This window comes from Capsicum annuum, chromosome 2, assembly GCF_002878395.1.
Source record: "Capsicum annuum cultivar UCD-10X-F1 chromosome 2, UCD10Xv1.1, whole genome shotgun sequence".
Taxonomy (NCBI): Eukaryota; Viridiplantae; Streptophyta; class Magnoliopsida; order Solanales; family Solanaceae; genus Capsicum; species Capsicum annuum.
The window spans coordinates 66565320-66637408 of NC_061112.1; the positions used below are offsets into that span (position 1 = coordinate 66565320).

The 72089-nt window shown below is 34.7% G+C and overlaps 3 protein-coding genes and 1 long non-coding RNA gene across 17 annotated transcripts; 2 read left to right on the forward strand and 2 right to left on the reverse strand.

The window, feature by feature from the left end:
* The first annotated feature begins 4672 nt into the window (after window positions 1-4672).
* LOC107857535 lies at window positions 4673-10648 on the forward strand. Of its 14 annotated transcripts, none has more exons than XR_007051936.1 (8): window positions 4679-5187; window positions 5301-5887; window positions 6018-6064; window positions 6278-6384; window positions 7807-7866; window positions 8251-8315; window positions 8447-8486; window positions 8558-8985. XR_007051936.1 is itself a non-coding variant. In XM_047406313.1 (7 exons), the coding sequence occupies exons 3-7, from the start codon at window positions 5846-5848 to the stop codon at window positions 8665-8667; spliced, it is 354 nt and encodes a 117-aa protein (XP_047262269.1). In that variant the 5' UTR covers window positions 4706-5187; window positions 5301-5509; window positions 5753-5845; the 3' UTR covers window positions 8668-8985. The 14 variants fall into 14 exon arrangements, 3 of the variants coding, with proteins under 3 accessions (XP_016557811.1, XP_016557808.1, XP_047262269.1); XR_007051934.1 differs by adding exons at window positions 9290-9439; window positions 10392-10648 and having other exon boundaries at window positions 4700-5187; window positions 6018-6384; window positions 8251-8486; window positions 8558-8772; XR_001670862.2 differs by lacking the exons at window positions 6018-6064; window positions 8251-8315 and adding exons at window positions 9290-9439; window positions 10392-10648 and having other exon boundaries at window positions 4702-5187; window positions 6283-6384; window positions 8558-8772.
* A 2998-nt stretch (window positions 10649-13646) lies between these two features.
* On the forward strand, window positions 13647-16684 carry LOC107857536 (1-aminocyclopropane-1-carboxylate oxidase). The gene is made up of 4 exons (XM_016702327.2): window positions 13647-13916; window positions 14132-14358; window positions 15327-15660; window positions 16139-16684. The coding sequence occupies exons 1-4, from the start codon at window positions 13812-13814 to the stop codon at window positions 16430-16432; spliced, it is 960 nt and encodes a 319-aa protein (XP_016557813.2). The 5' UTR covers window positions 13647-13811; the 3' UTR covers window positions 16433-16684.
* A 7171-nt stretch (window positions 16685-23855) lies between these two features.
* Window positions 23856-24953, reverse strand: LOC124895879. Its single transcript, XR_007051939.1, has 2 exons — window positions 24599-24953; window positions 23856-24468 (listed from the first exon to the last, which is right to left on the reverse strand). It is a non-coding gene; the product is annotated as an uncharacterized LOC124895879 (long non-coding RNA).
* Window positions 24954-28244: 3291 nt separating this feature from the next.
* On the reverse strand, window positions 28245-31175 carry LOC107857537 (protein CLMP1). Its single transcript, XM_016702328.2, has one exon. The coding sequence runs from the start codon at window positions 30681-30683 to the stop codon at window positions 28389-28391; it is 2295 nt and encodes a 764-aa protein (XP_016557814.2). The 5' UTR covers window positions 30684-31175; the 3' UTR covers window positions 28245-28388.
* Window positions 31176-72089: the final 40914 nt, after the last annotated feature.

Genomic DNA, 72089 nt, shown 5'->3' on the forward strand with positions numbered 1-72089 from the left:
AACTATTTTAGACCATGCCAAGCATTTAAAGAATTTATATCATTTAAACCATCCAAAACCATTTAGAGTTCCATTACCAAACGAATCCATGCAAGAGTCCCAATGAAAGTTCAATAATAGAGTAAAAATATTCTTTAGCCATTTTATCAAACATGTTGAGGGCATACCTTTACCAAGACCAAAACCAATGCATAAACCATCATAATTAGGGTTACTCAAGACTCATTTGTTGAACCATAACCAACTAGTAACCATTTATGCAAACCATTACCAAAAACATATAAAAACATAGTTTAAACCAATACCAAACCATATGTATCAAGACCCTCAACATATATTTCAAAAACCACCATTCATGATTCATAAATAAATTTTTAAAACACAATACATATGCCTTTAGTTGGAACTAACAATAAGGAAAGGAGTACATGCCTTATGCATGAAGATTCACGAAAGAAATCTTGACCTTTGAGCCCTTTGAAGAACACATGAAGAAACCCTAGCCACCAATCTTCAAGAGTAAGTTTGAGAGGGTATTTGAGGTGTTTTAATTCTTTAACAAGTGTTATGGAAGGCTACCAAAGGTTATATTACATGAGAACATAAGGATTTAGGATTAGGAAATGTCCAAACTATCCTTGACTTAAAAATTAAAACAAGCCATGTCCAGGGGTACGACTCCCCCTTACCATCCGTATCCTAGGGTACGAGTGGTACCCAAACTCATATCCAAGACCATACCATGACCCTACCTACTGGTTTCTATACGACTCATACCTCCCTAGTTGTACCTTAAGGGTATGAGTGACACCCCTAATCGTACCCACCAATCATATCTACGGTAGACTCCATAAAACAATACCTTAGGCAACATACGACTAGGCCTTACACCATTCGTATCCCTCTATACGACTCATACCAAGAGGAGTCATATCTTGAGCAGTAGCCAAGTTTAACACACTGCCTAGGGTACGAGTGAACCCTCAAGGAAGCCCCTAACTCGTATCCAAAGGGTATGAGTGGTAGCCTTGAGTCGTACCAAGCCAAGTGAATCCAAAACCTTAAAATTTTACAAAGGTTCAAGACTTGGGTGTTTTAAAACTGTGATACATATGAGTGATACATTTATTGTCAGTATACTGGTGATACATATGACAAATAATTCAAATAGTGACTCATATTTTTGATTCATTTATAAACGTTTAATACATCTAACATATGTTTGACATATGTAAACTATTTATTTTTGTGTGAGATTGAATTTTGAATGGGTATTGAGTAATTTTATCAGATGTATCATTATGATATATCTGAAATCAGATGTATATATGTCATGATTTGTATGCGATTTACTCCCCGTAATATTGAAAACCAGTTACTTCCTTATTTAATTAACCACTTAATTACAAATGTATCACAATGCATATATATCAAGGCTAAAGATATGTATTACAAAAATCAAAATTTGAAATATCTTGTAGTTTAACAAAATTATAATAAAAAGTATTATAATTTATTTAAAAAATCAGGATTTATGTAAATGACTCAAATTTTGGAAAACTACAGGATTAGCCCCAAAATAAGGTGACTTCAAGTTTTGACCCCAAATAAAAAGCTTCATAAAAATAGCCTTCAGTTATTAAGTGATATATTTTCAAACAACATTGCCCCTGACCAATCGAGTAAATTACATAAATGATCTTCATAATAGATAACAGCTCCATACTTATTCATCTTTCAACTTTTATTTTTTTCTTTTTTCTTTTTATTTTTTCTTTTCTCTTTTTAGTTTTGGTTTTCGTCAACCCTTACATTTTTTTCTTTTTTCCTCTCAACTTCTTTTTTTTCTTTTTTTTTTTTACTTTGACTTTTTATTTTTTCTTTCCTTTTTTTTGTTCTTTTTAGTTTTCTTAACCCTTACTTTTTTTTCTTTTACTCCTCTCAATGTCTACTTTTATAAGAAAAAACTTTTTTTTCCTTTCTAAATTTTTCTTGGCCTATATTTTATTTTATATTTTTTTTATTTTTATCAACCTTTATTTTTTTCCGTTCTCTCTCAACTTTTATATTTTCTTTGATTTTTATTTTTTCAATATTTTTCTTCATTTTCTTCTTTTTCTGTAATTTTTATTATTTTTGTTCTTTTCTTCGATTTCTTCCAATCAAGTTACATCTCATGAACAAGAGTTGACACTATGACATTATAAAGGCAAGACTTATGACTCTCAAACAACAAACTATATTTTATGGGCAAAAGTTGACACTACCACATTGTAGAGGCAAGACTTATGACTTTCAACAAGAAGTTATGCTTCATGGGCAAGAATTGACACTACCACATTGAGTTTTGATTTATGAAATGTACTATAACACTTACCTTAGAGGCAAAATTTAGTTCAAGAACTTTTAAACAACAAATTATTCCCCACGGGCAAGAGTTGATTCTACTATGTCATATTTTCATTTATGAGATGTTCTACAACTATTGCCTTAGAGGCAAGACTTAGCTCAAGGACTTTCAAACTACAAATTATGCTCCACGAGAAAGAGCTGACACGACCACGTTATGTCTTCATTTATGAGATGTTCTACAACTCTTTCCTTAGAGGCAAGACTTAGCTCAAGGATTTTCAAACTATGAATTATGCCCTACGAGCAAGAGTTGACACTTCCACATTATGTCTTTATTTATGAAATATTCTACAACTCTTGACTTAAGAGGTAAGACTTAGCTCAAGGACTTTCAAACAAAAAATTATGCTCCATGGACAAGAGTTGACACTAGCATGTCATATCTTTATTTATGAGATGTTCTACAATTCTCGCCTTAGAGGCACGACTTATCCCAAGAATTTTTAAATAAATTACATATATTGGGCAAGAGTCAACACTAACACATTGTGTTTTTACTTATAAAATACTCTATAACTCTTGTCTTAGATGTAAGACTCAGACTAATGACCATCAAACAACAAGTTATACCACATGAGCAAGAGTTAACACTACCACATTGTGTATTTATTTATGAGATATTTTATAACTCTTCCTTTAGAGGCAAGACTTAGACCAAAGACTTTCAAGTAACAAGTTGTGCCCCACGGGAAAGAGTTGACATTACCATATTGTGTTTTGATTTATGAGATATTCTATAAATTTTGCCTTAGAGGCAAGACTTAACCCAAGGATTTTTAAATAACAAGTTATGCCCCATGGGTAAGAGTTGACACTATCACATTATGTTTTGATTTATGAGATGTTCTATAACTCTTGCTTTAGAGGCAAGACTTAGTCCAATGACTTTTAAACAATAAGTTACGCTCCACAGACAAGATTTAACACCACCATATTGTGTCTTGATTTATGAGAGGTTTTATAAATCGAGGACTTTTAAACAACAAGTTATGCCCCATGAGTAAAAGTTGACACTACCACATTATGTCTTGTTTTGTAAGATGTTCTATAACTCTTGCCTTAGAGGATCAAATCATTCCAAGGACTTTCAAACAGCACATTACGCCCCATGGGCAAGAGCTAACACTACCATACCGTGTCTTGATTTATGAGCTATTCTATAACTCTTGCCTTAGAGACAAGACTTAGCCGACAAGTTACGCCCCATGGACAAGAGTAAACACTATCATATTGTTTCTTGATTTATGTGATGTTTTATTAGTCTTGCCTCTAAGACAAAACTTAGCCCAAAAACTTTCCAAAAGAACAAGTTACGCCCAATGGACAAGTGTTGACACTACCACATTGTATTTTGATTTATGAGATGTTCTATAACTCTTACCTTAAAAGCAAGACTTAACTCATGGATTTTCAAACAACAAGTTATGATCCACAAGGAAGACTTGACACTACCACATTATGCCTTGATTAATGAGTTATTCTATAATTTTTGTTCTAGAGGTAAAACTTATCCCAAAGAATTTCCTAACAACAATTAATGCCCTTAAATTTGCTTTGATGTAAAAAAAAAAATCCCTTTACTGATAATCCAAAAAAAATATTTATTAGCAAAATATAATAGAAGTTGAGAAAAAAGAGAAAAGAGGTCAAACAAAATAGAGAAATAAAAAAAAAAGACAAGAAAAAAATAATGATTAAGAAAAAAGTGAAGAATAAAAAAAAATTGAGAAAAACAAAATGTGAGGAAAAAAATAAAAATAAAGTTTGAGAAAAATGAAGAAAAAAAGAGAAATGATAAAAAAAAGAGAAAAATAAAGGTTGAGACAAACGAATAAAGAAAAGAGATGAATATATCGATAATGTTTGAGAAAAAAAAAAGAAAAAAAAAAAGGTTGAGACAAATGAATTAAAACATGAAAAATAAAATTAAAGTAAAAATAAAAATGTGAAAATAATAAAAATAAAACTAGAATTTGAGAGATAAATGAGTATGAAAAGTTTAAAAATATTTGAAGTGCAGAGAGGTAAAATTATATTTGTACTGTACTTAAAAGGGAAGGAAGGCTAGTTTCTAAGAACTTTTCTTCTTAAATCAAAAATTCAAAGTGACTACTATTGAGTCTATACCACGTAATTTCCTGCCAAATGTTAAGTCGGTAGGCTTTCTGATATTAGGCACTCTTAATGTCACTTTTAATGATCTTAGGTAGATTTTCAGTACCGATATTAGAAGGCTTTTGCATCTAATGCCTTTCTTGGGATTTCATAATCACATAAAGCCAAATCCAAGCACCTTGTAGTGTAAGCTACACCATTAATCTTAAATATTACTCTTTTATATAAGCAAACAAGCGGAGGACCATCACAGTAAAATTGAGTTGTACTATATGCTTATTGGAGGAATCAAGGATAATTTTGTTATAGTGCCATTTTATGGCATTCTTACAATGAAACACGTGTTTTAAAAGCTTCCTGCAGAACAAAAAAAGAGTAAAACTCAATTTTTTATTACCATTTGCACACCAAACACTGAGCTAAATACTCTGTTTAGTAGGTAGATAACCAATCATATGTAAATTTTCCAAGTGATAAATTCACCTCAAGAACACTGACGACTGTTCTGCAATTAGGTTACTGCTGCACACCGACGATTGGGTTCAATCTTACTTCACTTATTTTCTTTTTGGAACAACAATTTTATCGTAGCTGGGTCAATATTTTGATGCTTTATCAGTACTTTCGCTAAGTTCACTTCAAATTAATGATTATGCATCTGTTAGTATTCTTATTTTGACAATTAAATTTACCTATCTCAATGATTTTTTTCCTTTTCTCCTTAATTCATTTTCTCCTCATGTGTTTCTTTGCTTCTGATTATTTATATGCAGCTATTTTGAATTTTTTTGGATGCCTAATCGGAATATTGAACATGCATGTTCTTTTTTCAATAATGGTGTCAATTTCGTAACGACCGATGCTTTAGTTATACAAATTCTTCAAAGGAATTCGATGACAGTGCTGCTTGTGAAACTCCAATTCATGTTAATACCAAGGCAAGAAAATCCCGGGTGACAATCTCGAAGAGGACACTCAAAAGATGAGTATGCTTAAGTTTTGTTGATTGGTCTTAATGTTAAATTAAATTTTACTCTATTGGTGCAAAGTCTATTATCTATAATAAAATGTTCTTCAGTTGTTTCACTAATTTCCTCAATAATACAAATAGTTGATTTGATTTCTTCTTGGTATTTTTACACTATGTCGGGCTCGACTCTTCAATTCTAAAAGATAAATTTTTATGCCTTCTTTAATGTTTGTCATTGATTTGCTTTCTTTCCAGGCTAATGTTATTCAAAGAGAACCAAATTGCTTTCCTTCAGAGAATAGATTGAATGTTGATGGTGTCAATGATTGCTCTCACCTTATTGCGGAGATGATTGGACTGGGAAGTGATTCAAAGTTTTTTCAAGCCGGTGTAAGTTCTATGTTTGTTCTTCACAACATATCCTTATTTGTTACTTGCTTGAATCTTTGTAGGTTTCTTTAAAATCAATTATTTTGGTCTACAACTGATGTATTGGCTTCATTCCTGCAACTAAATGCAGAAAGAATTTCACTCTTAGATATATTATCTTTCTCTTCTGACTAACAGGTGCGCACCATACTAGATATTAATTGTTGATTTGGTAGCTTTGGTGCCCGCTTACTCTCACTAAAATTGATGTCTTTTTGTGTGGCAACATATGAGCCATCTTGAGAGAGGACTTTCAGCTATCATTGGCAGTTTTATTTTGAAACAGCCTCCACTTCCATCATTGTCTTATGACATGGTTCACTGTGCTAAATGTGGAATCATTTTGGATAGAAAAGGTATTGCTACAGTTGTGCTTTGAGGAAGTATGGTTGCACTCTATGTTCTCTATACGTGGCTTGGGTCATATGGTGAAATTAACACACTTCAAGGGTGAATTGGTAAGTTTCTGCAAATTAATTTTTATAGTATAGTATTTCCAGAGCTTATTGTAATTTATTTAAGATTGATCTCCTAAAATGCAGCGGTAGTTTAGAATTTGATTTCCATGTGAAAATTGAGAAGGGACTTCATTGACACATTCTATAATACGAATTGTAAGGATAAGAAGTTGATAGTTTAGTTCTAATTTGAAAAAAAAAGAAGCAATTTTGCTGACGCTTTGTGTAATATAAATATTGAGAATAAGGAGTTGATAGTAGTTGCGATACCCATGCTTCGCTAATATGGGCAGAAGAGTGTTTGAAGAAAGAGAAAGATAGAGTGTCATTATCTCCATGTAAGTAGCAAGCCACCCCATCAACATTGTCTAGCAGCAAAGGCTATAGGATACCTATGAGGTCTATTATAAAAAGGCCCCCAAGTGGCATATGAAATAATAAAAAAGGAGTGAACTACTTTGCCTGTGGTTGTCGTACGAAAAACATCTGGCATTCTCCGTCTGTATGCGATATTGAGGATGAGAATCCGGATAGACTGTCTGGTATAGCATACAGATTGTATGTGGATTCCCATGTCTAGCGACCTGCACGAATGGTGTAACGACTGCCCCAAGACGGAATTCCGGTTTGTTTTTGAAGGTGATCAAAAAATCCCTAGTAGTGTTTCAGCTTTCCTTTGCTCCCGAGTACAGTTTCCCTGTATGGGTCATATGTGACCTTCACAAACTATGCATGGCTCTATTTTGGTCGTGAGTTTGTCTTCTGCTCAACCTCTCCTTGGTTTCGAGTATTCTTTTAGGTGGAGCCTTGTTCTTCTATTTCAGCACGTTGTTGGCCTTTATCCCTTCTTTCCAAGCTAAGTTGCTCTGACTCTTCAAAAATATTGCCACATCCGTGTCGGATCCTTAGAAAATACACTATATTTGATGGATCCGACATGCACCCATTGATATTTTGTAAGAGTTCGAGCAATATAGCTTCCAAGCACCTTCCAAGAATCCAAGGTGGTGATTGAAGTAAAGTCGTTAAACTCCTTAGCTCGGTTCAGTGTGCAAGTTCTTGAGGCATCTTGGGACGTATCATGGCTCCACTCTTTTTTTTCTAAAGCAGTAGGATTTATCTCGAATGTATAGGCTATTCTGCAGAATTCGTATGGATTGGAACCATACGAATGATTACATGTTTCAACAATAATATACCCAATGTATTCCCACATAGTGGGTTCTGGGGAGGGTAAAGTGTACGCAATCCGTACCACTACCTCCGAAGAAGTAGAGGGGTTATTTTCGATAGCCCCCGACTCAGGAATGAATGATTGTATGTTTAAACAAGTATTTTTGCTTTCTATGACAACAGAAGGATTAGTGAGTATTTAGTTTTGCTTCTTTGGCTTAACATATGCCCACTATACATATTCTGCAGCATGTCACTACTGAAGACAAGGACTTGGAGCAACAGGATGAAGATTCAACTACCAATAAGGTGACTTATCCATGTTATCGTTACATATTTTTATTAGTTTTACACTTGAGAATGATGTTTTATTTGAATTATGCAAGCATATGTTAATCGTAAGCGAGTTCAAGTCCTTCTAAATTATTAATAATCAAAAAACAGCAGGAGGGAGGTACAGTGTACAAATACCATTTTTTGCTTTGGTTTGAAAGCATTTGTAAAACTAAGTGTACAATTATATGAGTCTTTATGGTTTCAAGAAATTTTTGTTCCTGCTAATAACTTTATAGTGTTGATATGTGTTGAATGCATTTCATGATGATAGCCGGATATTTTCATAGAGTTGGTTTTCATGTTATGTTATGTTGTGCGTTCTCTTCTCTGTAATGATAATCTACACTGGATTGGCAGATAATTGCTTCATGAAATTTGCGGCTTCAGTTGGATAAAACATTTGCTATTTGTTTCGCTTCTCGGTAATAGTGTTGGAAAGTGAATTATAGATGATGACTTAAATATTTGATCTCTCCAATGAATTCTTCTAAGTTTCATAGAGGTTTACTTTTGTCATGGATCATGTCAATCACTCATCTATTGCTACATTTAGGTTGAGATTCCTTCGGAAACAATCTCTCTACCTCCACAAGGTAATGCTCCTCTTTTGAGATTAATGCAGGATCTTCATTATTTTAATATTCATTTTGCTTTTTGGTCGCAGTCCTCCTACATTTGAACTATCTTTTGGGGTGTGAGTTAGGCCTAAAGTGTAATTTAACATGGCATCAGTTTCGGACTTCCATGCGGATATGTGAAATACTCCCGGTCTAACTGTGCATGCTCTGCAAAATAGTGAATCCTTGGAACCATGGATAAAGCACATCTTGATCTAGGCGTGAGGGGGTGATGAATAGAATGATCCCACATCGTACCAGGGTGAGATCCTTGGACGAGTAAATACATTATCTCCCTACGTTACTATTTAATTTGTCATTTGTTACTAAAAATGTAATAATTGTGTAACGAGCAGTTTAGTTTTCGGATTGTGGTTGTTTTGTTTGGATGTTTAGATGAGGCTATAAATCTGTTTGACGAGGTGATTACTTATTTAAGGATTGTCAACAAGATGTAGTCTTTCTTATTTTTCAATTTTGGAAATGGGTCAATTTAATGTGCTTTGATATCGGTCAGGTCGAAATGACAGGTTATAACTACTGGTATTTGTTTAGAGGGTCTATCGGAAACCACCTCTCTATCTCTACGAGGTAGGGGTAAGTCCGTGTATAGTGTACACACCCAAGACCCCTACACTGGGTATGTTGTTGTCTGTTTAGAGGAAACAAGTTTTATTCTTTCATAACAGAGCATAATAACGAATTATTTTTAATATACTTTAAGAAGCATTTATTTTGATTGTGCTTTTATCGAGATTTTTGTTGATATATTTGTATAGAATGGAGGCCATAAAGAAGCATCTTCCTGTCTCTAGGCAAGAAAGAGAAGAAGAGCTTAAAAAAATTATTGTGAGATTCGAGGAAGAGATTTATACTGCTGCTACAAGTCATATATGTAGTCATGTCTCTGGCGTTTTCATTGCTACAAGGTACTTATCGGTAACACGATGGAATCATATTAAACATGAAGTTATGAAGTTTTTAGTAAAGCAGTTAAAATTATTGACCTAAAAAAGTAGGAGTATTATTGTCCACTAAATATGTTGGCTAGCAACTAATTAAATAGAGAAAAGACTGCAGATATGTACTTTTGGATCACCCTTGGTCCCCTCTTTGATGGTGCTTCATATACTTATGGATCAAGCCTTGGTCCTCAAACCATTCGAACAAATAGAAACAAGACTTGTTCTGGACTTCTTCTGCACCGTCCTCTATCACTTCTTCCTCAATTATTTGATCAATCCATATTAGCTAAGCTAAAATTACGCATGCTAATACGCATAAATCGCTTTACACTTCATTTACGTAAATATAAGTGAGGCAAGTTTCTTTGTTTGATTTTCTTATGTTTTTGGTATGCCTTTCCCCCCAAAATGTAGAATAACAATAATTTTATTCTATTAAAGTTACAAGAATATAACTGCATATAATTTAATGCCTTACATTATTTGGGGATTTGTTAATAAATTAACCAAAATTATTAACTTAATCATGCATCAATGAATGTTTACACACAGTGCTAGATAATTAGCTTCAAGTCTAGACTTAAAAAAATAGCAGTTATAATTTTCTTTGTTGGTACAATTTCTGAAAGGAGCTATGGTGTATCAATTAGGAGTGAAGAGCAGGCTAAACTCTTGAAAACATGATAACAGAGAGGTCAAAGGTTTACTCTTTTATGATTTTGTATAGTTTAAACCATCCCACAATATCGTTGTTGAAAAATGAGTTAGTAGTAATATACAAGATGGTAATATAACCATGTGAGAAGATCTACCATAAAATTCACATGAATATGCTACTGATTAAGTAAATTTTATATTTTGGTCTGTGCATTTTGGTGACAATTATAAATTGTCTTTGACTTTTTTTTTTTGACAGATTTTAGAATCATTCATTGCACAAGAATGAGTTGGATTTTGCTCATGGTGTTAAGACAGATGAAGTGTTAGGGTGGGTTATGAACTTTTTTTCCGAACTATGGATAAGAAAAGTTGTAATTAATAAACTACAATACTTTAAACTGTGAATATAAGAGAATGGTATGACTACTGCACGTTTGAGCTTTATTGTTATGGATAAGTTGTAATGGACTGTGATACTGTTGACTCAGTTATAATTCTTTTACACACTTTCTAGCTAATGAGATTATCCATTTTATTAGGTTAGAATTGTCATTACAACGATGGGTTATGTGAACAAGTATATGATTGTTAACTTTAACTTGGGTGGGAGGTCTACGACGCGTATACTTTGCTTCTAACGATTCTAAATAATATGTACTTTGCTTCATTCATCCGATGCTAAGTCATCGGAAGATTTGTATCTTTGTAAGTTTTTACTATAGATATTGCTATCATTATTTCTGATTATTAACTATTATTATCTGCAAGAGCCTATTATTGAGCCCGTGCTGTGCACGAGTCATACCCATCAAGTACATTTATATACAAAAAATAGAATCATGACATCAACCAATAAGCAAATTGAAACCATTACTTCAAAAAAAATTTATTACTGCTAAATGATTTAAAGGTCTATCTGGTGTTAGAAGTTACAAAAATCATAACCAATTAAATTTTTGTGAATTTCTTCTCCCTAAGTGTGTATTTTTTGTGTTTACCTTCCAAATAAAAATTATATGACGTATATTTTCTCTATATCATATTAGTTGATTTTTTGATTTTTTAACTAAAAATATTTATTTTAATTTAGTTATCCCATTTATGAAATCAAAAAAAAAAAAAGAAAATTTATGTTCTTTCAAGATTATTCCTATTATTAAATGACTACATAAAGTGTATAACTCACATTTATATTTTCAAATCATAATTAATAAGATTAATTTGATAAAATAAATACCTAATTAATATTTTCTTAATTAATATGACAAGTCAATGAGGATCAATTAATACAAAACGGAGAGAGTAGATAACATTGTGATTGCGCCACTACCACTTTTATTGTGCTTTGTACTTCTTTTTTTTTTTTCGAGGAAAAAACCAAATTTGCTTTTAGACTATTCAAGATTCAGACTATTTTGTCATTTCTTAAAATTTTGCTCTAATAGTACTCCTCTCTTGAGGGAAGAGTTTTAATTTTGCGCTCGACCCTTAGCAGAATTAAAATCTAAGAACAAGTTTATTGTAAAAAGTTGAGATCTTAAATTTTTGAACAATGCATGAGCAAAATTTGAACCTTATCTTAGAGTTTTTGTTGTCATTTTCTTACTAAATTCAAGTGTTATTTTTCTTGTAAGGATAATAAAAGTAATAAGATAATTACTATTACTTTTGCTTTTCCTCAAAGAAAAAAAATACTAATTCTTTTTCATATTTGTTTTGATTTATAAATTATAAGTTTCCGAATGACGCCTTCTTAATTTTGAGCTCAATACCTTTCCCCTTTCTTTTCTACAATTCAGATGTCCGACGAATTTATGCACACCTAATATCGTTGAAGTGCATCTTACTTTGTTTCAATAGCAGACAACTAAGATTCAAACTCAAATATCTTAAGACTTCTTATATATTTTAGGAAAAATGATTAAATTTACTCCTTTATTTCAAAAAAAAAAAAAAGTCTAAATATATTAATATACCCGTTATTATATTTTGAAATTAAATTTATCCTATCTGTCATACTTTGGGGCTAAATTTACCTCTCTACTTTAAAAAACTGGCTAAATATATACTTCTTCATACTTTGAGGTCAAATTTACCCTCATTGTGAAGAAAATTTTAACATGCACCCCTTTCTTTAATAGAAAAATCCAAATCAGCGTTAAATGTTCCATTTTTTAAAAATAAAATACGCTCTAATCTAACTCGTTCGACCCGACCTGAGCAAGAAAAAAACACATACAAATATACCCCCTCAGTTCTATTGATCAAATTTTTTCAACGAAATTAATCCACTTGATATTTATTAATGCATAGCTCATGAAAAATGGATTTGCATCAGTGCAAATGCAAACAAATATATCCCTCCCTTAGTTTATGAATCTGTATCAATGCAAATCTCATGAAAAATAGCGGCAGTCAAATACAACAGATTAGACCCACTGAATGTTTTTCTGGATGATTGAGTTAAGAAGTCTCGTTGTATGTCAATTGTGACATCTCTTCATTCTTCTGTCTTTATATATACAATTTGAATCTCCACAAAATTTTCATTATGTCATTTACTAAGAAAACTTATCCACTGATTCTAAAATCTAGATAATTTAAAAATTCGAATATAACTAGAATCAGAACAAAATTTGTAATAGACATTTTCTCTACTCCAATGGTTCTATGTTATTCCATTCCATTTTAGTTTTTGTTCATCTATAAATAATATACTAGTGTTGCACGTTAAAAGAAAATTACATTTGTTTATTGAAAAATTTTGACCAACAGAACTGAGAGAGAGTTATATTTATTTGTGTATTTTTTGTGGGTTGGATCGGACGGATTAAATTAGGATGTGTTTTATTTTAAAAAAATGAGTCATTTAACGTTGATTTGGATTTTTCTATTAAAAAAAAGGTACATGTGAAAAATTTCTTTAAAACGAGGATAAATTTGACCTAAAATATGATATCAAAGATAAATTTAGCTCCAAAATATGATGACAAGAGTAAATTTAAACCTATAATATATTTAATCTTTTTTTAAAATTGAAAAGTTAATTTGACCCATTTTCCTATATTTTATTAACCACTAATTCACATTCTTCAGTGCAGTGCTCTAAACTTACTAAAGTACTCGAAGAAATTAAGCAAAAGAGCAATCATGTGATCCTTCTTTCAGAAATAAATGCACTCATTTTTTGTCTTTTAAAAAACACTAGCCATGTAAATTAATACTTTTCTTATAAAGTTTACCCTCACAAAAAAAACACAAGACCAAACATCGGTCAAAATTCAAGAAAAGAGAGGTAATAGTAGACTAGTAGTATTGCACTAATTAGGGACCAACCCCACGAGAAGAGAGGACAGACAAATGAGAAGAAGACATTATCAAGATTCAGCCAAAATTGGTAGGTCCTAGCACGATGTACACACATGCATCCCCCACGAGTCCTGTTCCCACTTCCTTCACTTCCTAGATTTCATTGTTTATTACTTGTATTCCTTTTTAAAAAAATCGTTAAATTACTTATTTATTTATTTATTCTGTTTTATTATTTCCCTTCTCAAAAGTCTTATAAATACCCCTTCAAATACCTATTTAACTCCATCCTGCACAGGAATTAAGAGCTACCCCAAAAAAAAAAAAAAACATTTGAAGTGTGAGTGAGAAATAAGATAGTTGCAAGATGGAGACTTTCCCAGTTGTTAACATGGAGATGCTTAACACTGAAAAAAGGGCTGCAACATTGGAGAAAATAAAAGATGCTTGTGAGAACTGGGGCTTCTTTGAGGTAACATTAAAGTTTAAAATATGTTATCTTTAAAAAGATATGTTTTATGCACTGGTACCATGACATTTTACATAGCTGCTAGTTACAATTTTTGTCAGATATTAATTATTCTCATATTACAATTGTGTAAATATTTTATATACCATTAGTGCACAAAACTTAAACTCGTTCCCAGTTTACATACTTATTATTCCTATATTTGTGTATATATGAAGGTGATAAATCATGGGATCTCTCATGAGCTTCTGGACACAGTGGAGAGGTTCACAAAGGAGCATTATAAGAAGTGTATGGAACAAGGATTCAAGGAAATGGTGGCAAGTAAAGGCCTTGAAGCTGTTCAGACTGAGATTAATGATTTGGACTGGGAAAGTACTTTCTTCTTGAAACATCTTCCTGTTTCAAACATCTCAGAAGTTCCTGATCTTGAAGATGATTACAGGTCTAAGGGATCTCCATCTTTTGTTCTTTATATTAATTGCTTAATATTTAGTTTTTGTCATAAAAAGAAACTGTGCTCCTCTACCAAAAAAAGAAGAAGAAAGAAACTGTGCTCCAACTATCTGGGATTTTTCAGGTCAACTTTGTCTATCTAATTTAACCTGTATATCTCGGACCACAAGTATATCTTATGCTTAATAACCACATTCCTTAGCCATATATAAGGGTAACTTTTCTCCTTTGGATCTGCTTCTACCACCAGGGCAGAGCTAGAGAATAAAATACGGGCCCAATAGTTTTGATAAAAACCTTGTTTATGTGTTAAGCTTTTTACTTAATCATGTATAAATAATTTCTTCGAAAATAGTGATCCATCCTTTCTCCGCACGATGCGCATAGCAGGAGCTTTAGTGTACCAAACCGTCCTTAAGTTATTCGAAATTCAGTAAGCTGCCTTTTTTAAAATTCAGAACCCATTAACTCAAAATTCAGGCTCTGCATTTTGTCCACCACAGGCAGATCAAGGACGGAGTTTGCAAATTGCACTGAACATATTACTATCGGCTCAAATTACATGTACATATAAAATAAACAGGGTAGCCCGGTGCACTAAGCTCTCGCTATGCGCATGTACCTATAAAAATAGTACTCTCTCTGTTTAAAAAGGAATGACCTACTTTGACTTGGCACAAAATTTAAGAAAATAAAGAAACTTTTGAACTTTATGGCCTTAAATTAAAGTTGTGTCAAATGTACCAAAATCTCCTTTAATCCTGTGGTCCTAAATATGCTATGTGGAAAGTTGAAATTAAAGTATTGTAAAAAAAAAAAGGTCAATCTTTTTTAAACGGACTAAAAAGGAAATTAGGTCATTCTTTTTTAAATGTAGGGAGTAACTTCATACTAATGGAACTGTGGATTTGAGTTTGGTTTGTGCTTGCTTTGCTGACTTAAGATGAAATATAACAGGAAAATCATGAAGGAGTTTGCAGCTAAGCTGGAGAAACTAGCAGAGCAACTGTTGGACTTGCTCTGTGAAAATCTAGGACTTGGGCAAGGTTACTTGAAGAAAGTCTTTTATGGCTCAAAGGGTCCTACTTTTGGCACCAAAGTTAGCAACTACCCACCATGTCCCAAGCCTGATCTGATTAAAGGCCTCAGGGCTCACACAGATGCTGGTGGCATCATCCTTCTATTCCAAGATGACAAAGTCAGTGGTCTCCAGCTACTCAAAGATGGTAAATGGATTGATGTTCCTCCGATGCACCACTCCATTGTCATCAACCTTGGTGACCAACTTGAGGTATCCGAGGATTTAACCTTATATGCACAGATGATTTTAAAGATTATATACTATATATCAGTGTGATTTAACATATAGCATCATGTTTTCTTGTATTTCAAGGTCACTAGTTCAGGTTTAGCTCCTATACTCGGACATTCCTGACAAACTTTACTCTATTAGATCATCGGAAAGATAAGTATACATAACCCTCTTAAGGAGTTAGATCAGAAACCTGAAAATAAGGTAGGTTACCTGGTATGACATAATGAGATATATTGACAGTGTAAAAAGAATTTACTCATTACATGTAAGTTAAATCATTCTTGCTTCACTAAATATGGCCAATTACCTATCCCTTAGATGATCTGATGATGTAAAATTTGTTTATGATGTCAGTCTAAGAGCTAAATTCATTAATACAACACCAAGGCAAAGTCACTAAAATAAGAAGATAAATTTACTAATAATGTTGATTTGTGTTTTATATGGCTTTTAGGTGATTACCAATGGAAAGTACAAGAGTGTGGAGCACAGGGTGATTGCTCAGACTGATGGAAACAGAATGTCCTTAGCTTCGTTCTATAATCCAGGGAGTGATGCTGTCATTTATCCAGCACCAGAATTGTTGGAGAAGGAAGAAAAAAAGAACACAGTTATATATCCCAAATTTGTTTTCGAGGACTATATGAAATTATATGCAGGTCTCAAATTCCAGGCTAAGGAGCCAAGGTTTGAAGCAATGAAGACTCTGGAAACTGCTGTCAACTTGGGTCCAATAGCAACAGCTTGAGACAGTGTTAAGTCAACTTTGATGGAGTATTAATACCTCACTAATTAATGGGAATGGGAAGAAAGATGGTTTAGTACTAAGATAATCATGTGGTAATAATTTGTTAATGTTAAGGTTAATTAGTGGGTGCTTTTTCTTGCTTTGTGCAACTTGGGTTTTCTTTATGTACTGTTGTCTGGTAGTGTGATGTCTTAAGAGGAGTTTATTGTAAAGTTTTCCGATTTCTAATGAAATCTTTTAATTCTCAGCAAATGAGTGATTTATAGTGTCAAATTATTCGAACAACCAGATCATTTACAAGGTAAAAAGTAACCTGATAAAAATAGTACTCCCTCCGTTCCATTTTACTCGTCCCAATTTGATATTGCATATTGATTAAGAAAAATAATTAATAACATGACTATTTTACCATAGTACCCCTATTAAATATTGTTTACATTTTAATTTGGAGATAAAACAATTAATACTAAGGGTAAAAAAAGAAAAAAAGTTGTCTTGTCTTGATTAATGAAAAATAACAAGTAAAATGAGAAATCAAATTAAAAAATTTGGGACGAATAAAATAGGACGGAGGGCGTTCTAACATGTCCAAAATTTATAGTGCAAAAAATAAATAAATTTATAACTCAATCCTAATATGGTTTTATACTTGATGCTAAACCTGTCAAGTGGGTCGGGCTGACCCGTTTCGGCTTGCTAAGCCCGGTCTGTGTAGGTGGCCCAGCCCGGGTTGCTGGACTGTCGATCCTGGGATGGATCGTCTACATTGACAGGCCCGATGGACCGACCCAGTATCAAAATTGCACCAGGCCCACCGATTACCAGCCCGACCCGACAACTTGAATTTTTTTTATTTTTTTAAATAAATGAAATCTGGTTGTTGGGTTGGTGGCCAATTGGACCGTTAGACCCAACGGCATTATAGCCGTTTGGAGTCTACAACGGCCAATTGCCACATTTTGGCAATTTTATTTTTTTAAAAAAATTAATTCAAAAAATTTTCTATAAATACCCCCAATTCAAAATTCATTTTTCACACAACTCACAATCTCATTCTCTCAATCTCTCTCAAATATTTTAATTATCTTCTAAAATGCTCAATTTTATTTTTAATTTTGCAATTACAAATATCAAATGAAATTTTTCTAAAATTGCAACCTTTGGGTACTTTCAAAATTTGATATTGTCGTTGTATCTTACTTTTAATTTTTAATTAGTGTATTAATTGTTGAATATTTATTTTTATTATTTTTGTGTATTTTGAATATTTTTTAGTTTAATTTATAATATGGATACAATAAGAAACTTCGGTAAAAGTGTCAAAAAAATTTATCCCGAAAGTGGTAGTGGTAGTAAAAAATGAATTGGTGGCAGTTCCGGTAGAGGTAGTTCAAGCACTAGATATACCCGTGTGCCTCCGGTACAAGTTAGTCAACCTTTTGAGAAAGAAATGAGTGTAAGTGTTGAATTATACAGAAGAAGAGAATGAGGTAGACGCGGTTAATTTAGATGAAGATGATGAAAATATTGGTGAGACACACGAAGTCAGAACTGCTAATGTTAGATCCGAATCGGTTAATCTTCCTCCCTGTCCTTTCCGTCGTGCCCCTGCAAGATCTCGTTGAAAAACTAGTATTGCATGGAGATATTTTGAAAGTAGAAGGAGAAACTAAGGTGCAATTATATATGAGCATAAAAACGAAGACAATAAAGGGGGTACGGGTTCGTTGATGAGACATTTAAAAGATAAACAAGCAAGGGAGTTAACTATTGCACAAGGTGATGAGACTGTTGGTGGGCCAGCACAAACTAGATTGAACCCAACAACCGTTCAATTAGTTAAGAATTATAATAAAATGAAGGACCGGGGAGAAATAGCGAAAATGATAGCTGTGGGTTGTTTGTCTTTCACTTTTGCTTCTTCGGATGCTTTTATTCATTATATTCAAATAATTTATAATCCTATGTTTATCGGTATTCCTAGAAGTACTTGTCAGACCAATTTTTTTAGACTCTATGCACAATATATTAATTATTTATCTGCGTTATTAAAAAATATTCAATGTAGAATTGCTCTAACTTCTGATCTTAGTCGTGCTGTTAACAAAAATGATTATTTAACAATTACTTGCCATTGGATAGATAATAATTTTGTTATGCAAAAACATATTCTGACATTTTTGTATGATGAAGATCGTAGACACACTGGAAGATTTATTTCTGAATCTATTTCTAAAGTTGAAAAATATTATGGTATTGAAAGAAAAGTTTTATGTATAATTTTTGATAATGCATCTAACAACAACGCTGTTGTTGAGTTGTTGAAAGTTGAACTTTCTCCACCGTTATCCAAAATATTTCATGTTAAGTGTGCTTGTCATATATATAATTTAATCGTCAGAGATAGTCTTAAATTTTTTGAGCTTTATATTGAAAAAGGACCGGCTTGCTGTTGGCTTTATTCAAGGAAATAATCGAAAAGCTAGTGTGAGAGAATTTAAAATCAAATGTGAACAAAATAGACTTAGATCGATATTTATGCCTGAAGAATGTGATACTAGATGAAATGCTACTTATACTTATTTAAAAACTTATCTTGCTTATAAAGTTCCTATTACAATGACTTTTAATCAATATTCTGGTTCTTTTATTGAGTGTATGCTACATGATTCTGATTGGGCTGCAATTGATGATCTTGTTAAACTTTTGAAAAAAATTTATATAGCTACGGTTGAATTCTCTGTTGCTTATTATCCTACCGTTTGTAATATTTTAGCTTATTTAGCCGACATTTCATGTTTGCTCAATGAATATAAGAATAAAGAAGGTTACAAAGAAGCTATTAATGCTATGATTGCTAAAGTTAAAAAATATTTTTATCCACTTCCCCTAATTTATTTGATTGGTGCTATAATAAATTCAAGTATGAAATATAATGTTATGGCCGAATTTAGTTCTATTATTTATAATGCTTTGGAGATACAACTTGAAGAAGAACTTTCTTTATTTAGGGCTATGAGTGATGCGAACAGTTATATGGAAGCATTATATAATCATTATGCCGATTTACTTGATGAAGTCATACCGACTAATATCACTCCAACTGTTGCTCTTGAAGAGCCATCATCTTCTAAAAGGCAGACACATAGTAGTTATCCTGATTACTTTTTTGATTTAAATGTTTGAGATAGGGTGCACCCTTCAACACACAAAACAACTTTTCAGAAAAAACTTAAGTATTTTCTTCGACAGCCCATAGAGGATTTTAGAGCAAAGATCTGCGCATTGGATCGATGGAAGAATAATGAAAGACAATATCCAGTTATTTCAAAATTAGCTAGAGATATATTGAATGTTCCAATATCAACCGATGCATTGAAGAATGCTTTTAGTCAGGGACGACAACAACTTGGAGACAACCAACACTCATTGGGAAGCAATGCTATGAAAGTTCTAGTTCGCCTTAGAGATTGGATTAGAGCGGAACGAAGAAATCAAGGAATAGAGGAGAAGCTGAAAGACTCAACACAATCAAGTCCCAATGCATGGTTTAGCCTTTGCCCCTATTGATTTTGACTTTCCTATGACAGTTCTCATTAATATTAACATGCACGAGTTGAAAAAAATGATGCAAACTTTGTAAATTTTTCATTCATGTAAATTATGAGTTTTGGATTATTTTGCAATCAATAAAATACAACATTCATTCACTCCTTACTTATTTTTTTTCATTTAAATTAAAACTTTTAATATATTACTAAAGTACTATAACATGTAATGTATATATCTTTCAACTTTCAAGTGTAAGTAGTATATATTTTACATATATGTATATATATTTTCTATAGACTTTAAAGTAGTATATATTTAACGTATACATGTGTATATGTTTTCTAAAGTAGTATATATATGGTGTGTATATGTTATATGTATATTATTTCAAGTGGTATTTTAAATAGTATATAATATACATATATGTGTATATATTTTCTATAGACTAAAATAGTATATATTTAATGTATACATATGTATACGTTTCTAAAGTAGTATAATATGTAATGTATGTATGTTATATGTGTATATATTTTCTATATACTCTAAGGTAGTATATATTTAATGTATACATGTGTATATATTTTCTAAAGTTTATATATAGTGTATATATGTTGTATGTATATTGCTTCAAGTAGTATTTTAAATAGTATATATATTATATTGTACGTATATATGTGTATATATTTTCTATAAAATCTAAACTAGTATATATTTAATGTATATGTGTATATGTTTTCTAAAGTAGTACACATTTAGTGTATATATGTTGTATTATATTGCTTCAAGTAGTATTTTAAGTAGTATATATATTATATTGTACGTATATATGTGTATATATTTCTATAGAATCTAAACTAGTATATATTTAATGTATATATGTGTATATGTTTTCTAAAATAGTACACATTTAGTGTATATATGTTGTATGTATATTATTTCAAGTAGTATTTTAAGTAGTATATATATATTATATTGTACGTATATATGTGTACATATTTTCTATAGACTCTAAACTAGTATATATTTAATGTATACATGTTTATATGTTTTCTAAAGTAGTATGTATTTAGTGTATATATGTTGTATGTATATAATTTCAAGTAGTATTTTAAGTAGTATATATATTATATTGTACGTATATGTGTGTACATATTTTCTATAGACTCTAAACTAGTATATATTTATGTATACATGTTTATATGTTTTCTAAAGTAGTATGTATTTAGTGTATATATGTTGTATGTATATAATTTCAAGTAGTATTTTAAGTAGTATATATATTATATTGTACGTATATGTGTGTACATATTTTCTATAGACTCTAAACTAGTATATATTTATGTATACATGTTTATATGTTTTCTAAAGTAGTATGTATTTAGTGTATATATGTTGTATGTATATTATTTCAAGTAGTATATATATCATATTGTACGTATATATGTGTATATATTTTTTATAGATTCTAAACTAGTATATATTTAATATATACATGTGTATATGTTTTTTAAAGTAGTACATATTTAGTGTATATATATTGTATGTATATTGTTTAATGTATTTAAAATGTATATAGATGTGTATATATAGTATATGTTGAAAAAAAATGTAAATTCGAATTTTTTCCTTTTTTTAACATTTTGACCGGTCAAAACCGAATTCACGCTAATTGGGCCGGTCCCGATCTATTTCAGCATATTTTACTATCTGGGCCTGGACCGGACCGGCGCGTTAAGAATAACCCGGTACCGCAGCAGCCCAGGAACTGGTAAAAAGAAGTGGGCCGGTGCCGGTTTGAATCGGACCGACCCGGTTGACCGGCATACCTGATGCCTCTTTTGTTAAAAAAGAGAATTTGAATGCAATGACATGCACTCTTTTTCTCCCACTACATCACTAGTGTCATTTTCAGGGGATTCCAATGGTGATTCTTTATGGAAACCATAAAGCTGACATTTCCCAAGAAAAATTCATAGTGTTACTAAACTAGGATGTTTCAACTTCTCTAAATTTTTTTTCCTCCACTCCCTCTGTTTACAACTGTATCACCATTGCTTTCTTAAAATCCTGTAAAGAGAAATGACAATAGAGAGGAATATGTTAGCCGGTCCAACTTTTTGTGAGTGGAGTAATAATTTAATCCCATCAATCTGGACACCAGCCAGTCATCTATACGAAAAATATGGCAAAGGTTTTCGGAACTTACGAAATCTTTTCAACGTTATAAATATCCAGAATTATACAGATATCCATTTACATCTTGACCAGCTCAACTTCAGCACAAACGCCATTTGCCACCCCTAGTTAAACCTCAAGGTATTCTTTACTTAACTAAGGTTATATGGTATCATCATCTCCATTCATGCTCCTTGAAGTCCCATTTGATATGGCTAAATATGAAGGGATTTACGTTATATACAGTAACTGTGACGTGCCACACCCATCTTTATTGATTTCCCAACGTTCTAGATATGTAGCAGATTCAAATCAAGTTTCCACAAGTTAAAATATTGGAGCCAACTTGCTGTCAGCTTTGGGCGGGAACTTGGACAAGCATGCTAATAATTAAATGCATTTTGGAGGCTTCTCACAGCAGCTGGACGCCCAAGGAGCCGACCTGCTGCCACTTGAAAACGACTGCACACTGAGGCAAAAGATTTCTTGCCAATTTGGGCAATGGTTGACCAACCTTGCTCACAGCCTTTCCTCTTTTGTTTAGACACCCTCTAGAGCATTTTTTCCCTAGCGTATTCAGCCTCTTAGCTTGTAAGGTCTCTCTATATTGTTGTACAAGCCCTTAGGGCAGATTCATTCCCATATTCTTGTATTGGAGATATAATAGAAAAGGGCTCTTGCCTCCCATATCTTTTCTTCTCTTTATTTCCTTCTTGTTGGTTGCCAAGCTTTCGCACCCTTTGTGATGTCGTGTGAGTTGGCAGTGAAGCATTGAGTAGCATCGAGGCTATCCCACACTGCCTAGAGAAATTAGGCCCGTGACAAGTGGTATTAGAGCAAGGTGACAAGTATGGCATACCACAACGAAGAGGAAGCTTATGAAGAAGACAACCAAGGGAACGAGTCCCGTAGGAAGACCATTAGACCATGACCAAGAAACGTGACAAAAGCAAGGTGAAGGACACCACTCAGATTCCAATAAGTGATAATCTGACTTTCAAAGAAGGTGAAGGTTCTGCCTCAGGCCATTTAGAAAAGAGAATCATCGCGTAGAGGCTGGTGTGGTGACCTTGAATCGGCACATTGAGATTATCGAAGGGAACTACAGTCCCCTTGAGAAAGTTGCCCTTGAAGGGCTGGGTGAAGGGTTGTGCTGACTGAAGTGCACTAGGAGGGAATGACCAAACTAGAGCTCAAGCTCACGGAGGCGTTGTCTGCATTGCATAGGGAAGTTGAGGCCCTAAAGAAACAGGTAGAAGCAACCAAAATTATTGATGGCTGAGGTCCAGTCACAATTCATGAGATACTTATTGAGGCCCCTAAACTCAAGGAACTCAAGGGTGAAAGGAGTGCTCTAGAGGTCGAGAATTTCATATGGCAAATGGATGTTATTTTGAGTATGTCAACATAATTGGCGAAGCTGCCAAGATCCGGACGGTGGCCATGTATTTGGAAGACACTACTAGGTTGTGGTAGCGTAGGAAGAAGGCAGACATGGAGCACAGAACATGTTCCATCACTGATTGGGGTGGGGGCAGTTCAAAGAGGAATTGAAGAGACAGTTGTATCCTCGAAATGTTGTTCATGAGGCCACTCATAAGTTGAGGGACCTCAAACAAACATCCTCCATCCGGGACTACGTGAGAGAGTTCACGAACCTCACTCTTCAGATTCTAAATCTAAATAATGAGGACTTGCTGTTTAATTTCTTGGATGACCTCCAAAATTGGGTCAAACAAGAGTTACAAAGACTTGAGGTTCATCACTACGTGAGAGAGTTCACAAACCTCACTCTTTAGATTCTAAATCTAAATAATGAGGACTTGCTGTTTAATTTCTTGGATGGCCTCCAAAATTGGGTCAAACAAGAGTTACAAAGACATCAAGTCAAGGACGTGGATGAGGCTATTGTAGTGGCCGAGTCCTTGACTGGTTTTCGCACTGATAACACCAAGGCAAAGGAAAACCACCGGAGATCTGTTGCTACCAAGGGAGATTCAGGAGAACAGAGCAAAGGCAGAATTGCTCGCAGTAGGGGTCGTGAGCTCAGGAGGTGACCATAACCAGACTTAGCAGTTCCACAAGAATTCACAGTTCCATCGTGATGGCTGTTATCTTTGTGGCAATATAACTCATGGCTGTCGAAATTGTCCACTCAGGGGATTTGAATGACATCGTAACTAGAGACATTACTGTAGATATTCTGACCAAGATGACAGAACTAGAACGTTTCACTGTTTCTGTTTTTTTTCCCTTACCACTCTCTCTGCTTACAACAACTGTATCATGATTGCTCTCATAAAATCCTGGAAAAGAGAAATGACAATATGTTAGCTGATCCAACTTTGTGTGAGTGGGATGATAATTTAATCACATCTGTCTGCACACCAACCATAATTATCAACGAAAAATATAGGTAAGGTCTTCGGAACTTACGAAAATTGAAATGTTTGGACGTTGTGATTATCAGGAATTATCCAGATATCCATTTACATCTTGACCCACCCAACTTCAGCACAAACTGACCGTTTGCCACCCTAGTTAAATCTAAAGGTATTCTTTGAGTAACTAAGGTTATATGGTATCATCATCTCCATTCATGTACCTTGAAGCCCCATTTGATATGGCTAAATATGAAAGAGATTGTTATGGATCTTTATGGAAGGATCGATTCACAAAGCGATATATAAATTCAGCTCGTTAAAGGGAGGCGAAAATCTTAGAGTTCAACGGAAGAGAGAACTCCGATCTCTTAAGCTCGTTAAAGGGAGACTGAAACCTTAGAGTTAAGTGAAAGAGAGAACTTCAATCTCTTGCTGCTAAAATAAAGACTTATTAATTTACTTATTAATTTATTCTCCAAAAAAACCCTTTAAATAGAAGTATTACAGCAATAGTCTAGTCTAATCCTTATGAAAGTAGAAAAAATCTAATCCTTATGAAAGTAGGAAACATAAAACCCTATTCTAGAAAGTCTAATCCTTATAGAAGTAGGAAACATAAAACCATATTTTAGAATAATAAATAAAACTACTAAAAATATAATTAAATATTTAATTAATTGACTTCCACGGATCCACAATAATACTCCCCTCACGTTGAAAGAGCTTGTCCTCAAGCTCGAATTCCAGGGAATAGTGTGAACTGAATCATCCAATTCCAGCCTTAAACAACTTTTCTTGAAATTGACGCGGATAGATTTCAACTTTACCAGTTTGCCAGAGTGTGACTAATTTGTCCATCGAGTTACTACTTTCACTAGATCCAAATCGCTGGAAAGTTTGCCAGAGTGTGACTAATTTGCCCATCGGCTTGCTACTTTCACTAGGTCAAAATCACTGGAAATAATGTTTCTATACTTCTTCCTAATTCATTGGTCCCTTTGCTTGTTTAAGTTGATAATACCCTATTTCTCCCAACATGTGAAACCCAACCACTTCAATCTTTTCGGCTTCCTTTGTATGTTGATTTTTAAAAAATTAATCGCAACGATGTCCCAAAATTAATTGGTTGGTGACATCATAAGTAGGAAATTCCATCTTTGTATATGTCGGTACGATTGAACGAGAATTACCACTTGTTAGATGATTCTGATCGGCTAGTTGAATAGGTGATGTATTGTCTTTAGTAGCAGAAATTGTTGATAGGGCAGTCGTTGGTGCGCTACTCGGCCCTAGTCTGTGGGTTGCTGGCTTTGTGGAGCCAATTCTCAAGCTAGACAATTGTTCTTGGATGACTAGGGCAATTCTTTCGCATAAGCATTGGTCCATTGCTGCAATTTTAGAGTCCATTGGGGTTTCTGTAATTGCACGCTCTTTCTGAAATCTGAAATTGATCTCATCGCCCATTGTGTTAGGCTCTGATACCAAATTGTTATGGATCTTTATGGAAGGTTCGATTCAAAAGGCGATATATAAATTCAACTCGTTAAAAGGAGGCTGAAACCTTAGAGTTCAATGGAAGAGAAAACTCCGATCTCTTCAACTCGTTAAAGGAAGGCTGAAACCTAAAAGTTCAATGAAAGAGAGAACTTCAATCTCTTGCTTTTTGCTGAAATACGACTTATTGATTTATTCTCCAAAAACTCCTTTAAATAGAAGTATTACAACAATAGTCTAATAAATAAAACTGTATTGTGGAAAGTCTAATCCTTATGAAAGTAGGAAACATAAAAGTCTATTCTAGAAAGTCTAATCCTTATAGAAGTAGAAAACATAAAATCCTATTCTAGAATAATAAATAAAACTACTAAAAATATAATTAAATATTTAATTAATTAACTTCCACGGATCCACAATAGGGATTTACATTATATACACTTGACAGTACATTAAAATTTTCTACACTATCACTGCAGCTTAACCTATAATAACATGTTACATATCATTTTCTACCGAAGGCTTCTAGCAAATACTTATATATAATTATACTGTCACTGACCTGATTATGTAAATATTTTTTATATTCCCATTGCAAGAACTTAAACCCAATATGAAAGAACTTAACAATCCAAACAAAACGTGGAGTCAGAATTTATAAATCTCTAAAACAACGAGCTGGTGAATCTAAGAATTTAGCACACTACTAGTTCTTTCCTCCTCCCAGCAAATGAGCACTAGGTATGCAGATTCCAGAAACATTATTACCAAAGCATCTAACCTGCAAACGATGTATGTGAACTGCATCGGAATTCAGGAGCATCACACCCAGCAGAGGAGCTAAGGTCAGTGAAGGATGGTAAGATGACATCATTCTGGAAATGATAGTGTATATTTCAAATACTATCACTTTTTACACACACATACACACGCCAGAACTGTTCATGTAATTTTTAGCAAAATTTTTGGTTTGCCACTCGTAGTACCTATATCCAGTTCTCATGTTCCCTATCGGCTGGAATTGCTTGTCTTAAAGGAATGATATTTTGTATCTACCAGCACTAAAAGGGATTAACAGATGAAAGAACAGCAGCAGTAGATTAAACCTGATAAAGACGTAATGGAAATACAGATTTTTTTTTTTTTTTAAAAAAAGAAAATCCACAGGAAGGGATGGAATGGAAGATGAGTTTTGATCTTGTTCATTTGCCTTGGCCACACAAGAGCACCCATATCCTCACATATTTCTTTTTTATGAGGGAGGTGGCCAACTGTCCATGTCAGTATGAAGCACACAATCCATAGAACAGCCTACTATAGCCGAAAAGCATAGGGATTGAGTAATCCAGTGCACCGAAGTTAAAGCAGCTGGGCTCACACAGAGTGTTAAAAGAAAACTGAACCTAGCATCTCCAGTTTGCTATTCCTATGCCTAAATCATTCAATAATGACCTGGATTCTCACATATCCAGACATATTCAGATAACATCTATAGATCTGAGATAATGCTACTGCATACTGGATCACAAATTATAGGTTCACATATAGAGAAATAAAGGCTTCTTAATTAAACCCCTTAAACTGATACCATGTAGAATGATATGGTTCCAGTTCAACAGTAGACAGCCTTAATCTTTTTTCCCATTTCAAAGGTGAAATCAAAAGGTTATGTGAATTTTTCAGAAAAGGGGGGGCAATGAAAAAGAGACAACCAAACAAAGGGGGCGGGTGGCCAACTTAATCTTGGATGGAACAAATATAACCAATTATAAGAACCATGGTCCTCTGTTGCATGCCAAATTTTGCTAAAATCAAATCAGATATCTGTGAAATAACAGGACAAATGGCACATACACTTCAAGGAAGCTCATCGGGATTCTTCCTTCGCGATTATAGAGAGCTTCATACAGGATTTCAGGCATTAGTATCTGAACAACTAAGTAAAAGAGACAGGCTTGAATATAAATCAATTTTAGAAAGTTTATAAGCAAATATTATAGCTACACAACACAAGTTCCAAAATACTATCAAACAGACCAATTATCCCAGAATGGCAGCAACATCTCATCAGCAATTAAACATAAAGAATACGAACTATGTACTTATAGAAGGGAGCAGAAAATGAGGAGAAATAGCATGAAACCTATTTCAAGTAATTAGTCAAAGAAGAAATGTTTGTTAGAAAAATGACTAATTGATAATAGTTCCCAAATAACAGCAAGCTTCTTGTTCCATCATAAAAATTTGAATGTATAAATGTCGTTTGAAGGACAAAATTTTCTGATTTCATGAATGTAAAAGTTGTTTGTAAGGAAATTAATATTGCAAAATTAGTGTCAGGTCACTGCCTAAACTTTACTAGCATCATTTTTGTCATTAACATTATTCCCCTCAGTCTTCAGGATAATAACCATTTCCTGAGATCCCTGAGTAGCTTCTTCATTGGAACAATGATTCTTCAGAACTGTTGAGATGTCAATTTCAGAAGCTCCAGCAAGCTTAAATCGTTCAACTGCAGTGTCAAGGTTCTCTTTCCAACCAGTCAATCCCAATTTACACTCAACTTGAGACTGCTCAAAAAGCATATTACCCCAAAATAAATGTATTTGAGATCGCATTACAGCAGCTTGCTGTGCAGCCTCATCAGCTGAAATTTCACCAGGACCACCTGTAGCTGACACCTCACCTTCAGGACTACCTCCCTGTTTCTTCCTTCTCCTTAGTAGTTCATCCTTCTTGCTTGTACTAGGATCCTTCAGTTCATTAGCCCTCAGCTCCTCTAGCTTTTCCCACATCTGAGTCGCTGCTTTCATTTTCTCTTCTGCACTTTTAAATAGAGTAAGTGTCTCAGTAGGATCCCAATTAGACAGGTCCTCTTTCTTAGCCAGCACAAAGGACCATTGGAGTTTTGCCATTTCAAATTGCTGCTGCCCTAATGCCAGCAACCCCTCATAAAAGTCTGGTTTAATCAAGAGAGCCTCCTCATACTTCTCTTTGGCCAGAGAATATTTTTCTTTCACCCAGTCATATGCTGCTTGAAGCTCAGTAGCCATCGTCTCCTTTGAAGCAGAATCATCAATTGGCATTCGTTTCTTCGCCGCACACATGTGAACATTTCCCCAGTTGAAAAAAGCCAGAGCAGCCACTTCCTGAAACTTTAAGGCAGCCTTGTCAAAAAGAGCTTGAGCCGCTTCACTTGTCACAGTCTCCTCAAGGGCTTCAGAGCTAAGCTCCATTCCAAGCTCATGCAGGTCAATGTGAGCATCCGAATCAATGCCAACATGAGTCCTGAATAACTGAGCAAACTCGAACAACCAATCATCCATCTCACCTTCCTTGCACTCAGGATCTTCTGTTGTGATTTTCTCTTTGGTAATACCCTTCTCTGACTTATTAATTTCACTGTCCAGAGTTTCCACCATGGAATCACTAAGTGAAGAGTGGGATCCACTCTCATCTGCTATAGTCTCCTCACTCTCAACAGGCCTCTCTTCCTCTTCCAACAAAGCTGGTTCTTGTTCAGGAGTCACCTCGACAATATGCAATCTCAACATCCCAATGGAGTCACCTTCATCTGCATCAGGGTTTTTTGTTACAAGACTATCAACCCAGTACTCGGCCAATCTAAGCTCATTCGTACAGGTAATAGTTACTAAATCATCATCACTGTCCTTGTATTTAACAAGAACAGACTTTGACATTGGAAACCGTTTCATAACAATATCCCTCAAGACTCTAAAACTGCAGTTAACAGGCATTTGGGCAAGCCTTATATCATGATCATAAACAAGTTTCAATGGCCTCCAACGGATCACAACATCTTTAGAATGTCTATGGGCTGTCATTGATGCTGATGTAGAAGCCCGGTGCTTCTGATCATCCCTACTAGGACTTACATTAGGTTTAGAAGGACTATTTGAAGGCTTCAGGGAAACCCTTGGCAACTGAACTTTGGCCTGAGAGGGCTTATCTGGTTTACTATTAACTGATACAATCGTAGCCCCAGTTGAAGGTACTGGCTTCTTAGACATTGATTGAGAAGGTAAACACGGTCCTAGACCGGCAATAGAGGCCGCACCCACTGCAGATGCACCAAGTGCAGCAGGAGATGGGCGGCTGTGGAGGTCTTGCTGGGTATCCTGGCGAGGACCAAGTACCATACTCAATCGTGCTGCAATTTCCAAAGCATCCCGGTGATTCCCATCAGCATCCAATAGCATTTGCACATCTTGCATTGCCATTTCATACTTGCCGACAGCCTCAAGTGCACGGGCCCTTCGTAGAAAAGCTCGAACAAAATGAGGCTGAACCTGAAGTGCCATAGTACACTCGGAAATAACAGAATCATAATCTATGGGTTTCATTTGCATCACACAAGCCGCTCTGTTGCTATGGAACACGGCTCTTTCTGGGTGATTTTTCGGTGTAAGTTTGAGAGCATTGTCATATTGCTGCAAAGCACCAACATAATCCTTAGCCTGAAACCTTTTGTTTCCCTCTTCTTTCAGCTCATGGGCTCTTTTTAAGAAAATTGATGAGTCCAAATCAATAGTACCATTAACAACAGGCTTATGATTCTCCCCTACAGCCCCTTGATTCTGACTAACACCACCTTTTTTCTTCTTACCACCAGATTTTCCCATATAATTTCTTTCAAAAAAATTTCAAGATTCAAACTTTAATACTTATAACCAAACTTTGTCAAAATCCCACTATTTTGTTTATTGTATGAATGAAGAAGAAGAGGAAAAAAACAACTTACAGATGAGAGTTTACAGCTTTGGTGGAGAATTCAGAAATGGGTCTTCAAGAAAAAGGCATATTGGCGAGGTTTTGAATTTGAAACCCTAGATAGAGGAGAGTATCCCTATAGGATTACTTCAGTTTTTAAAATCTTCAATGTGGGATTGAATATCTATTGTAGCCCCTGGATAATTTGGTTCATTGTGAACCGTTGGATCGATGATTCAGTGCGAGCATCACCGTTGGACGGGTAATCACGGTAGGATTTATTAGCTACGAGAAGGACGTTAGTTATATTTTTTTGTCTATGTTGCTGTTCACTTGGAACTTTGAAGATAGATGGAATGTAGGATGAAGACGTCACGAATTCGGATGCTGGTCTGTTTTTATTTTATTTAAATTAATCACTCCTTCCATTTTACTTATCCACAGTTTACTCCCACTCTCTCATATTACTTCCTCTAATTGACACGACACTCTTTTTAATAAAATATTTATTAAGAACTTATTTTATTAAATTAATTTCATTAATTTTTTTTAAAAAATATAAATTTGAGTATATACTTATTATGTAATCATTTAATAATAAAAGTAGTATTGAAATAATATGATAAAAATTCTCTTAATTTCATAAATTAAATAAATAATTAAAATAATTATTTTTAGTAATAAGTCCAAACAAAATGAAATGAAGAAAATAGTTGATTACTTTATTATAAATAATAGTCTCAAATTACTTGTCATTTATTAAATAAAGATAGAATTAATTGTATTTTTCTCACATTACCCTTACAATTAATTCTCTTTTAAAGTGTAAACAAGTAATTTTCAAAGTTGAGTATCTTAAAGGATAAATTAGTAATTATATTATTCTTCTTATTTATGGTTTCTTGAAAAGCGTTGTTAGACAATAAATTTTGAGTCAGAAAAATAATAATCGGAACAAGAAAAATGCCTCAACAATCGTTTTATTGATTTCAACATATGAGTGTTACAATATCTATGAATCCTCTGATTTGCCTTTTTAAATATAAATTCTAGTGCTTTGAGCTTGATTTTGAATGTTGTTGAACTTGATAAATTTGATCTCGACTTGTATTTGAATTCAAAGGTTTTGGAGCTTGTTCTTGAATCTTGTGGTCTTGATCTTGAATCTTGATGAACTGGATCTTGATTTATGGATTTGATGAACTTAATCTTGACTTGTACTTGAATTTAAAGATTTTTGAGCTTGATCTTGAATTTTGATAAACTGGATTTTGATTGCTTGAATTTATTGAGAAATTTACGACGTGTGATCCATGAGCTCTCTCTTTCTTCTTGTTAGAATTATTGGTGGCTTTTTTGAATCATGAGATTCCTATTTATAGTTGTAGAAAGAAAAGAGTCATGATGAAGGTGAACTTCTTTTAACTAATCAGTTAAGCGACATGACACATTTTTATAGACTTTTGATTTCACTAGGCCTGGTGCATCATTTTGATATGTGGCATAATCCTATTGGCTCCTTTACTTGACTTGACATGTTGCGTTATTTGACACGTGATGCTTAATTGAGCCTCTAGAATAAGATAACATATTGGGCTTAACAAAGTGGGCTCATCATTTGTAGCCCAAATCAATGGACTAGCCTAACATAAATTGGACTTTAATCAAATCCATATTTATTTGAATTTAAATAATTAATCCAATCATATTAATTCATCATATTTATTTGGAATAATATATTTCAAATTTAATTTGAATAAAATTTATATGGCTATAAATGCCCTCTACTTCAAGACTGATCGAGCGTATACTTTAGAGACTAGACTTGAAGTATGATTTATTTAAACATTCTTTCTTTGTGCTTCAAAGATTTTCATAAGTATGAACACCCTATTTTATTAGTTGAGAAAACTTAAAGCTGAACCATGCAATTTACATATTGATATCGTCTCTCAAAAATATTTTTCTAGTTGTGATTTTTTTTTAAAATAATCGCCATGAATTTCTACAGTAAGACCCATTGGTGAGGTATGATATCCAACTCCAATAATGAAATGCTTAATGATGTCCACTTCTACTAGGATATCTGAACTTTGTTCAATTCCAAATAGATTTTTATCTGGACTTTGTCCAATTCTAAATAGATTTTGAAAAACTTTTCATTGCCTTAAAAAACTTTCAATTAGGAATATAACTCTTCCAATTTGAATTTATATTGGAGATGGAAGCAATTACCCTACAAATCTATAAAAAGATGTCGTTCCTCACTTTTTCAATATCAGTTTTGGAATTTTCAAGCCGTGAATAATGTTGAGGTAATTTCTTTTTCTTCTACTATTATTTATTTTTGGTTACTTTTTTCAATCCATCATGTTAGAGGTAGAAAAATTCATATCTAAAATATCAAAATCATGAACTGATTGATATTCTAGAAACTAGACTTCGGGATCTATAGATTATCCAAAATACTTAAAATCCTTCAATATAATTCTAGATAATTTTTTGAAGTTAGCCCTAAATTTTATCATGCTGAAAATTTCAGTTCTGCGCGTCTTTGCTAAAATTTTCATATCTTGAAATAGGAAGGACAAAATCACAATATACTTAATTCTTGTGAAACTAGACACAAAGATCTATAGCATATCCAAAAGATATAACATAGTACAACCCGCAAGTACTACGTACGGTCTGAAAGTGGACCCAGGTAAGAGCCAGAGTCTTCAAATTGCTACAACCAAGACTCTGAACTTTAAATTCTGGTACATGCTTTGGTCACATACACCCGGTAAGTGCCACATACGCCCAAAAATCATCAAGTAAGTATCAAAATACTTGATTTTTTTAATCTTTTTCTTGAACTTAGCATCCAAAACCTAATTTCCTACAAAATAGACCCAAAACACATCATATCTAACAAAACAACCTAAGAATCATGCATATTTTCATAGTTTTAAGCGTCGAAAGTACTATAAATTCATAGCAAATCAACACCCTCAACATAGAATGTTGTATGTCCTTAGGCAACAAAACAAAACATAAAAAAATACGACGCTTAACTTGGAGATATAAGATATCCAAGGGAGTCAATGATCATCTTAAGTTCAAACTCATTATCCCCTCATATACCACAAGTGAAAACCAACTCCGTGTATACATAAACCACAAGAGTATGACACAAAGGAATCAAGTTATGGCAAGTACATTAGCAACAGAAAATCATGCATATATACAAGTCACACTTACCCTAAACAAGTATGCAACTTAGCAATACAAACTATGTGCCCTCACACCAAAAGAAGTCCCACTCACTTATACATGAAATCAAGCATGTCAATTCGGGGGACGGTCATGAGACACTCATACTTAGAAAGAAGTTCCAATCAATGCTTGTCAAATGCCATATGCCTGCCCTTATTTTCTATGCCCAAAATTTCAGACAGTCAGATTAGGATCACTATAGGACTTTTCTCAACTTGTAATGCAGGCTTGAGGGGCTGGTATAGTACATATGGATATCAAATGACTAAGCCTCCTTCGCACTACACTAACTTTGAGGTCTCACTTATTAACCTTTTTTTTACTTTATTCCACCCTTACTTTTCCCTTTTTATTTTATTGCTCATTCAGGTTGGATGTGGATTTCTTATTCTTTCTTTTTTTAACTTTTTATTTTCTTTCCTTTTTTATTTTTCTTTTGCTGCCTTACGCAACCTACTTTTTTTTTCTTTTATTTTTCCCTTCTTCATACCTACATTACATCGTGCACCCTTATGATAGCCACCCTCAACTTAGGTGATTTACTTGAGTTGATATGCACAATGTCCAAGGAGAACCAAGGGCCAAAATAGGTTAATTATAACACAAATGAGAAGGTGAAAGGTAAAAATAAAGAAATAGGCTAAAAGACTCAAAATAGGTATAAAGGGATTACTCATTCATATTGGGAAGGTCATTTTGCCTAAAAGTGAACTTAGATAGAAAAATGGCGTATGATTCTTTCCTAACCAACTATCCTACAACCTAGGCAAGACTAACCGGGCAAATTTTGAATTTAACACATAAAAGGAACTAGGTAGTAGCTCACACTTACATGGCACAGGACTATATCACAAAGATACAATAACTATATGGTTAATGCAATTGTAAGATATAGTTATCATATCCCTAATACTAATTTCATAACAAGATCCACGACGGTCACACATATATACATCACACATAGTTCAAAAATAAAATTTTGGAGGGATATTATTTTTCTCAAGAATTAAAATCAAAACATGTTAATTGCCTCAAATACTCAAATTTCACCTAGTTACACAACAAAACACATCACAACACAAAAATAAACACATCACAAAATAAATTTAAACTTAGACATACAGTTTTCTACATTTATTCCACGGCTGATAGGAAAAGAAGCACGTTAACAAAAAACTGCAGTGGCTATGGTATGCCTACCCCCAACTAAAAGACTGTAAACTGTCCCCAATGTACAAAATAAAGTAAAACAAAGGAAAGTGAGGACATACCTGAGACACACTAAGCGTTCGTGTCATTGTTACCATATGTGGGGGTATATCCACTAGAGAAGGTGGTGGTGGTGGTGGTGTACTACTGGAAGATGCACTCGCTGCTATCTTGACATGTCTCTTTCGATCAATGAAATCAGTCTTCCTCGACTCATGTTTGGCCTTTTTTAGGGTCTGCTCAAATGGTAAATTATGATCTTGAATCTCTTTCTCGTGGCCTCTCTTGATCCTAACTGTAAAGACCTCTTCATTATTCTTCAAAAATAAATCAAAGCATCTGGGACCACACGGATGTGACGTTTGAATAATTAAGGGTATGACCGGTAGAACGACCGTCATATGTCTCTTATGAGAGAGCGTACCTTTACTCTCAAAGTGTCTATCTCCTCCCTAATGCCTCTCAGATTCGGTGACTCAATCGTTGTGAATCTTTTTCCACATATCTCTTAAAAGTATCAATAAAAGATGAACCCTAGTATTTTGTTCCCCATGGCATCTCAAATCCATAAGTTTATCGTGCTCAGCGGAACTAACCCAGTACCTTACATGAAGAATCAGATAAGTTATGTACCATAAACTATCTTGTGGACTCATTGACAGATTTTACCCTTTACCTTTTGAGTCTGAGAGTGTCGCTTTACAAACCCTTATCCTAGATCCCAGTTAACTATTACCTTGTGGGTCTCAAGTTATTAGATAAAATTAATTGGCTTTAGAAGATAATACAAGTAAGCTTGTTTCGATAATAACACCAAATTACAATTATCATTATCTTTTTCTAGTCCCTACTCTCCTTTTGGAGTGAATAGAAATATCTAGGAAGGATCCTAACATTTGAAACCACTAAGACAACTATTAAACTGAAGATAATACAATACATGTATGGGTACTGGTTTAAAGCAACTTCGCACTTCACCTACTACATTAATCTGCCTGGGTTTCCATAACCCTAGCTAAGGGTTTTAACCGCTCATTCTTATGAAACTAACAATGAATTGTCATGACTCGAGACTATCCCCTTAGTCATAACACGGTGCTTGGAATCACAAGTGATCCCAAGCTAACTTATGAACTGACATACTACTTGAGCAACTGATTTAGAATATATAAAATAGCTAATTTTTCTGTGTGAAAACATAATCATGACATAATCTGGATAAATAAAAATACTGATAAAACTTACATCCTGAAAAAACTGAAGAAAGAACTGGAATTTTCATTTCATGACTCAGACAGACTATCTATGAATCCTCTGCTATACTGACTATTGATAGCTAGGACATGCCTCCAACTAGCACTAATCAATACACATGAATAATCCAAATAAAGTACTTGAACTACCACTGACTGGAGTCCCCAAAATAGGAGAGCTTATCACCTGCTGGCTGGAAACTGCAACTGTCTGATTATGATGTGTAGGCTATAACTGGTACCTACATTATGAGACAGTGTAGTACATATACATATATATATATATAGATCAGTACTTCTGGATTGTACTGTGTAAGTGTGGGTGAATGCAATACGTAAAACTAAATAGGTACCTAATCTTAAAAACATACATGCTAAGTACTAGTAGACTCACCAAGAGACTGAAGTAGATTGAAAGATAAAGTATCTTAAAATATGCATAACAAACATAATCTAATAAGCCGATGAATCACTATACTTAGTTTCTTAGATCTTTACTTTTGTAGAATAAGTAGAACTAAAATTGGGAAGCGGTAAAACATGAATACTATATGAAAATATCATGTAAAGTTGAATAGACTGTAGAACTGAACTGAGGGTCATGTATTGATACTGATCATAAAAACATGAAAATGTAATATTTGAGAATGAAATACCAAGCATAAACATATTTCTGAGATAATTTGTATTCTGAAAAATTGAAATCTGTATAACTAAATAACTGGCAATCTGTACACTTTGTCAAGCAAACCTAAATTGAAATACACAGAAATACTAACTAAAACTATGGGAGGTATCATGTAACTGATATGCCCCAATCCGAGCTAATTGGGGTCCAATTTGTAACCCAAGTTGGAAGGGTGTTAGTACCCTGCCATGGGTACTAACACTGGCTATATGTATCCACTAAACTGGTGGCCTGAAGGACTAAGGATTTACCTTCTACTAAAAGGTGCTCTTATAAGATAAGTGTCAACCCTTAACTAGCAGGAAGACATCTCAAACCTATGTTGGCTACGTAGTTCTTGAACTCAGGGACTATTACTAAAGGTCCAACCTCTACTAGCAGGTGAGCCCCCATTCCTGGGTTTGCTCAGTGCTAAATCCTACTCCCAACTGAACTGACACTGATACTAAATTGAACTAAACTCAACTGAACATTTTTCCATAATTGATAGTGCTTATCATGATCATAAATATTTGAGTAAATAATAAGACTCATGGTTTCACTGAATTATTACTTGAATGATCTGAAGCATTAGTACACACATAGGTTTCAGGTGTTCATAACCCGCCAGTACTGAATAACCATAAAGCAAGATATCAACACTTAAAACTGTAGTATGGGAATCATGGTTCAAAGACCCAAAACATAAATATTCCTCCAAACATATGAGAATCATGAACTTGTACATGGGAATGTGTTAAACATTGGAAATCAACATGATTACATGGTTAAATTCATAAATTGGGGATTTAACATTAAATTCACTTGAACATGACATGGAAAGTTGTAGTTTAAAACATGAATTTAACCTATCTTTCGTGGGATTATACGTGAATATGAAATTGAGTTCAATTACTAAGGAAAGATATGAATTTAATCCATCTTGAATAGATAAAACTCCATAATAAGAGAAGAATCTATACTTTAGTTGAAAAGATGGTTTTTGGGCTCCATGGGTGAAATGGACCCATGGATGAACACTCACATACATTAATTAATGAATTCTTAAAGAAATCTTGAAATTGAAGCTTGAATCCTTGTGTTCTTAAGATAAAGTTTTGGATTATTGTTATTAGGAAAGGGAAGGATTTTTGTGTGAGTTGATTTGAAGAAGATGGGAAAATAATGTCCTTTTGGGTGTTATAATTCGTGTCTTCGATGTTTGGGATTGAGGGGAAAGGACCAAAGTTCCCCTTGACCCTTAAGAAGCTGAAACAGTAAAAGAATAGACCCTGCAGTATGCCCCTTAGTCCGAGGGAGTATCCCTTGCGACGCCCGCCTTATTCTGGGGGAATAACCCCCGCGTGCGGGCTTATTGCCTGCCCTTAGTACCTCTTATGAAAAAGGCCATAACTTTTTGCTCGGGTAACGAATTAGGGGAAAATTGGTATAGTTGGAAAGATAACTCAATTATCTATTTATCTATCATTTGATGGGTATTAAGATGAAAAATTTAACATATATCAAAAGTTATACATATTCAAAGTAGATCCTCTTAGAATCGAATACAAATATTTGGCCGAATCAAAGGCTCTTAGCTCAACTTTGCTCTAAGTGATTTCCATGAACATTTTTCACCTCTAAAGAACTTCACACACTAGGATAATTATCATTGCACATGTATTCACATAAAAATAATGGTATTAAAGTTTACACAAGGAGGAACAACGGTTCAAAGTCTAGCCCAAAAATATGGGGTGTTACATTATCTCCCCCTTGGAATCATTCGTCCTCGAATAATGGATAGGAACTTGTTGAAGCCTTGGAAGTGTGGAATAATGTACATATGAAATGTCTAGTAATAAATTATATAGCTAAGATGAAGCATTATAACTCTATCATAAAACTGATTTCTGGGTTGACTTGACTCTATTGACTGTAAGGAGCTTATTCATGTTGCAAGTTTAGAACTTACTTGAAATGTTCATGATATGATTTTACAAATAGAACTGCAAAATGATTACTGATGCAATAAAATTCCAAGAGTTACTATGGAGAGAATAAAACATGCAGCTTCTTACTAGAAACTCTTCCTCAACAAACACATATAAGAATCAAGAGAGAAGGGCTTCATGGTATCATTATGTACCTTATATATGCACAAATCATGAGATAACAAGAATAAGACTATATAAGAGATACTACATTGTTTGAGTTGAAATACCTGAAAAACTGAGGTCATTCACGAAACACTTATGAACTGAATCATGACTACATAACTGAATTTAAAACATGATACATGAACTGAATTGAATTCGTAACTTGAATAGACGTGAATTAATTACCTCATGGAATAGCCATATTCATGAAACATTGGATAATAAGACTAGATGGAAAGAAAGAAGCTACAGGAACTTGTCTGTCTGACTGCTAAACTGAATTGCTGGCTATACAGACTAAATCATACCAAAAGCTCATACTAAAATGAAGTATTTCTTCAATACTTTTCTAAGAAGTTATAATAATATTAGGGAGAAAAGAATTCTTGGGCATGATCTGAATAAGATATCTGCATAAGGAATCTCAACATGGCTACAACTTTATAATCATGGACTACAAGCTTATAAAACATAAGCTAGGATAGAATTTCTATGCCTTAAGCAACAGAACTTCTACTTTCAAGATTAGACATACTTCTCAAATACTCCCTCAACTATATGTTCCCCCTTCAATACTGCACTTCACTTGAGGCCACTTATAATCTTCACAAGGGCATTGATAATTCTATCTACTAAAGTCTGAGCTGAACTAAATTCTCTCACTATGTTCAAGCCTACTCAAAATCACAAGGTACTGCACATAACGCCATAACACTAGTCTGAACCATGAATTCAATACTACATACGTTTTCACCACTTCTCATCTTAAGAGAAATTATTATTACCACTTCAACAACTAAATTCAACCTCTCACTAAGAATTCACTAGCACAATGAACCCATCCACTTATATACCAACATGACATTCAAGCCTATCATTATAACTACATATGAACTTCTAGGCAAACACCCATAAAAACATCTTTCTCATATTCTCTAAATATCAAAAACAACTTTCTTGCACTATTCTTAAGAATATACACATGAGATTCTCAACTAACCATGACATGTATCAAAAGCTCTGCCTCAATCATCCTTCACACTCATAACCTGAGATACAATAAACATGCAACAATCTTTTCTTAACATGAGATATTCACTCTCTTCCATCTAAATAATTACTCATCACCACTATTATTACATAAGAAGAGGTCACTGAAAGGATAGAACATGAGAACCTGAAGCATGAAAGAATACTATACATAACTTTGACACTTAACTAAGGCTTGAGGAATAGAGTATCAAAGGCATGAATTCATTAAATAGATCAAAACTGAGAACATACATGACATGATCTGAATTTCACTAATTATTAAGAATGTAACATGAGTACATGAGTCATAAGCTGTAGGACTTGAGTTTGGAGTTCATAAATTCATGGAGTATAATTCATACTGCTGAGTGAACTAGAACTCCTCATACAAGGATTTGGAAATGTACATAATTCTATGAAAAATGCATGAATATGAGCCATGATCATGGAGCTAACATGTAAGGCATGAGTAGATGTCATGATGACTGAAGTACAAATACTGAAATAAGAATGGGTCAGGCATCTTCCTCCTTAGTGTTATTCCACAACCCACTGGCATCACTACTAGAATCTGAGAGCCTGACTTGGTTACTTGTTCTATCATCTCCCTCTTAGTTATAAGACATCATTCGAAGTTTGAGGACCCCTTTTATAAACTCGGAACTAAAAAACAACCACTTTACTCTAGATTTCAAGATATAACAATACACATATATACTAAACTAACCCTGAAAGACTACACCTAAAAGTGTAGAACCCACTACTAATACTTCTTCTGAGATAGAGCTCTTAACTTTCTATAGCCCCAATAGTCATCATATAATGACTTAGACACTTTCTAACTTAGAATCTTCATGAGTATCACCATACCATGAGTTCACACCATCTAGAATTTCAATTCTTCTTACTATTAGATCAGTCCTCTAAGATTTAAACTGAGCTTCTAACACGTAACATGGATATTCCCAAACATTTAATGAACCATACTACTTCCATCATAGCCTACCACTATCATATCTCTAAACTTATATTTTTTCCTAAACCATGAGAATTACCATTACACCAACATACCCTACATCATTATACTAAATTTTGAATCAACAAACTTAAATTCTTGCATATATTTCAAGCCTACTAGTTCACCTTTAATATAACTAGACCCATTGATACATAATTTACTAACTCCAGATCAACACTATCCCCACTTTACTACTACTAAACTTCTAGGTTCATACTTTTAAATCTAGGTCATATGCTATCAAAGGATTCTAAAAGGGATCTGAGGGCACATCTATTTTTGGATTAGTGTAGGATTTTCATGACCATGAATGAAATCTTTCAAACTTCAAAACTTAAAAGCACTGATGGGGCACTTTTAAGCTTACATACAATCCCATAACTATCTGTGGGGACTGTTTGATAAAACTATGTCTGTAAGGATTTAAGCTGGGCTATTTCTGTTATATCAAGAATAAGGCAGAGTTAGCATGAATGGATTCACGTAAGAATCTACATAAGTTCCTTAAAGAGAACTTCTACTACATGATCTGAGACATAAAAGAAGGGAAATATTTCTTAAATACCCTTTATCCTATCGAATAAAAGTACAAATATCTCCCTACCGCTACGCAAGACTCAACTAGACACGACTTCATAGACACCCTAGGACACTTTAATTCTGTGCTTTGATGCCAAGTTTTTCATATGTGAGACTACCCCCTTGTCATAACATGGTGCTTGGAACCACAAGTGATCCCAAGCTAACCCATGAACTGACATACTACTTGAGCAACTAATTTAGAATAAATAAAATAGCTAAGTTTTTTGTGCAAAAACATAATCATGACATAATCTAGATAAATAAACATACTAATAAAACTTACATCCTGATAAAACTGAAGAGAGAACTAGAGTTTTCATTTCATGACTCTAACAGACTATCTATGAAGCCTCTACTATACTGACTATAGATAGTTGAGATATGCCTCCAACTACCATTAATCAATACACATGAATAATCAAAATAAAGTACTTGAACTACCATTTAATAGAGTCCCTAAAATTAGAGAACTCACCACCTGCTGGCTGGAAACTGTAATTATCTGATTATGATGTATAGGCTACAATTGGTACCTACATTATGAGACAATGTAGCATATAGACATATATGTAGATCAGTACTTCTGGAATGAACTAAGTAAGTGGGGGTGAATGCAATACATAAAACTTAATAGGTACCTAATCTTAAAAACATGCATACTAAGAGCTAGTAGACTCACCAAGAGACTGAAATAGACTGAAATCTGAAGTATCTTAAAACATGTGTAGTAAATATAATTTGATAAGCTGGTGAATCACTACACTTAGTTTCTTAAATCTTTACTTTTGTAGAATAAGTAAAGTTTAAATTGGGAAGCGGTAAAACGTGAATACTATATGAAAATCTCATGTAAAACTGAATAGACTGTAGAACTGAACTGAGGGTCATGTATGGATACTAAGCAGGAAAACATGAATATGTAATTTTTGATAATGAAAGACCAAGAATAAACGTGTTTTTGAGATAATCTGTAATCTAAATGACTGAAATTTGTATAATTGAATTATTGGCAATCTGTACACTTGGTCAAGCAAACCTAAACTGAAATACACTAAAATATTGATGGAAATTATGGAAGGTATCATGTAACCGACATGCCCCAATCTAAGCTAATTGGGGTCCAACCTGTAACCCGAGTTAGATGGGTGTCAGTACCATGCCACGGGTACTAGCACTGGCTGTGTGGATCTACTAAACTGGTGTTTCAAAAGACTAAGAAGTCACCCTCTACTGGTAGGTGCTCTCATGAGATATGCGACAAACCTCAACAAGTAGGAAGACATCTCAAACCTACGTTGGCTACGTAGTTCTGGAACTCAGGAACTGCTACTAAAGGTCACACCTTCTACTGGTAGGTGAGCCCCCATCCCTAGGTTCACTCGGTGATAAATCCTACTCCCAACTAAACTCACACTGATACTGAACTAAACTAAACTCAACTGAACATTTTTACATAACTGATAGTGCTCATCGTGATTATAAATATCTGAGTAAATAATAAGACTCATGGTTTTACTGAATTATTACTTAAAAGATTTGAAGTGTAAGTACATACATAGGTATCGGGTGTTCATAACCTGCCAGTACTGAATGATCATAAAGCACGATATCAACACTTAAAACTGTAGTATGGGAATCATGGTTCAAAGATCCAAAATATGAACATTCCACCAAACATGTGAGAATCATGAACTTGAACATGGGAATGCGTTAAATATTAAAAATAAACATTATTACTGTCTAAATTCATAGATTATCGATTTAACATGAAATTCACTTGAACATGACATGGGAAATTATAGTTTAAAACATGAATTAACTTAATCTTTCATGGGATCATATGTGAACATGAATTTGAGTTTAATTACTAAGGAAAGACATGAATTTAATCCATATTGAACATATAAAACTCCATAAGAAGAGAAAAATCTATAATTTAGTTGAAAAGAATTTTTTTAGGCTCCATGGATGAAAGGGACCCATGAATGAACACCCACATATATTAATTGACGAATTCTTGAAGAAATCTTAAAATTGAAGCTTGAATCCTTATGTTCTTGAGAGGAAAGGCTTGAATTATTGTTCTTGGGAAAGAAGAGGGTTTTTGCATGAGTTGATTTGAAGAAGATGAGCAAATAATGCCGTTTTGGGTGTTATAATTCGTGCCTTGGACGTTTAGGGTTGAGAGGAAAGAACCAAAGTTCCCCTTGACCATTAATAAGCTGAAATAATGAAGGAATAGACCTCGAGGTGCACCCCTTAGTCCGGAGGAGTATCCCCACAATGTCCGCCTTATTCCAAGGAATAACCCCTACGGCAAGGGCTTATCGCTTGCCCTTACTGCCTCTTACAAAAAGGCCATAAATTTTTGCTCAGGTATCAGATTAAGGCAAAATTGGTATCGTTGGAAATCTAACTCAATTATCTATAATTTGGTGGGTAGTGAGATGCATAATTCCACATATATTAGAATTTATACACGTTCAAAGTAGACCCTTGTAGAATCGAATACAAAGATTTGGCCGAATCAAAGGCTCTTAGCTTAACTTTGCTCTAAGTGATTCCCCTGAACATTTTTCACCTCGAAAGACTTTATATACTAGGATAATGATCATTACAGATGTATTAACATACAAATCATGGTATTAAAGTTTACACATATAGGAGCGACGGTTCAAAGTCTAGCCCAAAAATGCGGGGTGTTACATGAATTCTATAATTGAAAGCATTAAAGTATTATAAAAATAATCAATGATCAAAACCCAAAGCCGAAAACTAAATTATCAACCAAAATCTCCAATATAAAATTCAAGGATCACAATATGTTAATGCGTGTTAAATAATATCAATGTTCGTAACTCCTACTAAAAAACACAAAAAGGCATTTATAGTACATGAGGAAACCCTAAAAATCAAAGCCCGAGCAAAAAATGAAAAATACAGTCAGTGGACACTTACTTGGGCCACATTCGGCCCGTATGTACTACATGTAGTGTGCAAGTGGACCCAGGTCAGTGCCAAAAAATTTTCTTGCAGCTTTGCACTCTCTGGATCTTGGATTCTCGCACTTACCTTATCCGCCTACGGTCCGCAAGTACTACATATGGTCCGCAAGTGGACCAAAATAAGTGCTAGAGTCTTCAAATTCCTGCAACCAAGACTCTAGACTTCAAATTCTGGTACATGCTTTGGTTACATACGCTCGGTAAGTGCCACATATGCCAAAAAATGCTCAAATAAGTATCCAAAAACTTTGTTTTTCATCTTTTTCTTGAACTTAGCATCAAAAACCTAATTTTCTGTAAAACATACCCAAAAGACATCATATCTAACAAAACAATCTAAGAATCATGCAAATTTTCATAGTTTTAAGCATCAACAGCGCTATAAATCCATAGCATATAGTAGGTTGTACACAGACCTTTAGAGAAGTTTTGGATATATCTTTGGATTATGAAAAATGTTTTACTTTATATATCTCACTTATATACTATATACATCCAACAATGTATGAGTGGATGTTAGGCCTTTGTCCTTTGAAATTCTAATATATCCACAAAGGAAGTATCGTAGTGAATATTGTGGTGGATATGCGGTAATGCAAGATTAAAGATAATCACACTTTACAAAATGTGCAACTAACACATTTAGAAGATAAAATGGGAGACTTTTTCTTAAGATGATTTGATTATGTCCTTACGACTTCCAGATGCACCAATTGATGATTTATAACTATGGAACTAAGGGGACAAGGTAAACCATAAGTTCATATATAAATAAAATTTTGCAGAATACATTTCTTTAAGTTTAGAAAAAGATAGTACAATGGAAGAACAATTTCTATAAAGGTGATATCAGTTAGTTAGGATTATGTTTTAGGTCTAATATATGCTAGTAGTTTGTTCCAATATGCATAAATGTATTGATTTTATGCTTAGTTGGTTAGGAAAGTTGGATGTAGTTAGTTTGTTATCGGTTAGTTAGATGTTCTTAGAGGTGATGAGCTATAAATGAGCTGGCATAAGCTAAGAAACTTTCCTAAGCTTACTTTCTCTTGATTCATCTATAAATAGTTGTAACTATACATTATACATAGGGGTTTTTAAATAATAAAATGGTTTTCTTCTTTCTTTCTTTCTTTCTTTCTTTTTTTATTTTCTCTACATCCTTCAATAGATGTACGAGCTATGGTTCTTATTTTCATATGGTATCAGAGACCAGGATCTTCGTATTAATAAGATTTAGATTCCTTCTCATCCAGTTTAGTGATAATCATGTGATGTTTTTAGAAATTATTCGATCGCGGTTTGCTTCTCTATAGTTTTTTAGGCATTTTTGTCATCTCAACCTAACTGGTTTTCTACCATAGTGCCTATCAAAATTGATCAAAATGATCTACTCTACGTTAGTGCATCTGAAATTTTGAGTGCTATCCTTGTACCTATTAAGTTAGTGGGATCTGAAAATTATAGTTTATGGAGTCGATCAATGAGGATTGCACTTCTAGGCAAAAGGAAGTATGGATTTTTTACTGGAGCTAGCAGCAAGAACATATACAAAGATGAGCTTCATGAGTAGTAGGAAATATGCAATGCCATTATGCTTTCAAGGATAATGAATATAGCGAGAAAGGATTTACTTAGTGGCATTGTGTATGTAGCGAGTAATTTTACAGTCTGGGAGGATTTCAAGGAGAGGTTCGATAAAGTGAATCATATGTGAGCTTATCAATTACATTGAGAAATAAACATAATTTCTGAAGGTACTGATTCAGTCTCAGTCTATTTTATAAAATTGAAAAGCTTATAGAGTGAATATGATGCTCTAGTTCCCAATACTAGTTGTGAATGCCCAAAATCCGAGGAGTATGTAGGTCATTTATATCAATTGAGATTGTTGTAGTTTCTCAGTCGGTTAAATGAGTCCTATGATCAGGCTCGCAGACAAATTCTATTGAAAAGAGTAACTCCCACCATTAATCAAGCATATGTCATGATTATAGAGGATGAAATACAATATTCCTCTTGTATGGTAGTTTTACATGACAAATCAGAACCAATGGCTATGGAAATGAATCAAAATCCTAATTCTGGATAGGGGAGTTCAAAATTTAAAGATAGAAGGTATGAATATTGCCTTTTTACTGGTCACACAAAGAAAAATTAATAGGTTATTCTACTGATTGGAAGCAAAGGAAGAAGTCAGTCTACAATGCTAATAACCATAGGTCAATATTATACTAGAGAATATGGTAATGTAGGACCTGGTAACCACTACCCTAGTAGTAGTGGAATGTAACCACAAGTGAATTATGCATAGTCTCATATTGCAAATATGGTAACTGGACAGGTTGATGTGGCCAACACTAGTCATGACATGAGCACTCCACAAATGGCTACGGGTTATACATTCACAGAAGGAGAATATAGTCAAATTATGAAAATGCTGAACAAGACACCAAGGAAATGAAACAAGTCAACACAACAGGTATTACCACTTGTTTTTTATCCAAAACTTGCCTCAGAGTTTGATTGCAGATTTAGGAGCTACTTATCATGTATCTACAAACAAACTGTTATGACCCAAACCTGAGCCTGGCCATGACGGGTATCTCAAGTCCATCAAGGGTTGGAGACCAACCCGATAGCCTTATCTCAGGAGCATAATAGAAGTAAACAGTGAATGCCAACTTAGATAGTAATAAAAATAGATAAGTTAGAGGATAGTTATAGGAATCCAAACAAATAACCAACCCGCACTTGTCCACAAAAGCCTCTAAAACTAGAACACCAACTAAATTGGGACATTCCCCCGACTATAACAAAAAAAATCCAAAAGAACTAAGATAATGAAGAAACTAATGAAATGATTGGGCCTTCCGAAGGATGGAGGCTCACTATTTCACAGCTGATTAATAGAAGTACTCAACCAACTAATGTTGCTTGGAGCAACAAAAAAATCCTCCCAACCTACATCATGAAATGATGTAACATTCGGGGACGGTCAGTGAGGCCATCCTTAGTATGTAACTCAGGAATAGGAATAAAATAATGCATTTACCAAAATTCGGTCATAAACCATATACACCACTTTCATATACATATATATAGGATGCCAAGATAGGGACAAGAGCCTTGAATATGAGAGTTTTAATTATTAATTTGAACTATGTATCTCGCTTCATCCTAAAAGCACCCATGGGCTATATGGGTCCAGCTCCCCCTATTGAAAAGGCCCCAGTGCGTGTTAGTCACACGAACTAACAAAAGTCTAAAGACACCAAGGCTATAGCCCTCCCAAAATATAATGTGTGCACAAGGCACACAGTAACATGGACCCTTCACACCGGTAAATGTGGTTTACAGTGTTGGTCCCCCCAGGACCTATACCTTCACGATGAGCTACACAATTCCCTTTAAGCCCAAATTAAATAGTTGCCCATAAACAAACTAGTAACGCATGAGTCTTTCATTAAGGCATTTACAAACTTGGTATCGTCATTCCAATATGCTTGCAAGCTAATCAATTATGCCAAACCAGTCTAAATAACCAAACTAACTCCCAAGTTTCATTTAAAATCCAATCCATGGCCACCAAGGCCATCTAAATCTATTGTTATCTATTTATCCTTTAATGCAATAAAATGGGTTCAAAAGACAAGTCAAATCATGTAAATATCCATATTCAAAACCAAGTTTACAAAATGGGTTGAGGTTAATGCCATTACAAGCCAAAATTACATCAATTTGGGGAAACCCATATTCCCTATTCCAAGCATTAAAATAATGCACCAAATCAGTCTAAAAACCACCAATTAAAACATAAATAATCCATTTAAAACATGGGATAAGTAATTCAAGTAAAAACAGCCAAATACCCTCAACCCAATTCCAAACCCATTAATTTAAATCAAATAAATCTTCAATAATTTAATGCCACAATTTAAAATTCAAGTTAATAAAAGAGAAACATGCCTACAATATAGAACAATTTAAAGAGAATTTGAAGTTTGGAGCTTGGATGGTGAATTCCTTGTAAAACTGTTGAACTTTATTGGGTTTAGAGTCAAGGAGAGAAAAAATGGTGTTTGATCTTTGATAACTGAAGAAAAAAGGCCAATTGGATATTTAAAAGTCACCCAAGGGGTAAAAGTACCAAAATGCCCTCACCCCAAGTAAAAATAAAACAAAACTGGATAAAATTTATGTGCAGCGTGGTAAGCCGCTATCACGGATGATAGCCTCCATAACACGCCCTTATCATAGAGGTTATCCTCTGTGGCATGCCACTATCGTAGAGGCTTACTGCCCTGGGGTCCTAAAATGACCCCAAACCCCTTCTAGAAATTCTAAAACTATCAAAACACCCTTTTAACACCCCATATCATAGTTAAAGTCAAAAATTGATATCACGCAGGGGGGTCAAAAATAAAATGATCAAAATATTATGGGGTCTCACATTATTCCTCCTGTTGGATCATTTATCCCTGAATGAGAATTTAGGATATTTTTAGAACGATAATAACAAGAATATGTCACAATCAAGTGAAAAATTTGAATACGATAGGAGGGAAACAAACTCATACCTTAAGCACTTTCATTCAACTCGGGGAACAAGAATGGGTACTTGGATCTCATATCTTCTTTAGTTTCCCATGTTGCTTCTTCCACCTTCAGATTCTTCTAAAGTATCTTTACCGAAGCTACATTTTTGGTTCTCAATCTACAAACCTGCCTATCCAGTATCTCAACCAGAAATTCCCTCATAAGACAACAAATCCCTAACACCCATATCCTTAATAGGCACTATCAAAGATGGGTCACCCACACATTTTTTACGTATAGACACATGAAACACTGGATGAATTGAAGACAGACTCGTGGGTAAATCTAACTCAATAGGCGATATTCCTAATCCTTCTCAAAATATAATATGGATCGATGTAATAGGGACCGAGATTCCTCTTCTTCCCAAATATCATGACTCTTTTCATAGAAGATACCTTGAAGATACCCAATCACTTACTTCAAACTCCAACTCCCTTCACCTCACGTCCGCACAAGACTTTTGGCGACCTTGAGCAGTCTTAAGTCTTTCTCTAATCACCTTTACCTTTTCTATGGCTTGGTGAACCAAATCAGGGCCAAAAAATCTAGTCTCACCTACCTCAAACCATCCAATAGGAGACCTATACCTCCTACCATAAAGAGCCTAAAAAAGAGTCATTTGAATGCTTGAATGATAAATTTTATTGTAAACAAATTCAATAAGAGGCAAATGGTTAACTCAACTACCCCTAATATCAATCACATAAGCCTTTATCATATCCTTTAAAGTCTGAATAGTACATTCCATTTACCCATCCATTTGAGGGTGGAAAGTGGTTCTAACATTCACCTAAGTACCCATACCCTTATGAAATAAATGCCAAAAGTGAGAATAAAACTGCGTACCATGGTCTAAAATAATGGACACTGGCATTCCACGCAACTTTACTATCTCTTGAATAAATAACTTGGCATAATCTTCTCCTGAGTAGTTAGTCCTCACAGGTAAGAAGTGAGCAGACTTGGTCATTCTATCCATAATGACCTAAATAGAATCATACTGACTCTGATACCGCAGAAGGCCTATAATGAAATCCATCTTAATCATCTTCCACTTCCACATAGGCAACTCTATCTTTTGGGAAATACCACCAGGCCTCAAATGTTCAACTTTTACTTGCTAACAAACCAAATACTTAGAAAAAAATTTGCTACATCTCTCTTCATATTATTCCACCAGTAGATTTTCTTCAAGTCATGATACATACTGGTCGAACTCGGATGAACTGTATATCCGAACGCATGAGCCTGCTAAAACCCTTTCCTATAGACCATCTATATCAAAAACACATAACCTTCCTTGATGCCTCAAGATACCATCTTCCCTCATTTCGAAAGCCATAACCTTTTGTTGACCCATATTATTCTTAATTTACATATGTATGTGATCCAAAACATGTTTTTCCTTAACCTCAGCACAAGGAGATAACTTAACCACTTCTAAATAATGACTCCTCTATCTTTGGAGTCCGAAAGGCAAACTCCTAAGTTAGCCAACCTATGAATATCCTTCACTAACCCTCTTTTCTCCTCCTCAATGTGTGACAATCTTTCTATAGACAACCTACTAAGACCACTAACAACAATATTAGCTTTACGTGGATGGTAGTGCAAACTCATGTTGTAGTCCTTAAGTAATTCAATCCACCGTCTTTGTCTATAATTCAATTCATTCTGCGTGAACACATACTACAAACTCTTATGATCTGAATAAATATGCACATGCACCTCATATAAATAATGACGCCAAATCTTCAAAGCAAAAACCATAGTTTTCAACTCTAGATCTTAAGTCGGATAATTTCTCTCATGAACCTTAAGCTGCCTGAAAGCATAGACCACAACCTTAGCATACTGCATCAAAATACAAATCATTCCCACATGGGGTGCATCATAATACACAACAAATACCTCACCATCATAGGGTAGGGTCAAAATAGGTGCCGAAGTTAACTTATTTTTTAGCTTCTCAAAACTACCCTAACAAGCATTGGACCATAGAAACTTAACCTTTTTCTAAGTTAAATTCTTCAACTGAGCAGCAATAAATGAGAAACTCTTCACAAACCTCCTATAATACCCAACCAAGCCCAAGAAGCTCCTAACGTCAGTGGAGTCGTGGGTCTAGGCCAATTCTTAACAGCCTCAACTTTCTACGAATCCACCTTGATCTCTTCACTAGAAATAACATGCCTGAGAAAGGTCACAACACTTAGCCAAAATTCATATTTAGAAAATTTGGCATATAATTTTTGGTCCTTAAGAGTCTACAACACAATTCAGAGGTGATTGGGGCGATCCTCCTCACTTTTAGAGTACACCAAAATATCATCAATGAAGACTATAACAAACAAATTCTGAAACTACCAGAAACTCGATTCATAAGATCCATGAAAGTATTCAGGCATTAGTCAACCCAAATGACATAACCTAAAACTCATAATGGTTATACCAGGTTTGGGAAAGCAGTCTTAAGAATATTCGCCTCTCTAATTTTCAACTGATGAAAAATCGAATGAATATTAATCTTAAGAAATACCTGGCACCCTGAAGTTGATCGAAACAGTCATCAATTATACGAAGTGGGTACTTATTTTTCACTTTCACCTTATTCAAAAGATGATAGTCTATACACATCTGAAGAGACCCACCCTTATTTCAGACAGAGAGTATAGAATCACCCCATGGAGAAATACTAGGACCAATAAAACCCTTATGTAATACCCCATAATTTTTCCTAGCTTAAACTCATCCTGGGAATAACAAAAAGTAGCTTCTAGAATGAATGATGTTTATTTCATGTGGAGTTCTTTAGATAAGGACTTTCCATGATGTACAAAATTGAATTAGCGTTCCAGCGCTATAAGATTCACCTAAATTCAATAACCAGATAAGAAGTTGTCACTATTTGAAGTTCTAGTCGCAAAACATGGTCATTTAGACCTTTAGCGCACCACAGAGCAGTGTCAAATCCCAATCGTCATTTTCCACTAGCCCTTCGCGATATTGGTACATTGTGAAGAGGTTTAATTTCTCAATTGTCAATTTTCAAAGGTCCAGCGCGATAATAGTGCGTCGCGCTATGTGCCAAAATGACATTCCAAAGGGGTACCATGATGGATCCATGTCGCGGTGTCTGCCCATTTCCCATTTCTTATTTTTCAGTGATCCACCGCGATAGTGGCGCATCATGGTGGCCACCCAGTTTGTAAAATATTGCATTTTTTAGTTTCGTTTGGGGGTTTAAAGAGGGCATTTTAGTCATTCTTCCAGCCCTTAGTCCATCTTAAACATTGAATTAAACCCCACCAAAGCACTTTACATTTAATTTTCATCAAATTCCTCTCAAACCATACCCTAGATCATCAAGCTTTCTCCCCAAGCAACTTAAATTCCTCCATTAATCTTACAAGAAAACATAAGATTTGGAATCCCCAAGTCAAGAACTCCAAGAATTCATCTTCAAAGCTTCAATAGAGATTCAAGATTCAAGTTCTAGTATCTAGATAATCCAATAAGGTATGTGGGGTTTGAACAAGGATAATTCTTTCATCCTTGTACCCAAAACTTTATTTTAATTACAAAATTACTGCAATTTATATGATTTCCACTGAATTTTATGTTAGGGTTTATACCCATTATCATTATTTGCAAGATTATGAAATTTCACAAGATTTAAAAGTTGAATCACATGATTATGTTTATGTTTCCATGCATATTGTTGAAATTTCTAGATTTTAAGATGATTTACAAATGTTTACATTTACAAGTATGGATTTTGAGATGTTTTAACATGAGATTTATGCTTGGGTCATTAGAACTCATTTAAAAATAGTTGTTTCAAGATTATTTGTGCTATAAGCACCCTATGACTAGATTGTTTTCAGATTTTAGATAAAGATTTGACCTTTTGGTCTCAGAATAGATAGGAAATCCATATTTCAGATTTAGACTTACATATTTAGCTCTACAGATTTACAGTAGGTTTTATTATAAACCATTAGATTACTTTTAAAGTGAATTTTTTAAGATTTTGAGCATAAGATTGGGAGTAGTATTTAGCACCGAGCAGAAAGTATGGATTTAGCGCATCCTACTTCTACAGAACTACATAGCCAACGTAGGTACAGATTCAGAGTATTCCCACTTCTACGTGGATGACTCAAATTATGATCACACAGATTAGGATGTTCTATTCCGATGGTAAGGGTAGAACAGCCCTAACCTTACAGGGTCTAGTTGTGGGACACCATAGATGATCATATGGTGTATATGTTGGTTAGAAAGTTCTAATTCCTCCCCAGATAACGCTTTCAGATTTGCTAGTAGAAGTTTCAGAAGTCACACAAAGGGCTTGAAAGAAGCTCTCTAGTGTATCATAAGTTTCTCTAGTTGAAAGTCTATGTTCTCACCCTTATGAGTTGTTCAGTTGAGACTGAATTAGGTATGCATTTAGGTTTTTAATTATTCCTGCAGTACAGATAGTGCTCATAAGAAGAGATAGTATGAACCTAGATTGTTGAAAGAGTTTGCATTCGAGGGATATTATGAGATTTGGTCTTATGATTTATGAATAGTAGAGCCTTATTGAAGTTGGAAGTATGCGTATATAAGAGTAGTGGCGAGAAAAGTGAGAGTGTCGATTGATAGAAAGTATAGAGGAGAACTTATGCATGTTATAGATTTTGCATTATGGTGATATATCCTAGTGTGTTAGTTTAGAGGAAGGTAGATAAAGAGTTATTAGTTAAGGAGAATTATTGTTTGCTTGAAGTATGAAAAGGGTTATTGATGATAGTTATTGCATTGGAAAAAGTATCGGATATTAATGAAGTGTTTGGTGGTTTAGTATCATTAATTTAGGCTTCCCTAGAGATTATGAAAAGGAGTTTAATTTAAACTTATAGAGCTATGATAGTAATCTAGATGTATAGAAGGGTAAATAGTATGAAATGCAAAGCTCATGAATCATGTAAAATGGAGCATGTAACACAATCTCGTGAGTCATTATGCTTTTAGCTTTGAAATTTGTACTCTTATCTTATTCTCATTACTCAAGGCTAAAGGAAACTTTAAGCAATACTTTCAACTCATGTATATGTCTCTTGGAGAGTAAAACTTCTTTAATGCACAAGAACTCATAACTCTTTTGAACTTAAATACTTGGAATTCAGAATCATATAACCTTGGAACATACTTGAAGGCATTTTATTCACTTTAGGAAAATATCTCATTTCAAACTTTTGGGAAAAATACTCATATCAAGGGAAAGTATTTTAGTTTTTAAAGAAAAATATCTTATCTCAAAGCTTTAGTTTTAAGGGAAAATATTCTATCTCAATGGAAAATAATTTAGTTTAGGGGGGGTTCTCTTAACCGACATAAACCATGCGAACTACATAGAGTCCAATGTTTTGTCCTCCTAAGGAAGAGACCTCACATTGGGGAGAGGCGTCATACTCTTGCTAGGGAGTATAACCTAGGTCTAGTGATCACTAAACAAACTCGGCCTCGGGACCAATATCAACTCGGCCTTAGGCCCAATGATAATCATAAACTTGGCCTCAAGCCCAACCTACAGTAGCACGTAGTTTTGGGGTAAGAAACCATAGTAACTTACCCGCTCGGTGCTAAATACTACTCCCTTTAGATTATCTACGCTCATCTCGTAAAAATCCACTTTTAGAAATAATCCCATGATTCACCACAAACCCAATAGTCAAATCTGTACTCTCATGTAAGAAAATGAATTTCAAATTTCAATGACCATTAGGTCAAAACATTTCTCAACAATCTCAGAATACTCAAATCATAGTTGCTTATAGCACAATAGTTCATAAAATTGCAAGTCTCAAGTAGGGTTTAATAACCCATAATTCAATCTCAAGTTAAAACTCATCAAAAGCATAATAGATAGCTTATAGATTCATAACCCACATAGAAATCTGGAAATTTCAGCAATTTGTCTCAAAATATCAACATACTTATATACTTCAATATCTCAAACATTTCAACTATTAACTTCTCAAGGATTAAAATCATGGAGTATAGACCCAACTGCAATTTCTTAAGAAAACATGTAAAAATCATGCCATTAGACTCTCAATTCATGGGAAACATCAAAAGCTTGCAACCAATAACAATGGGTGAAAACCCCCAATTCAATTTCATGTAAAATCTCATAAATTGCAGAGAAATTGTAGTTTAAATAAGCTTTTGGGCACAAGGGTGAAAGGATTACCCTTGTTCAAAATCCCACATACCTTCAATTATGAAATTGGATGGACGATCTTGATCTAAACTCTTCTTCTTACTCTTGAGAGAGAGTTCTTGCAACCTTTGAACTTGGGGAACTCAAATCTCAACTTAATTTGTAGAATCCATGATGAGTTCTTGGATTTCTTGAAGAAGGGTTTTAGATTTTCTCTTGAGGGAGAAACCCTAGCCTTTGGATGTTTTGGGAGATAATGATGCTATCGGGTTCAGTTAGAATATATCTGAGGGTTAAAAGGGAAAAGACCCAAAAGTTCCTTTTTAAAAAGGACTTAAAAATACTGAACGGGGTCTGTAATGGTCGGAGCTACGGTCCGTCGTAAGCCCGACGGTCCGTCGGGTCGTCCGTCGCATGATGACCAAAAAAGGACACACTGCCTCAATACGACGATCGGATCGACGGTCCATCACAGGTTCAATGGTCCGTCAGATCATCCACTGCACGATGGCTAGGATGAGACCACACTGCCTTAGTGGCGACGGTCTCAGCGACGGTCCATCGCAGCCTTGAATGTCCGTCGTCCTGGCTGTCCCACTTAGGCCAGGAAACAGAGTTTCTACCTTGGTTATGACAGTCTGAGCGACGGTCCATCGCAGACTCAACGGTCCATCGCACCTGGGCAATTTCGATAACTCTCAGTAAGACGGCCATAACTTCTCACCCCGATGCCAGATTTGGACGAAATTGGTATCGTTGGAAAGCTAATTCAATTCTCTACATGAAAAAATGTCAAATTTAAGAAAATTATATATGGTTGAAACAATAATCACTTGGGAAGTCACTTCTTAATCTTTTAGGTCCAGAATTATACTTTACTTGACATGCTCTAAGGCTCAGACTACGAGGGAACTTTACGGGGTCTTATAATATCTCCCCCTTAGAAACATTCATCCTCAAATTAAGTTTACGGGGTCTTATAATATCTCCCCCTTGGAATATCAAATTCCCTCACTTTAAGTTGATGATAGCCAGATCTAAGGTCTATGTTGGAGAAATAACTTGCACCTTGCAACTGATCAAACAAGTCATCAATTCTTGGAAGAGGATACTTATTTTTGACTGTGACCTTGTTAAGCTGGCGATAGTCAATGCACATACACAAAGAACCATCTTTCTTTTGCACAAATAGAATAGGTGCGCCCCAAGGAGATATACTGGGCCTTATGAAACCTTTGTCTAAAAGATATTTGAGTTGCTCTTTCAACTCCTTAAGCTCAGCAGGTGCTATACGGTATGGCAAAATAGAAATGGATGAGTGTCGGGAAGAAGGTCAATTCTGAATTCTATCTCTCTATCTGGAGGTACCCCTGGGAGATCTTTTAAAAAAATATCTGGAAACTCATTAATAATTTTAACTGACTAAATAGTGGGAGCCTCGGACTTAGTGTCTTTGACTCTAACTAAGTGATAGATACAACCCTTGGATATTAGCTTTTTGACTTTGAGATAGGAGATAAAATGACTCATGGAAGATACAGAGCTCCTGGACCACTCAAAAGCTGGTTCATCAGGAAACTGAAACTTGACCACACGGGTACGATAGTCTATAGATGCATAACAAGAATGAAGCCAATCCATACCTAAAATAAGGTCAAAATCCACCATGTCTAACTCTATCAAATCCGTAAATATGACTCTATGAAGAACAGTAATAGGACAATCTCTATACACTTGTTTAGCAACAACTGACTGCCCTACTGGTGTAGAATCTAGGAAGGGCTCAAAAATATTTTTGGGACTCATTTTGAAATTCACAACTACAAGTGGGGTAACATAAGAGAGACTTGACTCGGGGTCCAACAACACATAGACATCGAAGAAAAAGACACAGAGCATACCAGTAACAACATCGGGAGAGTCCTCCTACTCTTGACGGGATGGTAAGGCATAGAATATGTTCTGGCGCTGACCACCAACAGTGCTAGATAAAGCGCCCTGAGCAGGGGTAGGACGGGGTACAAGAGTTAGCGCACTAGTAGCCTGTGCCTGAGGTCGGGCATCTCTGTTCTCCTTTTTAGCATGAGGATAATATCTAAGTCTGTGGCCCTGATTTCCACAACCTAAACAACCCCTCAAATCTGTGAAACACTCATCGGGATGATCCCTACCACACTTAGCACAAGGAGGATGATGGGGCCTGTTACAAACACTATTCTGTGACCTAAACATAAAAAACCTGTCGCTTGCTCCTGCCTACCTCTAGGCGCTGGAGCATTAGCATGAAAGAACTAGCATAGATGGACATCTCTGAAATTGAGGGCGGTTCCTTCCATGGAACCTAAGCTGGCTAAACTAATGCTGCTTAGATATAGCTCTCTTGTTACCCCTCACTCGATTTCTCTTCCTAATTTTATTTGCCTCTATCTACTGGGAATGCATTATTAACCAAGCTAGATCCATATCCCTATACAGCATCACAGTCCTACAATCCTTCAGTACTAACCCAGAAACACCGGTCACGAACTTTCTCATACTAGCCTGGGTGTCAAAAATCAAATCAGGAGCATACTTAGCCAACTGATTGAACTTTAAGCAGTACTTCTTAACAGTCATAGAGTCCTGCCTTAAGTTCATAAACTTCTCAATATTTTCTTCCTATATCTCAAGCGGAAAGAACTTGTCCAAGAATACATCTTGGAATACCTGCCAAGTCATAGGAGCAACATCCTCACCTCTACCCTTCCTTCAAGATACAATCCAGTCATAACCTATGTCCTTCAACCTATAAGATGCCAACTTAACACTTTCTTTCTCAGAAATATGCATCACCTGTGTGATCTTTCTCACCTCCTCAAGGTACAACTACGGGTCCTCACCTGCCTTGGACCCATAAAACTCTAGCGGATTCATCCACATGAAATAATGGATCCTAGAAGCATCTACATTACCTCCCTACTGATTTGCAACTACGGCCTGGTTATTAGCTCTAATATTAGCAGTGACTGCTTGGGATAACGCCTGAAGGGCCACCTGAAACTTAGCATGAGATACAATCTCATTCAAAGGATTAATAGATGAGGGTTACTCATCAATGTTCTTATGGGAATTCGCTCTTTGGAGAGGTATTTTTTGAAATAGAAGAGCAAAAATTATTTGATAAGAGGGACAACTGTAGGCACGATAGAATCCGAAAGAAAGAAACAACTTTTCCTAAAATGTCTTGTAGCGTCTTGCTCATAGATGTGTCATGCTACACACCGATGATAAAGACTCTACTCAACATGGCTTGTCAAACTCCCTAGGACTCCTTTAAAATCTTAGGCTCTGATACCAAGTTTGTAACAACTCGAAATTGCCTCCCAGGATGTCACACGATTCTTAAGACTACAAGTAGCCCCAAGCTAACCCTTTGATCCTGATTCTACTAATAATACTCATTTCAAGATGAAATAATTCAAATACTAGCATGGTCATATCATATAAAGGGGAAATACGGAGAAAATACTTAGTCCAAATGACCACAATACTGGAATTCTCAACATAATCATAATCTAACAACTAGTCTGACAAAGCCTCTACTAAACCATGAACTAAAGAGCCATTGGGACAAGTCCCCAAATGACTTGAAATAAACTGAAAGTAATAACATAGTCTCTCAAATGCGGAAATGTCTGAAGATAGATCCTCGAACCATGAGGACTCACCACCATAGGAATATAGACAGAGGTACTCGAAAGTCACTGACAAGGCTGGGACTAAGCACCTGATCCTACATTATAAGATAATATAGCACATAGATGTATATGTGAATCAGTAGTTAGGAATGTACTGAGTATGTGGGGGTGCATGTATTTATATAAAACAACACCAATACTCTTTAATCAAATCATGCATGTAATAAGTAATGACTCACATGGCTTGACTAAGTATGAAATACAAAGCTCATGAATCATGTAAAAAGGAACATGTAACACAATCTCGTAAGTCATTATGCGTTTAGCTTTAAAATTTGTACTCTTCTCTTATTCTCATTAATCAAGGCTAAAGGAAACTTTAAGAAATACTTTCAACTCATGCATATGTCTCATGGAGAGTAAAATATTAAATATTAAATAAAATATTAAATATATTGGACCCAAGTTAATATTGAGGAATATGAATTTATTACGAATAATTTAGAAATGGCGAAATAAGTCATTATAATTAGATACTAATTTACCAGTTGTTCATCCTCAAATGGACATTAAGTGGAGAAAAGCAAGAGGTTGGAATTAGAAAGACATTACTAATAGCTGATTATACTGCACCCTATTCAATCTCTCGGTATTCTTATCGACCAACCCACATTCTATACTCAATCATCCTATCAAAGCTTTTCAAAATATGAAGATGCGGAGCCAAATATTTACACATGAATCACTTATTCTCCTTTCAACGACCTAAGTCTGAAACTTGAGTTTTACGAAAGCAAGATAAAGATGGTTAAAAGATTCACCTTGAAGAAGATAAATATTCAAAAATACCTTTTTTTTACCAAAGCTCTAGAGCCCACATTTAATTATAAAAAGTGCTGTGAGATGCTACATGAATCTACCATTCAAATTTCAACACTAAACAAGTCACACCTAATCCACCCAATACACAAGCTTTCTCTGAGACACTTGACTCAATTTCTATCCAAGACTATCCTATGGAGAATCTACATCTTGATTATATACAAGTCACCACACCATTTACAAGTCACATAACTTAGATACTCACATATACTCAATCAAGACTACTAAATTTATTTTATAAAGCTAGATTCAGCATCTCACAACCACTATTTCTTTTACCTCAAAATCACTCACCGTTTCAGGCTTAGTGTTTACTACTGTACATATATGACAACACAACCTCTTACTCATTACACAGACTTACAACTATTATCCATAGAGATTCCACAGAATTAGAGCCTACAACACATTCTCCTCCACAACATTGTTAATATCCATCTAATTATCATACCTTAATCACTCAATAAGTAATATCCACCAAGTATCACCTAAAGAAAGATCAATCATGCCATTTAACAATGCACTTATTCTCATAATCAGGGTCATTCTTAGTTATTTTATGAGTGTAACTAAGTTATTTAATTTTGCATTTCCATCATCATGGGGATTACTACCCTCTAAAAGAGTCACACATCGGCTAACTCTACAGGGCATGTAAATGCATAATTCAGCCACAAGGTCACGTCAATAATAATTTATCTTCTCAAGGTTTTTCCTAATGCACAAATCCACAGCTAAAACTTATGCCCAAGCAATCACTATCTCAAAATTTTTCACACGTCGAACACTTTATTGTCAAGCCACAACACCCCAATATCACTAATACTAATTTAAGATATACAAATTCATTCTTATTTTTATCTAACAATATTTTTATTACGAGCTTACTTAACTCTTAATCACTTCAAGAGTGGTCCCCACACCACTAGCACATAAGCAAGGCCAACAAAATAAATTGATTACAGGTCATTAATAATCTCATCACCAATATCATATTCTAGATAAGTTATTGATCAAATTTGTAGGTATCAACAACCTCTACTAGTTTTTGTCACTTTTATTTAAAACTCATTATTTTTGCCAAGCATTAAGAATTCGTTCACATAAGGAGCTCAAAGATAATGTCACTTAGCTAGTCCTCATAAGGAACCCATTATAAAATAAATAATAGAACTGCACAAAAATTCTAAATACGGTCTTAATGATCGGTCTACACAAGGATCCCCAAATAATATCAAATAATCAAACTACACAAAGATCCATCCATAACATCATTATCAAGAACCTCTCATTACGGAAAACACATATCACCCCAGTCTTTTATTTATGTCACTTTTCACCATATTTTTTAACATCATGTTCTTATATTATCATCTCAATTCTTATACCATCAATTTCATCAGTTTAATAGTACCAAAAATAAGTAAGCACCATAGAATTGCTAATTTTTATGATAATAAGAAATCAAATAATTCCATCACAATTATCAACAAAAACAACTTGGTCAATTTTTATCATTTTAATTCAAACAAAAATAATTCACAACAATGACAAAAATCTAGCAACACAAGTTTAGCCAAATATCAAACACAAGCAACTAATAAGTTCATAACTCTCACAAGTCTTTACCTATTAACAATAACTTTTAGACCTTATTAATAGATACCAATTGAAATCTCCTAGATTTCTATTCAAAATTACTAAGATACCAATTGGAATCAACTACATTTCAATTGAGCTCTGTTAAGATACCAATTAGAATTGTCTAGATATCAATTAAATTCAATCCAATAGTCTAAGATTAGGACGGCATGATGTAGAGAAAGAAAGGAAAATGACTTTTACATGCCTTATAACCTTTTAAAGATTAGGTGTGGGGTCCTACACACCAATCTACGAAACTCTATTTGACATTGCTCTTGTACTTGTAGGACCTGTGAACCTAATGCTCTGATAGAAACTATCACGACCCATATTAATGGATCGTGTGGGCACCTATGCTATTCTAAATATCTAGGAGAACCTTTATTTCCCAACTAAAAATATGCTGAGGACTTCTATTTTTATGGAAATACTGGATTAAATATAATAAGTAAATTAAATACTAATAAATAAATTTCTTCAAAAACTTCTTACAAATGTCCTTCCCTATCCCAAGACTTGGCCAGACATGTACAAGAGCTACATATTACAAAATTGGCTAATAGTAAAATAAATAATACAAGGACTCTAATACTGCCAGGAAAAAAGTGCAGAATTTAGTGCTGAATATCGTCATCCGTCTAGTAACTGCAAACTAACCTGCATCCAGTCTACACGCCAAAAAAGAAAGTAGAAGAGTAGGGTTAGTACAACCACACGTACTGGTAGGCATCATCGGCTGACCGTGTTAGTCCATATAATCATAAAATAGAATTAAGGAAAATAAATCATATCTTAAATGGAATATAATTCAACTAAGGTTGTAATAACATTATTAATTTACGTATATCACTTACATCATCCAACTACTCTTCCAACTCCATCAACATTATATTCACTACTAACATACTCTAGCCTCATTAATTCACACAATCAACCACAATCGAACACTAATACATCACTATTCCTCTTTATTCATGTTATCTTTTTTCATTATTCATATTCACAAGAACAAACCCGTAATCATAGACAACCCACAGTAAATTCTCAAGCTAATAACCATGTACCCTATTATAATATTAAAGAATAATAACTAGCCCTTATGGTAAGCTACCATTAAAACTCATATAAATAAAGCAAGTCAACCAACATATAAGTAAGTACAAAGTTTCACTTTTTCAAATATATGTCACACAATCAAATACCCAATGAATTAACAATACTACAATAAAAGATCAAATATTGCTCACAAAAGAGCCACATAACCATCAAGAGTATCAATGATACTGTAAACATCCATAAACTCAACATAAATATGTGCACACATACTATGATACTTATTTTTGCCCAAATAGTCATGACTTGCAGGGAATAATCTATGTATATGTACCGTACCGGCATTATACCCAATCTAACATATACATATCCATATCGGGTATGGTACTCAATCTAATATATACATATCCGTATCGGCGTGGTACCCGATCTAATATATACATATCTATACCAGCGTGGTACCCTATCCAACATATACATATTAGTATCGGTGTGGTAACTGATCCAACATATACATATTCATATCGCCAGGGTACCCAATCCAACATATATATATATATACGTACCAGCGTGGTATCCGATCCAACATATACATATCTATACTGGCGTAGTACCCGATCCAACATATATATATCCATACCGGAGTGGTACCCGATCCAACATATAAATATCTGTACCAGCGTAGTACCCTATCCAACATATACATATCTGTACCGGTGTGGTACCCGATCCAATATATATATAACTATACCGGCGTGCTACCCTATCCAATATATATATAACCGTACTAGTATCGTAACCAATCCAATATAAACATACATATACTGGTGTGGTACTCGATCCAACATATATCTGTATCGGTGTGGTACCCGATCCAACATATACAATCCATATCAGCGTGGTACCTGATCCAACATATACATATATTATCAATATCAAATTTACACAACCTCACAACATACAACACAATGTACCAAGTTTATAAGTATACTTAAAGTTATAAGATAATTCTATCAAGTAAATTTTCAATAATTATTTATACACGCATCAACAATCCAAGCATCAACAATTTCAAGCATGTCTGAATACCAATCAAAAAGTACTCATATCATTACTTTAAGGAGTTATCATTATTAAACAAGCCACTCATAGGTATAATTCAATAAACCATCATTATCACTAATTTAGCCTCTCATGGGCATCCAATAGATATAGTATTTGTATCAATATCAAAATAAGAATATCATAAAATAAATCATAATTTAATTCTTATGCATACAAATCACTATTGGAGCCTTAATTACTCATTAATTATTAAAAATATTATTATCTTCTTAAATACCGCAACTTGGGTGCTAATATCACCACATATAACTAGCATATCCGCGCGTATCATAATCCTCTACCTCTTTCCACATAATACAATTATCACACTAGTTGAAGTCATTTATCCCTATGAGATATTTAGGAAAGTTTCTTTTTTTGTATTATATTTTCGAGCTATAGAGTCTAAGGTCTTGGATCTCTCTAATTCTTTTTTGTTCGCCTTTCAGATCATGCCTCTAAAAAGGTCTGATGTTTGTGAGAAACCTTCTATCTCATATAAGGACAATAGAAATAGAGCCCACCCTACTCCAGGGGTTTAACTAGGTCTAGGGCCAGTATCTCTGATGGTCCTAATAGAGCTCCATCAATTCCTCCTATGCCTATTAAACACCTCAAGATGACGTATCTAATATTGAGTTTTATGAGTTAATCCATTTGCTCACTCAGTTGGTTGCCTCTCAGACTGAGTATGTGGATTTTCGTTCTCTATCATCTGATGCCACTAGGGTTGGCCAATTTATGACGTTGAACCCTCCTATTTTCACTGGTATAAAAGTTGAGAAAGATTCTTAATTTTTCATAGATGAGATGGAAAAGATCTTTCTTGTGATGTTTGTCACTTGGGTAGAAGGTATAGGTTTGCAGCCTATCAGTTAAAAGATATAACACATCAGTGTTATGAAGAGTTGGAGGACTTTTCTAGAGCTTTTCTCAATTGTTTATTTCCTTAGGAGTTGAGGGAGATGAAGGCCGAATATGTCATGAATCTGAGGCAAGATAGGATGATAGTGAAGGAGTATACCTTAAAGTTCTATTAGTTGTACCGGTTTGCTCCTGAGTAGGTATCTTATACGAGGACTAGAATGGGAAAGTTTTCTTCTAGGTTATCACATGATTTGATTCTAGAAATGATGGTTGCTTTGTTGAACAAGGACCTAGATATTTCTCGGCTTGTGGTTTATATGCAACAAGTTTATAAAAAAAGTTAAGATTTAAGGAAGGTAGAGAAAGAAATTTTGACATTTAGAATAAGAGGAAGGTCAACAACATAGTGGAAGGGATGGTTAAAAGTAGTCCAAGAAGAAGTGGTGCAATTTTAGGTCGTACTTGAAGACTAGTGCCCCTTGCCTAAAGTCATTTAGTGACCAACATTTCCAGGATAGCGATGGTTCTTGGGAATAGGGTACTCGATCTCAAGATAGTGGGGCCCAATTATCTCCATCATATCCTCATTATAAATTTTGTGGTTGATTGCATTGGGGTTTCTATAATGAGGAAAGAAACAAGTGCTTCAAATATGGTCAACCAGTGAAATGGTAAGAAACTATCCCATGGGTAAGGTTGCTTCTAGGAAATAGAAGGCTTCGATTGCTTGTTCATCAGCTCCTGCACAAAAAGGTGCATTATCTGGATCTGATAAAGGTCATAATTGACTCTATGCTCTCACTACCAATAGGAGTTTGAGGCATCGCCTGATGTCGTTAGTGGTATGTTGAAAATCTTCTCCCGTGATGTGTACTATTTACTTAATCTAGGATCCACTCTTTCTTATGTGACCCCATTTGTGGCTATGCATTTTAGTTTTGGTCCTAAGATTATTTCATACCCTTTTTCTATTTATACCCCGGTGGATGACTCTATGGTAGCTAGAAGAGTCTATAGGGGTTGATTTTGATATCATACTAGGGATGGACTGGTTGCACTTGTGCTATGACTATTTAGATTATTAGACCCATATGGTCATCTTTAAATTCCTTAATGAGGCAGTTATTGAGTGGCAAAGGGGCTCTCTAGTGCCTAAGAAAAGGTTCATATCATATCTTAGGTCCAAGAAATTAATTTCCAATGGGTTTCTCTATAATTTGGTCTAGGTTAAAGATTCTAACTCATAGGGTACTTCCTTAAATTTTTCCCCTATTGTAAATAAATTCCCATAGGTCTTCCCTGATAAGCTTCCTAGTGTTCCCCTAATAAGGAGATTGATTTTGGGATTGATCTTGTTTTAGACACTCGTCCAATCTCTATTTCTCTGTATAGAATTTCTCCAGTGGAGTTAAAAGAGATTAAGAAGAAATTAAAAGATTTTCTAAAAAAGGATTTCATCCATTCTAGCATGTACCTTTGGGGTATACCGGTATTGTTCATGCATAAGAAGAATGGTTCCCTTAGATTGTGTATTGATTACCAGCAATTGAATAAGGTGACTGTGGAGAATAAGTATCCTTTTCCAAGGATAGATGATTTGTTTGATCAGCTTCAAGCTGCTAAGTTTTTCTCTAAGATCGACCTTCGATTTGGGTATCATCAGTTAAAAAATAGGGAGGACAATATCCCTAAGACTACCTATCGTATCCGATATGGGTATTTTGAGTTACTGGTTATGTCTTTTGGGTTGACTAATTCCCCGGCGGCATTCATGGACTTGATTAATAGAGTTTTTCATCAGTTTATTCATTTGCCATTGTATTTATCAATGATATTTTAGTGTAATCTAAGAGTGAAGTGGATCATGCCAATCACCTTTATAATTTTTTACAGACCTTGAAAGACCAGCAGTTGTATACTAAGTTCTCTAAGTGTGAATTTTGATTGAACATTATTACTTTTCTAAGTTATGTAATATCTAGTAAATGGATAATGGTGGATCCATAGAAGCTTGTAGTGGTTAAGAAGTGGCCTAGAGTCACACTTCAACCGATATTCAAATTTTCCTGGGTTTAGCCAGTTACTACGGGAGATTTATGGGAAGTTTCTCTTTTATAGCTACCCTATTGACTAAGTTAACTCAGAAGAAGGCAAAGTTCTTTTGGTTTGATGTATGTGAGAGTAGTTTTAAGAAGCTGAAGGATATGCTGACTTCAGCTCCGGTCTTGAATTTGCTTGAAGGCACTGATGGTTTTATAGTCTATTATGATACATCTCGTGTAGTGCTTGGTTGCTTTTTTATGCAACATAGCAAGGTGATAACTTATGCCTCTAGACAGTTAAAGGTACATGAGAAGAATTATCAAACTTATGACCAAGAGTTGTTGGTTGTGATATTTGCATTAAAAATCTGGTGTCACTATTTGTATGGGGTATATGTGGATTTTTTTCTGATCATAAGATCCTGCAATACATATTCACACAAAAGTAGTTAAATCTCAGGCAAAGAAGATGGCTTGACTTGCTGAAAGACTATGACATGAGTCTACACTACTATCCAGGTAAAGCTAATATGGTTGTTGATGCTCTTAACAGGTTATCCATGGGGAGTCTAGCTCATATGGATAAGGATAAACGGGAGTGGGTAAAAGATGTTTATCGTTTGGATAACCTTAGAGTTCACCTCTTTGACTCTGAAGATAGTGGTGTGTTTGTTCAAGAGATGGCAAAGTCATCTCTTGGTGCTGAGGTAAAACAGAAGTAAGTGTTAGATCCTATGTTGATGTAAATCAAGGGGGATATAGGTGGGCATAAAGTGGTGGCCTTTGAAATTAGTAGAGATAGTACTTTAAGGTACCAAGGAAAATTATGTGTTCCCTATGTAGATGAATTGCGAGAGAGGATCTTGGCCGAGGCTCATGAGCCGCATCATGCCATTCATCCTGGTTCGATTAAAATGTATCATGACCTTACGTAAATCTATTGGTGAACAATAGGAAGAGAGATGTAGCTATTTTCGTGCTTAAACATGGTGTGACAATAAGTATAGGTTGAGCATTTATGGCCCGAAGGGTTATATCAAAATATTGAGTTACCCATGTAGAAGTGGTAAGTGATTAATGTGGACTTCATTACCGGTCTTTCTCGGTCTCAGAATTAGTTTGATTTGATTTAGGTTATCATAGATAGAATGACTAATTCTACTCAATTTTTACTAGTGAGGACTAATTTTTTGGTGGAAAATTATGCGAAATTGTCCATTGAGTAAATTGTGAATTTGCATGGGGCACTTATTTTCCATCCTTTCAGATCATGGTGATCACTTCTCATCATACTTTTGGTGTAAGTTTTGCAAAGGTTTAGGGACCAAGGTGAGCCTTAGTACTTCTTTTCACCCCAGTCGGATGGACAACCAAAAAAGACTATTCAGACATTAGAAGATATACTTTGAGCTTTCGTGATTGACTATGGTGGTATTTAGGTTGATCATTTTCTTTTTATAGAGTTTGCGTGTAATAATAGCTACCTCTCTATTACTAGGATGGCTCTAGTTGAGGCTTTGTATGGTAGGAGATGTTGATCTCTTATTGGGTTGTTCAAAGTCGATAAGGCAGAGATATTTGGCCTGGATTTGGTTCACCAAGCGATGGATAAGGTGAAGGTAATTTGGGATAGTATTAAAGCCACCCAAAGTTGCCAAAAGTCCTATACGGATATAAGACATAAGGAGTTAGAGTTTGGGGTTGGGGATAGAGTGTTCTTGAAGGTATCTCCCGTGAAAGGGGTGAGGCAGTTTTGGAAGAAGGGGAAGCTAAGTCTGCGGTATGGTTGTTCATACTTGGTCTTGAAGAGGGCCGAGAGTGTTGCGTATGAATTGTTGTTGCCCTCTTGTTTGAGTTCCATTCACTCAGTGTTCCACATGCGGATGTTGAGGAAGTATATGGGTGATCCATCGCTGATTTTATCTAGCAAGTATATTGGTATTTTGGATTCCTTGTCTTATGAATAAGTCCTGATTGAAATCTTGGATTGACAAGTTTGTCGATTGTGAACGGTAAAGGTTCTATGGAGGAAACACAATGTTGAAAAGGCTATTTGGGAAGTTGAAGAGGACATGAAGTCCAAGTATCCATTCCTATTCCCTATTTTAAAAAATCATGCTTAAGGTATATGTTGTTCTTAACATCTTTGTTTTTATCTTTGTTAAAGGGAAAATTGTAAATTCCTTGGTATTTTTGTTTTTGTCTTAAAGGTAAGAGTAATGATGTGTGGGGTCTAGTAATTTTGGTAAATACCTTGTCCCGTCATTTGAGGATGAATGATCCAAGTGGGTAAGAATTGGAACACCCTACATTTTGTTCCTTGAAAATTTCTTGGGCTTTGACCTTATTGTCTTGGTTACGACTTGACCCCATGAGTCGTATGATGTCTTGATGGGTCAGGTGATCATAGTCGTAGGGTCATCAGTGTGTGGTGTTGAGTTTTTATCCTAGGTACAACCTTAGGGAATGAGTCGTAAAGGTCATGACGATTCAATAGTTGGAGTTGTAACCAAATTATATAAGTTTGTGGCATGATTCTGCTCTGGGTACGAGTGGCTCACTATGAGCCATAGGGATATATTATGAGTCATGGGATGAAATCATAGGAAATCTATTTTTTAACCCATTGAAGTTCTGTTACGAGCCTTATGAATTGTAGGGTCTTATTATGGGTTGGTTGGTTGAGTTGTAAAGATGATAGTTTGTAGGCTTGGTAAGACTATTCTAGTTACAACTCATGGTAACGAGTCGTAAGGAGTGTTTACGAGTCAATTGTTGACTCGTAACCTTTCCGAACTTGAAAACCATGTCAAATAACCTTTTTAGGTTATCCTTAGCCCACATAAACACATCAAATAGATTCTCAAATACTCCCAAATCCTCAAGGTCAAGGATACTTAGGGTTTTAAAGATGTTAACCAATTGAGGCTTCCAAGGGTGATTTCTCTTCATACTTGTTGGTGTTTAAGGTATGTTACTCTTCCCTCATTGTCAATTTTGTAAAAGCATGTGGTTTAAGTGATATTCAAGAACTATTGATGTTGGGTTTTGAACTATGGGTTGAGGATTTTTAATAAAAATTATTTAAATACTTTTTCCATGATATTTATGAAACTATTGTGTTCAAATTGATGGTTGGTAAATGCTTTGGGGTTCATGGAAATAGAGGTATAATGGAATCTCCAAATTTCTTGTTTAGGTATGGAAATTTGAAATAAACTCAACCCACTTGCATAATTGATTTTAGTTAATCCATTATTACTTAGCTTGGCTTGTTTCTTGAAACTAATGCATGGTATAAATCATTAAATGGTTAAGGATAGTTTTGAAAACCTTATGGGGTACAATAGAATTCCTTAAGTGAATGATTTATGAAAACCTTATGGGGTACATGGGAATCCCCCAAGTAATTTTAATAATAAAGTCTGCGGAGTACACGAGAATTCCCTAAGTCTTGGCTAATGACGTCATCTACAAACTATAGTCAGTAAGATGATACCACTTAATAATGCCTTAGTAATTGACTCCTGGAATTGGTGGTTTGGTTATGTGTTAGATGTTTTAATTGGGAAATAATGGGGGTTGTGATAGCTAGCCATGAAGGTGTGAGTCGATGGATGGACACTGGAAACTCATCTTTGCTGACATAAAGGTTGGTCTTGATGACTATCTGCTTTTAGGGTACAAGGGAATCCCCCAAGTCTATACATGTATATATGGATCATGAAAAGCAAAGGGTACAAGGGAATCCCTGGCTATTTATGATATCTTTGGTTCATGCAGCTAACACGAACTGGGGCCCATTCAGTGGGTAACACTTGACCGATCTAGCCCGTGGGTGGACTTATGATGGTAAAGCAACAGACACCAAGTTAAGGTTTTAAAATTCATGCTAAACCTTGTTCCCTATCCCGGCATGGTATATATGTATATATGTATTTGCATATGGTTATGTACATTGGTTTGATTGGTTTGGGATTCATGGGATAGCTTTATCTTTATCCCTGAGTTACATTCTAGCATTCACCGTGCTAACCCTCTTTGGATGCTATATCCCCATGTGATGTAGGGACCGTCCATACTTTCACTCTTCCTACACAGTGACTAAGAGATTCGGGGATAACTTTTGATTCAACTGAAGTCCTAAGCATTCATACTTTGGAAGACCACATTTAATACTATGGATTTCCTTATGTCCTTAATAGTCCTTTGGTCTTGGTTTTGGATATGCTCGGGAGTATGTCCCGACTAGATATTCTTTAGTTTTGATTAAAGGCTTTATCAGACTACTTTGGGCATAGGCGGTGTCGGTATCGGTATTGGCATTAGCATTAGTATTGGTATTGGTATTGGTTGGATGTTAGGATATAAATTGTTGGTTTTGGTTATAGACTAATTGTAATGTTTTTAAATTAATATTCCCTTATTTTGATATATGTTCAGAATTCATCTGACGCAGGTGCAAGATGGGTGATGGTTAGGGTATTGGCGGTGGTCTCTGATCCTATTTGGACTTGAGATACCCAGCACGTCCAGGCCCAGGTTCAGGTCATGTCATTATTTATTTAATTCTAATAGAGTATTGAATCTTTAATTTTATAGGTTGGTGTAACACCCTGCATTTTTGGGCTAGGCATTAAACTGTTATTTCTACGTGTGTAAACTCCAATCCCCCAACTTATATTTGAATGCATGTGTTGTGATCTTTTCCCTAGTGTGTAAAGTACTTATGAGGTGAAAAATGTTCATAGGAATCACTTAGAACAAAGTTGAGCTAAGAGCCCTTGATTCGATAAAATTTCTGTATTCGATTCTGCAAGGGTCAACTTTGAACGTGTATAACTTTTGACATATTTGTAATTTTGCATCTCAATACCCATCAAATGATAATTAATTGTGTTATCTTTTAAACATTACCAATTTTGCCTTAATCCAAAACCCGAGCGAAAAACTATGATTATTTTCGTGAGAAATATTAAGGGGTAGAGATAGCCTCGCACCGCGAGGGCTCTTTCACCTTTCTGGGGGTGCATCACGAAGACTATTTGCCTGG

Excerpts from the sequence above, each read along its gene's own strand:
- LOC107857535 (XM_016702322.2), top strand. The coding sequence starts at position 5,711 with ATGCCTTCTTTAATGTTTGTCATTGATTTGCTTTCTTTCCAGGCTAAT. Across the intron at positions 7,867-8,446 it reads AAGATTCAACTACCAATAAG|GTTGAGATTCCTTCGGAAAC; the intron begins GTGACTTATCCA and ends TGCTACATTTAG. Across the intron at positions 8,487-8,557 it reads AATCTCTCTACCTCCACAAG|TCCTCCTACATTTGAACTAT; the intron begins GTAATGCTCCTC and ends TTTTGGTCGCAG.
- LOC107857536 (XM_016702327.2), top strand. The coding sequence starts at position 13,812 with ATGGAGACTTTCCCAGTTGTTAACATGGAGATGCTTAACACTGAAAAA. Across the intron at positions 14,359-15,326 it reads GATCTTGAAGATGATTACAG|GAAAATCATGAAGGAGTTTG; the intron begins GTCTAAGGGATC and ends GAAATATAACAG. Across the intron at positions 15,661-16,138 it reads ACCTTGGTGACCAACTTGAG|GTGATTACCAATGGAAAGTA; the intron begins GTATCCGAGGAT and ends TATGGCTTTTAG.
- LOC107857537 (XM_016702328.2), bottom strand. The coding sequence starts at position 30,683 with ATGGGAAAATCTGGTGGTAAGAAGAAAAAAGGTGGTGTTAGTCAGAAT.